The sequence below is a fragment of the Nicotiana sylvestris genome, chromosome 4 (genome assembly GCF_000393655.2).
Source record: "Nicotiana sylvestris chromosome 4, ASM39365v2, whole genome shotgun sequence".
Classification (NCBI taxonomy): domain Eukaryota; kingdom Viridiplantae; phylum Streptophyta; class Magnoliopsida; order Solanales; family Solanaceae; genus Nicotiana; species Nicotiana sylvestris.
Genome location: NC_091060.1, coordinates 8,107,033 through 8,167,980, shown reverse-complemented (window position 1 = coordinate 8,167,980; position 60,948 = coordinate 8,107,033). Strand labels below are relative to the sequence as shown.

Here is a 60,948-nt window from a genome sequence, read left to right as displayed (position 1 = left end):
ATTACAATCAGGCGGCATATCAAAGAAGAAAGACGTGGGGGAAGTAATGGTGGCTCAAGGCCCAAAATCTCCACTCACATATCAAACACCTCCACCCATATACCAAACACCTCTACCCACATACCAAGTACCTCCGCCCACATATCAACCCTGACCTCCCAGATATTCCCAACCAGCCACTATCTATCACACCTATAATTCCCAACCATTTCATTTATGGTCACCTCCCACTCATCAAAATTACCCAAGACCACGACCCAATTTCAACCGCAAACCACCCAGACAATACGCCGCTATTGCTGAACCTATCGATCAGCTATATGAAAGGTTAAAAGCCGCTGGTTACGTCACTCTTATTCCCGTTGTGGCAGTGGAGAATCCATCCCAATGGGTCAACCCAAACAAAACCTATGCATATCACTCTGGTATGAAGGGGCACACCATCGACGAGTGCCACACATTGAAATATAAAATCCAGACACTGATTGACAACAAGGTCATACAAGTAAAAGAAGTTGCACCCAACATCCACAACAATCCTCTCCCAGATCATAGGGGCAGTGGAGTACATGTGATAGAGATAGATGAAAAATGGGATCCTGAGGGGTCAATCGGGCTTATTCGAGAAGGCGATAACTTTAAACCTGCAGTCACACTTACTATTATTGTGGTACATATGCAGTCGCCAGTTGAGGTAGCCACATCGGTACCATTTGAGGTAGAGGTAGCTCCACCTACGACCACCCTTGTTCTATTTGAAGTAGAAGTGGCCCCACCTTTCACAGTGACAGTATCAACCATACCTCCTTTCGATTCGAAAGCAGTACCATGGGATTACATTACCGAAGCTAGGCGAAAGGGAAAGGCAAAGATGGAAGAATCTGATGTTGCACAAGAAATGACCAGAACCGGAAGGGTCTATACACCTGAATACTTGGGAGGACCAAGTAAGGATGCCACTAACAAGCATCATGTCATTGAAACATGGCTAGATGACCTTTGAAGGAAAGTATAGGCGAGGAAATACTCCGTCGTTGATCATTTGAACAAAACCCCCGCCTAGATCTCCATCCTGTCGCTATTGCAAAATTCAGAGGTGCAAAATAATGCTTTGATAAAGGTGTTAAGTGAAGTTTACGTACCCAACAATATCACCTGCATAAAGATGGCCAACATGGTAGGGCAGGTGCTGGAAGGTCATAAGATAATCTTCCACGAGGATGAACTACCGCCTGAAGGGTTGAATCATAACCGAGCATTGAATATCACGGTATAGTTTGAAGACAAATTCATTGCCAGAGTTCTGATCGATGGAGGTTCAAGCCCCAACATTTGTCCGTTAGATACTCTGAAAAGATTGGGCAAAGGTTTCCATGAAATACGGGCAGGAAACATGAACGTGAAAGCCTTTGATGGGTCTTAAAGGGCCACGATTGGGGAGATTAATCTCTGTCTGCAGATGGGGCCAACTTGGTTCGATGTTGAATTCCAAGTGCTTGACATATTAGCTTCATACAATCTTTTGTTGGGCCGACCTTGGATACATGCCACTGGGGTTGTGGCTTCCACACTACACCAAGCCGTGAAGTTCGAATGGAACCATTAGGAGGTGATCATTCACGGGAACAGGAGTAACCCCATTTACACCAGTCAAACCATCCCGGTTATCGAGAACAAGAGAAGGCTAGGAGGGGAAACCTATCATCACATCGAACATGTCAATGCCGTTGAGAAAGAAAAATGGTGGATAATAAGATAGAAAGCATACTAGCATGTTCTGGGTATGAACTCGGCAAAGGGCTTGGGAAGAATCTCCAAGGCATCACCAAACCAATACAGCTGAAACATCATGGTACTACCTTCGGGATCAGATACCAGTATACATGGAAAGAGTATGATGATTGGTCACCTCCATAGAGTGGACCTTATTACCCTTTCGAGCAACCAGTGCCATATCTGGGTCAGACTTTTCACCAAGCTGATACAATATGGGGAACTACAGAAGAAGAGGAGGAGGAGGAAGAAGGCCTCACTATTCAGACTGTGGAGAAGAGAGTTGTTCTCAGGAACTGGACTGCTACACCATCCCAGACCCGCCGAGTCCCTAGGTAGCTTGGCAATCAACTTAAGTTTATTTCTATAGCCATGCTAGGCATCTAAGATATTTTCAGTAATTTTTCACTTGTTTCAAAATAATTGCTCGATTCATCGAGTCGTACTTGTTTTGGATGTTTTTAGTTTTAATCAATGCATTGCTATTTACTATTCATTATTATCTTCCACACTTTTTTTCTATAGTGTTAATATTACTTTTCCTGATAAACCGGTGATTGTGGCATGTAATGAGGCAACGCAATATAAGGATAGTGGCGCTGATGAAGAAGATAAAATACCTGAGGAGATTGTCAGAGAGGTTGAGGACCTTGAGAATAAGCCTAAGTCCAACCTGGACGAAACCGAAGCAGTAAATTTGGGAGACAACGAAACCATCAAGGAGACTCGCATAAGAATTCACTTATCACCGACAGAGAAGGAGGAGTACATTCGTTTCTTGAAGGAGTACGAGGATATCTTTGCATGGTCATATGATGACATAACCGGTTTGAGCACATCCATAGTGGCTCACAAGTTGCCTACCAATCCAATGCGCCCGCTAGTGAAGCAGAAACTCAAAAACTTCAAACTAGATATGAGCTTGAAAATCAAGGAGGAAGTTACTAAGCAGATCAAAGCCAAAGTTCTCAGAGTGGCTGAGTACCCAACCTGGTTAGGCAACATTGTACTAGTTCCGAAGAAAGACGGGAAAGTCAGAGTATGTGTTGACTATCGAGACTTGAATAGCACAAGTCCCAAGGACGACTTTCCACTACCAAATATACACATTCCGATGGATAATTGCGCCAAGTATAAGCTTCAATCCTTTGTAGATTGCTTCGCGGGTTATCACCAGATCTGGATGGATGAAGAAGACATAGAGAAAATAGCTTTTATTACACCATGGGGGTGTACTTCTACAAGATGATGTCATTTGGTCTAAAAACGCTGGGGCTACTTACATGAGAGCCATGAAAACCATCTTCCATGATATGATACACAAAGAAATAGAGGTGTATGTGGATGACGTCATTATCAAATCCAAGAGGGCCGCAGATCACATAACAGACTTAAGAAAGTTCTTTGACAGGTTAAGGAGGTACAACTTAAAATTGAACCCCGCAAAATGTGCATTCAGGGTTCCCGCAGGAATGTTACTGGGATTCATTGTTAGCCACCAAGGGATCGAGTTGGACCCGTCTAAAGTTAAGGCTATTCAGGAGTTACCGCCACCTAGGAGAAAAAAGGACGTGATGAGCTTCCTAGGATGTCTCAACTATATCAATCGCTTCATAGCGCAGTCCACAGGTATATGTGAACCCATCTTCAAGATGTTGAGGAAAGATTCCGAAACAAGATGGACCGTGGATTGTCAGAAAGCTTTCGACAAAATCAAGGATTACATGTCCACACTACCGGTGTTGGTCCCGCTAGAGCCAGGTCGGCCTTTGCTGCTCTATCTTTCTATATTAGATGGAGCCTTCAGATGTGTGCTGGGATAACATGATGAGACAGGGAGGAAGGAGCAAGCCATATACTACCTGAGTAAGAAATTCACACCTTACGAGGCACGATATTCTCTGTTAGAGCGCACTTACTGTACTTTGACTTGGACGGCTCAAAAATTGAGGCATTACTTCTGTGCCTATACCTCGTATCTCATATCTAGGATAGACCCCCTAAAGTATATCTTTCAGAAACCCATGCCCACTGACAAGCTGGCTAAGTGGCAAATCCTGTTGAGCGAATTCGACATTATTTATGTGACTCAGAAAGCGGTCAAGGGACAGGACCTGGCAGATCATCTTGCTAAGAATCCCGTAGAAGAAGAATACGAACCCTTGAAAATATATTTTCCCGATGAAGAAGTGTCATTCATAGGAGAGGACATTACAGAATGTTATAACGATTGGATGATGTTCTTTGATGGAGCTACAAATTTCAAAGGAGTAGGCATTGGAGCCGTCTTGGTATCAGAAAATGGCCAGCATTATCCAGTAGAGTATGAAGCCTGCATACTAGGGCTTAACATGGAAATCGACATAAACATTCAGGAGCTATTGGTAATCGATGATTCAGATTTGCTTGTGCTCAAGGTACAAGGAGAGTGGGCCACCAAGAATTCCAAGATATTGCCATATCTGCACCATATACAAGAATTGAGAAAAAGGTTCAGGAATATAGAGTTGCGGCATGTTTCCAGAATTCAGAATGAGTTTGCCGATGCATTGGCCACTTTGTCATCCATGATACAGCATTCAGAAAAGAATTTCATTGATCCCATCCTAGTGAGAATTCATAATCAGCCGGCGTATTGTGCCCATGTTGAAGAAGAAACAGACGTGAAGCCTTGATTTCACGATATCAAAGAATATTTGGCAAAAGGAGAATATCCAGAGCGTGTGAACCATACTCAGAAACGCACACTTCGGAGATTATCCAATCACTTCTTCCACAGCGAGGGAAACTTGTACAGAAGAACTCCTGATTTGGGATTGCTAAGATGTGTCGACGCAAAAGCGTCTTCTAAGCTACTTGAGGAGATACATGCTGGGACCTGCGACCCGCATATGAATGGTTTTGTCTTGGCCAAGAAGACACTTAGGGCCGGTTACTTTTGGATGACTATGGAGACAGATTGCATCCAGTATGTTCAAAAATGCTACCAGTGTCAAGTGCATGCCGACATGATAAAAGTTTCACCAAATGAGCTCAATGCAACAAGCTCACCTTGGCTATTCACTGCCTGGGGAATGGATGTCATTGGTCTGATTGAGCCCACTACTTCAAACGGGCACAGGTTTATTTTAGTGGCCATCGACTACTTCACAAAATGGGTAGAGGCCGCATCCTACAAGGCAGTAACTAAGAAAGTCGTGGCAGATTTTGTCCGCGACTGTATTGTTTGCCAATTCGGAGTTCCTGAGTCCATTGTCACTAATAATGCCGCCAATCTCAATAGTGATCTAATGAAAGCCATGTGTGAAACTTTTAAAATCAAGCACAAGAACTCCACAGTGGTACAGACCTTAGATGAATGGATCCGTAGAAGCCGCCAATAAGAATATCAAGAAGATACTAAGGAAGATGGTAGAAAACCACAAATAATGGCACGAGAAGCTATCCTTTGCCTTGTTGGGATACTGCACTACAGTCCGCACATCAACTGGGGAAACTCCTTACGTACTAGTTTATAGTACCAAAGCTTTTATCCCAGCCGAGGTAGAGATTCCTTCTTTAAGAATCATACAGGAAGCCGAACTCAGCGATGCAGAATGGATAAGGAGCCGCTATGAGCAATTGCCCTTATAGATGGAAAAAGAATGAACGCAGTATGTCACGGTCAGCTTTATCAGAACAAAATGTCCAGAGCTTTCAACAAAAAGGTCAAACCAAGACGGTTCGCACCAGGAAAACTGGTGCTGAAGAAGATTTTCCCACGTCAAGATAAAGGCAAAGGGAAATTCTCTCCCAACTGGCAAGGTCCCTACATGGTTTACATGGTGCTAACAGGAGGAGCACTCATGCTTGCAGAAATGGATGGAGAATTCTGGCCAAACCAATAAATTCAGACGCATTAAAGAGATACTATGTTTAGACTATTTACATTTCTTCATCAGATGTAATTGAACTACGCTTGACCTGATCCTCGTTTAAGAGGGAATACGTAGGCAGCCTTGTGGGTTCATTCATATCATAATAAAATTTCCATTTTCCCCAGATCCAGAAACTGTGGCAGAATTTTGAGTAGGACCCACAAAATTTCGGAACAAGTCCAGCCAACGCCATTACATGCCAGAAAATCAGAAATTGGTTAAGAAACTGGGCAGAATTTTGAGAAGGGTCTCAAAATTCTGAAGAAGGTTTAGCAAGTTCGTTGCTCGCAAACGGCTGAAGGATCATCTACCAAACTGGGGCAGAATTTTGAGGAGGAACCTCAAAATTCTAACACGAGAAAGCTACAATGTCTCTGAAATGTGTTACAGTTACTAGTTCATCTAAAATTATTTGATATTTCACCATGTTTCTAAAATAACTCTATTTTTCATCAATAATTTCATATTTTCGAAAACTCTATTTCCATATCAGCCAGGTGTTACCCAGGGAAACTCAAACAAGGCATCCAGAATGGAGGAAGGCACGAACCAACCTCCCCTTACGAAACTTACAGTTTTTCTTTGAACGCAGGCACTGATGACGTCCAAATCCACTACTAAAAAGTAAATGGACACAGTCGCACACAATATAATTTACCCAACTATGAGTCGGGGTCGAAACAGAGAATAATGTTTTGGTGATTAGGAATGTAAAAAAATTATCACTTATCGCGCGATGCCAAACACTAAGAATTTGGTTTAGAAAGTGTTTTATATCTAAATGCGGAAATGTAAACTAACATAGAAAGCAAGTAAAATAATCAATGGCTACAAGTATGAATGCATCGGGAATTACACTCAAGTAACGATCCAATATTTTTCACGATTTTACAAATATGAGTGAGTTTATGTTAATTAACCACGAGTAATAATTCTATATTAGCTTCTTCCGAAGACTAACAAGACTTCATAATTGAATTATCCTTAAAACAATTAAGAGATTAAGCACATCCGGAATGGCTACAAGTAGTTCAATCCTATCCCTAAGTAAAATCTATAAAATGAGGGTTAACGCCTCAAGTTCTTGTTAATTAATCTTTCCCATCCCCAAATTATCTTTTCCAAAATTAATTCGGAGTTAATGGGTGAGTCCTAGGGTCAGCTAATCCCTTTTGAAACATTAAAGAAGAAGAATAATTAAAGAAACGATAACTCACTTCATAAAAGTATAAAAATCATTCAATACATAAGCGCAACAAGGTATTTAATCCACACTTTAAATATGAATACTTCCATAAACAAGATTCAAGTGTTGAAAATAAATACTACACACTTAAATATTCAATACAAAGAAAGGAAATGAAGAAATAAACATCAATGTGTAAGAAATCCTTAACCACAAGCTTGAAATCTTCAAGACCAAAGTGTGTGTGCACAACCCTAGCTTCAAGACTTGTTCTCTCTAGTCTCTTGAGACTGAATATAAGCCAAAAATATGCAAAAGATGAGCCTAGTCGGGTATTAAATGGTTTGGGACCAGAAAATGTGAAATTCTAGAATTGCCCAAGTCTGATGCACGATTTTCGCTTTTGCGAACAAAGGTTCACAATTCCCAACCTTGCCTATACTGCTTTTATTCGCATTTGCGATGAATGCTTCACATTTGTGAAGGTTGACTGTCCTGGTTGACTTCGTATTTGTGAAGTCTTCTTCGCATTTGCGAACACTGCCTGATTTGCCTTCCTTCGCAATTCCCATGACATTCTCGCAATTACTATCACTACTGGATTCGCATTTCCCAAGCTTTTGTCGCAAATGCGACCACTGAGGGCATTGCCTAGATTTTTCCTCTTTTTAGCTTCTTTTTGACTTGTTTTTACTTGGTTTCTTCACCATTACTTCTAAATCACATACGCCCTGTAAAATAGAAGTAAATGACATTAAATACATGATTTTATCACTCAAACATAGCAAAAGTATAGGTTTAAAGACAAGATAAGTTGGTAAAATATCAACGTATCACACCCCCAAACTTAAACTATTGCTTGTCCTCAAGCAATGAAAGTGACAAAATCTCTTCCCAAGTATTTAACTCAACATTATATCTTTATCATGCCAAGCCAAAATGGTCTACTTTAAGCACAAATGCATGACTTCGATTGGTACCAACAATTAAACCAATGCATATGAATTGCCTAACACTTTTCATGAACCTCATTACATTTCAAGTGCCCAAGCACTATGCAAATCAAAGTCGAGCATCAAGTCATGACACTAAAGCTTCAAAATTTGCCTCTATCACATTTTTCATTCTTTGGTCATTTCTTCCAATTGAAAATGGGATTAAATTCACAACTCATGTTTCATGTACCCTCACATTTAAGAGATGATCCCACACGCATAAATATTAATTGAAAACACAAATGGGATATCAAATAGAAAGAATTAGCTCTCTCTCAAAAAGATGTTCAAATGCATACAAGTAGTACCATAGGCTTGCCCTTCATGTATTCCTCTACTAATGTAGACAACTTGGTTCAAAATCAATTAGGACTTAAAAGGTTGTAGTTTAGGCTTTTGGTTAAGGTAGGGCACAATTTTGGTTAGAGTGACTCAAAACCTTCCCAAGCGCTACAAAGTTTACAATTAAAGTCCACTTCCTTCAAAGACATTTTCCATCCTTTCTTCACTTTTCATTCCACACCTAGTCTTCCCTTTATTCACAACTTCTTAACATCCCTTTATTCTACATATATACTTTTTTCGTTTTCTTTCCTTTTCAAACTCAAGGAAGGGTTCATTTTTTTTACCTTCCACCTTTTCAAACAACTTTCATATCACAACTTTCCCAACCTTCACCCCCAAACTTAGGCTTTTAGTCTATGTTTACACTTTCAAAGTATTTAGGGAGGTAGGGTGCCAAAAGCTAGATCAATTAAGAACAAAGGATTTAAGCTTGTTACATAGTTGCCAAAGAACAAGGTTAAAGGCTCAAAATGGGTTGACTAGGAAAAATATTCAAGGGTAGGAAATTTAAGGCACAATAGCGGTCCAAGGAAGGCCTAGTATCATTTTTCAAACCAAGTTAGTCTATGATTTCGCCTTGAAGCACATTCCGGGCAAGTTGTAGACTAAAATTAATGCAAAAGAACTCACAAATACTCTCACCACACGTGGCACATGAACACTCAAGTGGAATACAAATCCAAAATCCAATTGAAACCAATGACTCAAAGAGGTCACATATAGCACAGGAAGCTACTTAGTGAATCAAAGAGCCAAAATTTGACTCTAAAAGTCATGACATCTTTACTTCAATTATTTTTCCTTTTTCAACAATCAAAAATTCATATGCTGAGGTTTAAATAATGTTTGTACCAAGCAAGCCACAACTTGGTCAATGGGCACAAACTCCAACCCAAACCATTTATTCTTCCTAATATTAACATAGCTATATCTAAACTACAAGACTAATTCCCTTAAAAAAGTTGTCTACCTATCCATCATCGGAAAAAGACGACAAAAATTTTCTATAATTACCCGGTTCAAGAAGAAAATTGGCATCCTTGGAAAAAGAACCGTGGTATAAAGAAAACCAAGGATATTTCCACTAACATAAAACATATTATAAAAAAAAATTAAGAAGATAATAATAAATAAAAAAAATTAACAAGCTAATAAACATCAAGTAACTAAAAAAAATTAGGAAGCTAATAAACATACTAATATAACACATCACATGAAAATATACTAACAACAAAATGAATACAATCACAGTACTAATCTTTCGTATATCCACAACTATATTAGAACAATAGTTATGCAAGAAGCCACCCCCAACTAAAGATGTTGCAATATCCCCAATGCAACAAAACATGATAGAGTAAAAATGGTGGAAAATGCTCCCTGAATACTGCATCAAGTACTCTCCTTGTTGTCTGAGTCAGAATCATCCTCCTCTCCTTCTTCCTCGGGCCAAACAACAAGAACATCATCATCATCCACAACCCTGGTCGATGGTATCCGGTCTTGAGGCTTTAGAACCTTCCACAACCCCTTCACACCCTTCCACATGCGAGTAAAGAATTTGTCTCTTTTCTTCTACCTTTTCACCATCTAGGTGTGTGCCTTTTCTAAATTGCCATGTGAACTGCTCAACTCACCATGCTTCTTGGCCAGCTCAGTGTATGCCTTCTCTAGTGCCTTGAGGTGATCCCCCTGCTTCCTCTGATCTTCAATGTATTTTTGGAACTCTTTCTTTGAAATGTAAGCAAATCCCTCAGATGTCTCCCCAGGTCCCTATGGAAGGCCAGCTACTAACTCACGAATCACTCGCATCTCGTCACTAAGCATAACAAATGATCCTCATGCAGAGGAGGATGGCTGACTACTCGGATCAACCTAAGAAGAAGAATCCATCTTTCTCTTTTTGCTCTTCACTGCACCGCCCTCTCCTCTCTTCTTCAACGGATGCAGACGCTTCCCCGGGCTCTATCCAATTGTCCCCTGGAGCCTCTTCTACCCCAGCAAGCTGGAACAACTCAGTGATAAGCGATGGGAATATCAATGAAGGATTGTTCTGCATCTGATACTCCCTCAGTTCATTGATGAAGATTTCACCAACATTCAGCTGAATACTGTCAAGGATGCAGGCTATCATCTGAGATCTTATGACCGGGACGTTCCATATGTTTGACATGGGGGAGATACGACTGCATATGATGGCCAACCATATCTTTGCTTTGGCAGTGAACTCTTTTGATGTGATCCCTCTCTTCTCAGCTGCCCATGGAACATCTACACCCGAACATAATTTGGACACCAACCACTCTCCTGAAGCACAGTCTTTTTCCCTGAATGGGGCCATGTCGTGGTTTGGCAAATGATAGAAGTGATTCACAGTTTCAGCCCCAAAGTGCACCATTTTGCCTCGAATTCTCATCTTGGGATTTTTTAGCCGGATAGCTGGGAGGTTGGCATAGAACCCCCTCACCCATTTATCATTTGCTCGGCAAGGTTGAGGGGCAAAGTAGTTACATCCCATGGCCATTAGCCTTTGATAGAACTCGGGGAGACGTTCCTGGACACCGTGCATCAGTATACCGCTTTCTGGGAGCACCTTCTTCGAGATCAGGTTTTCAAAGTACCGTTCTTGACACTCCAATGACAAGAACCGGTCTTGGTCAAAGTTCTATTCAGCTTCCAAGGAGTTGTCACTTGTGGATTCTTCAGAGTTCGAGCTCATTTTCCAATTATAGTACCTGTCAACAAATTATAAGAGTGATAACACGGTACGACTATGAAGAATAGTGCAAAATAACTCAAATGTGCCAAAGGAATGATCAGACAGTTGCAACTCAGAATTAGAATTCTTTTTAGGATTTTCAGATTTTCAAATGTTAGCTCTCTGATATCGCAATTCTCAAAGAATGTTCGCAATTGCGAAGATATCAGAAGACCCCAGTTATGGGAATTGCAAAGATATCATCGCAATTGTGAAGGACTCAGAGATGCCCAAGTTTGGGAATTGCAAAGAAATCTTGGGAATTGCGAAGGTCTCAGGAAAAACATTTTTTTCGCAATTGCGATGGAATCTTCGCAAATGCGAAGTCGCAAATGCGAAGAGGCCATCGCAATTGTGAGCCTTCGTCCCCAGTCAAGCTTTTCTACACACAACAGTACCAAGTCCTAAAATTTTACAATCCAAGCCATTTTTTATGAACCCAATCATCATTCAAACATAAATCATGCAGTAGACCTCACAAACAACCATGAATCAAAAACAATATCGATGTTTCGGCCAAGAATTTCATTCGGGCCTTTCATCGATCACATAAAAAGCATAAAATTTTCACCCCTATTTGACAAGGTTTGGGTACTTAGACTTCCCCAAATTTTTGGCAATGAACATAATCACACACTCTCAACTAACCTCACCCAGAAATCGATGTAAGTTTTGAAATTTTTTTGAAAAATTCCGGGCAAAGAATGATGCCCATTTGGATTCTAGGGTTGCATAGAATCAAGAAGAATAAAGGAGAAGATGAAGACGAAGAAGAAGAAAGAGTGATTATGCTTTCATACCTGGATCCTTGCAATTAGGAGTGAGAGTCGATGGAGTTTACATTGATGAGAGTGAGGGAGCCAAGAGTTTGAGAGACTTAGGCGTTTTTCTTCAATTTTTGTTCAAAATGAGCGAAAGTCTGTTTTTACCTCTCAGAAGAGCAATTGTGACAGAACTTCACAATTGCGAAGGTCAATGAAACTTGCTTCTGTCGTAATTGCGACAAAAAAGTTGGGAATTGCGACTAGAAAATTTTGCAAATGCGAAAATTGCCCCTGCAATTTTCATCAGCTACTGTTTTGGCTCTCCAAGTCACTCCGACCTGCTCAAATCAACACCAAAAAATCTAAAACTTGGAAGATTAGTTACAAATAATATTCTAAGCTATTCTAAAAAGAGAAAATTTTAAAAATGACTAAAATTTTTGAAAAACCGATAGGTTGCCTCCCACCAAGAGTCGCATTTAACGTCGTGGTACGACGCAAGTCAACTTTACGACTTTTCTCTCCACTTGGATGATATGAACTGGGCACCTAGCTTGGAATCAAGCTTGTGATCACGAGCGATGGGGGGTGGTAAGTCTATGGTCAAGCCAAGCTTTAAATTCTTCATTTTGCACTTCTTGGCTTTCATGTGAGGACTGTCATTTTGCTTTCTTGTTCCCTCAAACTGTAAAATGTATGGTATGAGTTTTTCCTCCTCGCATTCCTTCATTGATTCGTGTAGTTCAACTTCCATATCACCACACAATTCTAATGTTGAGAAATGCTTGGAATGTGACTTCAAACCTTCACTTTGCAATTTTTCTCGGATTTTGACGTCCTCTTTTTCGCCCGAACTAGAGTCAATCTCAACCAAATTTTCATTTACACTAGTTGACTCTAATTCCATATTTTTCTCGGCATCATTAATACTCATGGAGTCGGTAGGTGTATGTTCAATTCTTGAATCCTCAAAGTAAAGCTCACTTTATTCCTCGGAATTAGACTCTTCTTGACTTTCTTCCACACTCTCAAGTTGGTGGGCATAGTGAGCCTCAACCAATATTTTCATTTGATCCTCCAAAGTGCGGATATGTTCATCATTGTGAGCCAAGCCTTGTTTCAAGTCCTCAAGTGCAAAGTTGTGCTTCTCCTCATTTTCAAGAATGGTCTCCAACATGAGCATCATCTTCTCATCTTGAGCATTTGAGAGTTCTTCTTGGTTTTGTTCAAGTGCCAAGGAAGGAAATTCTTGGCTATTATTAACTTCCGAGGATTTTTGGACCTCTAAAGCCTCAAGCATTTCTCCCATTTGTGAGTGCAACCTTGGAAGTGCCAAGTCATTTTGGAGACTATTCTCCAAAAGCTCCTCCAAGGCATTTTGTTATTTGTTTCCTTCTTCAAGTAAGCACTCTAACATGACCTTGAATTTCCCATTTCGGACATGCTCAACTTCTTCCATTTCCATAGCCCTATAATTTTCATCACAAAAAGTAGAATCATCATAGCGGTGGCTTGGGGAAAGGAAGGACAAATAAGCACAATCATCCCAATGACCATTTTGAAAATCACACTTATCACAAATACTCCACTCATGGGTTTGAAATTGTGTGCACAATCCACCCCCGGGAGAATTTAAACAATTTTGCCACGAGTGTAGTCCTCCACAATAAGGACACATGTCATCAAAGTATGAACAACTACCATCCAACAAAATTTCATTATATGATGCCATTTTTTAAAAATATGAAATAAACAAGAAACAATCAATAAAAATAGGCCAAGGTAAGAAAAATAGTTACACAAATATTTACAAGGTTGGACCAAAGCACTTACGCTTATTTCTCAAACAACCTAAATTACGCCAAATTGTTCCCCGGCAACGGCGCCAATTTTGATGACGTCCAAATCCACTACTAAAAAGTAAAGGGACACGGTCGCATTCAATATAATTTACCTAACTATGAGTCGGGGTCGAATCCCACAGAGAACAATGTGTAGGCGATTAGGAATGTAAGAAAATTATCACTTATCGTGCAATGCTAAACACTAAGAATTAGGTTTAGAAAGTGTTTTATATCTAAATGCAGAAATGTAAACCAACCTAGAAAGCAAGTAAAATAATCAATGGCTACAAGTATGAATGCATCGGGAATTACACTCAAGTAACGATCCAACGTATTTCACGATTTTACAAATATGAGCGAGTTTATGTTAATTAGCCACGAGTAATAATTCTATATTAGCTTCTTCTGAAAACTAACAAGAATTCCTAATTGAATTATCCCTAAAACAATTAAGAGATTAAGCACACCCAGAATGGCTACAAGTAGTTCAATCCTATCCCTAAGTAGAATTTATAAAATGAGGGTTAGCGCCTCAAGTTCTTGTTAATTAATCTTTCCCAACCCCATATTATCTTTTCCAAAATTAATTAGGAGTTAATGGGCGAGTCCTAGGGTTAGCTAATCCCTTTTGAAACATTAAAGAACAAGAATAATTAAAGAAACAATAACTCACTTCATAAAAGGATAAAAATAATTCAATACATAAGCACAACAAGGTATTTAATCCACACTTTAAATATGAATACTTCCATAAACAAGATTCAAGTGCTGTAAATAAATACTATACACTTAAATATTCAATAAAAAGCAAGGATATGAAGAAATAAACATCAATGGGTAAGAAATCCTTAACCACAAGCTTGAAATCTTCAAGACCAAAGTGTGTGTGCACAATCCTAGCTTCAAGACTTGTTCTCTCTAGTCTCTTGGGACTGAAAATAAGCCAAAGATATGCCAAAGATGAGCCTAGTCGGCTATTAAATGGTTTGGGACCAGAAAATGTGAAATTCCATAATTGCCCAGGTCTGATGCACGATTTTCGCATTTGCGTACAAAGGTTCGCAATTCCCAACCTTGCCTATACTGCTTTTATTCGCATTTGCATGAATGCTTCGCATTTGCGAAGGTTAATTGTACTGGTTGATTTTGCATTTGCGAAGTCTTCTTTGCATTTGCGAACACTGCCTGATTTACCTTCCTTCGCAATTCCCATGACATTCTCGCAATTACCATCACTGCTGGATTCGCATTTCCCAAGATTTTGTCGCAAATGCGACCACTGAGGGCATTGCCCCGATTTTTCCTCTTTTTAGCTTCTTTTTGACTTGGTTTCTTCACCATTACTTCTAAATCACATACACCCTGTAAAATAGAAGTAAATGACATTAAATACATGATTTTATCACTCAAACATAGCAAAAGTATATGTTTAAAGACAAGATAAGTTGGTAAAATACCAACTTATCAGGCACATATGATGTAGCAGTAGCGTTCGCAAATATATATATATATATATATATACATAGAGTAAAATCACTATCAATCGGGCCACCAGACACTGAACGTATCTCCAGCTAAGAAACATTGTACTCTTATTTGCTATTCATTCTTTGCATGGGACTAAGCCCTGTCCCGCGCCTTGCATGAGGCTAAGCCCTGTCCCCATATTTGTATAAGGCTAAGCTCTTCCTTCCATTTGTATGGGACTAAGCCCTATCCCGCATCCTGCATGAGACTAAGCTCTGTCTCCATCTTGCATGAGGCTAAGCCCTGCCTCCATATTTGCAAAAGGCTAAGCTCTGCCTTCCATTTTCATGGGACTAAGCCCTGTCCCGCATCCTACATGAGACTAAGCTCTGTCTCCATCTTGCATGAGGCTAAGCCATGCCTCCATATTTGCATAAGGCTAAGCTCTTCCTTCCATTTTCATGGGACTAAGCCCTGTCCCGCATCCTGCATGAGACTAAGCTCTGTCTCCATCTTGCATGAGGCTAAGCCCTACCTCCATATTTGCATAAGGCTAAGCTCTGCCTTCTATTTGCATGGGACTAAGCCATGTCCCGCATCCTGCATAAGACTAAGCTCTATCTCTATCTTGCATGAGGCTAAGCCATGCCTCCATATTTGCATAAGGCTAAGCGTTGCCTTCCATCTGCACGGGACTAAGCCCTACCCCACATCTTGTGTGAGGCTAAGCTCTGTCTCAATTCTGCATAAGGCTAAGCTCTGCCTTCCATGGGACTAAGCATTGTCCCTCATCGCATAAATATTGCTCTATTCCAGCACTATCTATTTGCTCCTCTTTCGGGCTAAGCTCTGCCCTGAACCTCACAAGACTAAGCCTTGTCTTATTAATTTTAGTATCACATTATTACATCTCATGGGCTAAAATATTGCCAACTTGTCCAAAGGCGTCATTGTCTAAAGGCATCATCCTCATAGCCGGAAGACACCATGCCATGGCCTGAGGATCTCTCAAATTTGCATATCATTATTCAAAGGCGTCATGGTTCGGAGGCACCATTTTCATGGCCCGAGAACATTATTTCATAGCCGGCGAATCTCCTATCTCACAATTTATGGCCCAAGACATCATAGTCTAAGGAGGTTATCCGCATCGTCCAAAGGCGATGTTTCATGGTCTAAAAGGAATTTGCATCACATTTAAATTTTCGCAGTAATCTACGTTTTGAGTTTGCAGGTGGTCCCGAAGGTAACCGTTTTCAAACAGGAGCAACCTTCGCTCCAGTTTCCGCTCATACCATTTTAACTTTGTCATTCATAACCGATTCTCATCAGTTACCCATCCTACTCTGTGATATCCAGCTATCTGCTCTATAATATATCCGGTACACTCCAAACCCAAAATCATAACTCAGTCCGACCTTACTATTCACAAAAGAACCTTTGCTGAAATAGGCTACCATTCCTATAACAACTCCATCGGCTTCATTCACGGTTTTACAGGAATATGTAGACAGTTGGAAGACTAGAGTTCGGCCTCTATGTTTTCTAAAATCATCCTATTCGGTCAAAATTGGCCATCATTTCTTTAACCAAAAACTCTTTCATCATTTTCGGGTAAAGAGGGACAGCTATTGATACCCAATTCTTTTCCTATAATGCTTTTAAGTGCATATATACCTTCAAAACTATGCATCAATTGATATTTTTCATAATTTCTATATTTTAAAAATTAATTTTATCCTAGTATTTTATTTACATAAATAATCACAAATTGCATCACAAATGACTTTATAGCATTTCATGACTTAATATTACTATTATAGTTATATTAGGTTCAAAGTATTTCACAAATGGCCAGATTTATACCTTTTGGTTACAATTGCAATAATTTTGCAATTATAGCCCATGTATACATTATTACATTATTTTTACAAAAAATAGCTCATTGTGTTTTTCTAAATATGTAGTAAATGTTTTAAAATATTTCTATGCATGAAAATTATTTTTTTTCTTATTGATAATTATTTTATAAAATATTTTTTGTCAATTATTTGGTATTTAACAAATAGCTTTTTTGATTTCTCTAATTTTTCGGACCTAACCCTTTTAATACCAGCCCAAACCCCTTAATAATACCAACCCAATTCACCCTAAGCCCAAGCTGCACCTACTCGACCCAAACCCCCATCAAATCGTGGCCGTTGATCCTTTAGATCAACGGTCCACATTAAAACTTACCTAATTAACCTAGACCGACCCCCCATACCTCTAATTCATTCCCTCACATGCCGTCCTCATCTCCCTTTTCTCTCTCAATTCTCTCCCTTAAACCCTAGTTTCTCAGGTGCCGTCATCGGCGTATATCTCAGCGATGTGATGTTATCTTGTCTTCTCCGGCTAGTCTTGGCCTCTTACACGCTATGGCTCTTCGACTCCTTAGATCCTTGAGGGGATCTCAAAGAACCTAGTTGGTTCTGGTTTGAATCTCTACTTCTTAGCCTGTGTCAGGCTATTTTTATCGACTGTGAGAACTTCTCTTTATGTTGTTATGAATCCATGGTTTCTAATCATATGCTCTTATCTATGTTATGCTTTCAAAACCCTAGTCTATTACCTTCGATTCTTTCCAGATCTGTATAGATCTGAGATGATTCGAGCACTATTACATGTGTTTCTCTAAAAATTTCTGGTTTTAATCACTTGTTCTTGCTTTTCCCTAAAACTAGGGTTCATTACGAGTTGTTTTTCAAAGGCTTTCTAACTTCTGGATGTTTAATCGATTCTATTTTTCATCTTCTTGACTGATCTTTTGCAAGAGTACTCGAACCCTAGTTGACTCTATGTGATAGACTGATCTTTCCAATTCTTGCGACGATTTGGGTCTTTCCGTATTACTAATCGTATTAGTTTGCTCTGTATCCTCTGACTTGCATGCTTTTCTTCGTCAAATTCATTATTTTTGTGGTTTTGCCCTAATAACTTTCAGTTAGGGCTTGAACCTGATTTTTCCCGACTAAGTTCTATATTTCTATGAAGTTTTACTTAGTTTATTTTCTATTTATGGGAGTTGATATATTCTTTCAAAAATCATTGTTACTTTGAAATTCGGCTGATTGATTTGCTATGTTAGAAATTTGTATGTCTTAGTCTTGCATGTTTCCATGTTTACGACTTTAATTAGTCACTCTTGCCTCATTTTATTACTTGTATATTTACTGATTCCTTTATATGATTATTCCCTTAATTAGAATACTGATTATTTTATTCCGAAATCCTTTGTTTGGTTTGACTTGAACTTCTTTCCTTAATTAGACTTCCTATTATCACCATTTGGCTAATTGCCCCTAATTTAAGGAGTCTATTCTGAACCCCTTATGTGATTGGATTCTGATGGCCCTTAATTGCTGATTTCTGATTCTTTTACCTTATTGGCTCTACTCTTGAACTACTATATAAGTACTCTCATTCTGCTCCGTCAACACATGAACAATAGTTCAGAATACACACACATACATTCAAACTCTCTCTTCTCTCTTTGCTACTTGTGCTAACTGTGGGTCTAGCTATCTAAAAGCCAAGGCTAGATAGTGGAATTTCAACTGTTTTTCACATTCTGCATTTTCTTGTTTAACTGGTATATCTCTAGTTAGATTTTGAAACTCAACTCTATGTGTTCCATGTCTATACACATATGTTTGTTCCTGTACTAGTTATTCAATTTATTTCTCTGTTTGCTGTTTTTAAGTATGTCTAAATCCTACATTATGTGTAATCATCATGTCCGACTTCCTTTAGTTCTTTGATATTTGTCCAACATGTTTACTTAGTTACCTTACCCCCTCTCTTTAATTGGTGTGACTATATTAGTCACTTAGTTTTCCATTGTATTCAATTGGTCCTAATTGTATGCCAAATTTTGTTCAACAAACTCTTATCTTCAACATGATCCTGCTGCATTCTTTCCCTATGTTTTAATTGTTTGTTACCATGACTGATTTGTTCAGTAGATTCTTAGCTGTTCTATACATTTGTTGTATCAAATATTTTCCTATATGTTCCCAATCCCTTCATCCCCTGTTTGTAAGTATGCTTGTCAAGTAAATCTGGGTATTCTATGATTAAGTGGGTTGTTTATTGAGTATGATTTTCTCAAAAAATAATTTAAAAACTGCTGCTCCTACTCCTAGCATTCTTCTTAAAACTAGTCACTCTCAGTATCTTTAAAAACTGTTTCAGAAATTTTTCACTTCTAAACTATTTTACTAAGTCTTTCAACACTATATCAAGCACTCTCACCCTACTCTTAGACTACTAGGTTCTACCCCTCTGGTGTGTGTACTGCTCAGGGATCCTTGAGATCCCTCTGAACTTTGGCACACCGGGGTTGTCCCTTCCACACTGCACATAACCAATCCTCATTTGAGAAAGGTCTTGATGTGAGTACTGCCCGGAATCCTTGAGGTCCTTAGGGAACTCTGACACACCAAGATACACATTATTGGTTGTGAGATCTTTGGCTTCTGAGACTCTATTGAAGGACTGGCATTCCCAGGTTTGCTTTGGGCCTGATTTAGGCTCCCTATAGTATAGTTTTATTTACTTATGTAATTCATTTGATCCTGGTCTGTAATAATATTATTTGTAAATAGATGTTGGGGTGATTAGTAAGAAGGGAGGGTTCCTATATGATGTTTGTGGGAAACTGGGTAGATATCATGATTTAGGTTGATGCATAGTAGAAATCATGACCTTAGTTTATATATATATATATTAGTAATAGAAATATTGCTTTGAGTTTATATTATGATAGAAATCATGCTTCAGGCCTATCTGCTATGTTAGTTGCATCAAAACATGTCATAAGTCTATATTATTTGCATTACAAAACCTGCCTTAGGACACTCACGTTTATATTTTTGTATATTATAAATATGTTATAAGTTCATCACTTCTTTCTCTGACTCTGCATAAAGTTATTATCACTTGGAAATCATATCATTAAACTACTGCTGTAATCATGCTTAATAAAATGATCATCTCTCTGTGCATCAGAAATCCTGATTTAGGACCCTGTTTGCATTGGCTCTAAACCATGTCTACGTCGTTTGAATGAATAACTATCTATAAAAAGGTTTAAGAATGGTCCAACACATAGATATCATGTTCTAGTGAAAACATGCATGAAACCAGTTCTGTAACATTAATCACCTAATTCAGTGTGCCTATAAGATTGAATGACCTCAAGCTGTCTTAACCAATTTTCAGAATTATGATTGCATACAGACCTACGCCTAGGCAAGCCTTAGGTAATTAATGGTCTTATAACTGTGAAATCAGGTTCTGTTTATGTGTGAAATTGTCCAGGTTTAACAGGCTATAAAATCAACAGGCACGCTGACTAGGGTTCTGCCACTTCGCTTTGATACGAAATGCTGCATATTCTATATCTGTGATGTTCATCTAGATATCATGTTCTAAGGCTTTCTAAATTTCTTAAAAATCAATTGTTTGAGACATGCTATGTATCTGATTATGTGTGGAGGCAAACATGAGCCCCTAATTGCTTCCGTATTTGACAGTCCTATGTGTTCTTTGTTATCACTTAGATTTTACCTTTTAAATACCTTAGGAGTGTGTAGAACTGCCTAAGTATAGGTCCTAAATGCCTCCGGGGCCACAAGGAAGGGACGGGTAAAGCACGCTTAGAGTTCGTTAACTAAACTCATTTATATAACCACTAAGGGGGGGTAATGGGTTGTAAAAGGATATGATGACCTCTGTGCTAATTCCACGTGTAACCCCTCTAGTTGAGGAAGGCTTACCGGGTATTGTACAGATGTAATCCTATAGGCTAATCAACTTAGGACCTCCCTTCCCCAATTCACATATGTGTGCTTAGACTGCCTAAACCTCCTTAGTTTATGTATGTATGCTTGGACTGTTCAAACTTCCTTAATTCATGTATGCGTAGACCATCTAAACTTTCTTGCTTATATATGTGTGTTTAGAATGCATAAACTACCTTTATTTGCAAATGTGTGCTTAGACCGCTTACTTGTTAAATGACTAATTCACATAATTAAGTTCGGCCAGGACCCACCGTTGTGGACTGCGAGGGGTGCCTAACACCTTCCCCTCAAGGTTATTTTGATCCCTTAACCTAATCTCTGGTAATGCAAACTGGTTACATGAGTTAATTGCTCTAGGTGCCATAACGCACCTTAATCTGTTAGGTGGCGACTCTTCAAATACCCAATTCCCAAACGGAAACGATTTGTTCCCAATGAATGTCGAAACCTGGACTCCTCAAGGAAAAATGGGGAGCGACACTCAATCCCTAGAAAGTATTTCAGTTCACCAAGATCTTTTATTTCGAACCTCTCCTGCAAATCCTTCCTGACCTGTTGGACCAGACTTAGACTGCTCCCAGTTACTAGAATATCATCTACATAGACAAGGATGACTACCAATTCTGAATCCATCTTCTGAGTAAACAAAGAATAGTCATAGTGACTTTGTGCAAATCCAATATCTATAGAGCTTCAGTTAGTATCAGATTCCACTGTCTAGGAGCCTGTTTTAATCTATAGAGTGACTTATGCAATCTACATATACGCTGGCACTCCCCCGGCTTGAAAAGCCATCAAGAACATGCATATATACCTCTTCGAGAGATCGTCTTGAAGAAAAGCATTGTGAATATCCATTTGAAACACATACCATCCTGAAGCAACAGCCAATGCAACCACAACTCTCACAGTAACCATTTTTCTACAAGAGAGAGTTTCTGTGTAGTCAAATCCTTCATGTTGAATGTAACCTTTGGCCACCAACCTGGCCTTATACCTCTCCACTTCACCAGATGACTTGTATTTGACTTTAAACACCCACTTTTAACCTATAGGAACCTTGATAAGAGGGAGAGGAACAATAGACCAAGTGTTGTTTTCTTCAAGAGCTGTGATTTCAGCTTTCATAGGTTCAACCCAATTGGGATCCCTACTGACTTCTAAGAAGGATTTGGGTTCTACAATAGCTGAAAATGCAGCAAGAAAAGATCTATATACAGGGGACTGCTTATCATAGGCCACATAATTTGATATAGGATATGCTAACTTAGCTGATGGAACCACATAATCAGCTAGCCACACAGGTAGTTTGGTGATCCTTGATGATTTTCTAAGTGCTATGGAAGGAACAAAAGGTTCACCAACTGATATATGATTTTCTCTCAACGACCCCATTTTGTTGAGGGGTATATGTGCAAGAGATTTGATGTACTATAACTTGAATCTTCAACAATATATGTATTTGATCATTAAAGAGCTATGTGCCACTGTCTAATTCTTAGACATTTGAGTTTGTGATCAAATAATGTTGAGACCATTGTTATAAAGCTTTTGATTACCTCAACTGCATCTGATTTAGAATGCAGTAAAAATAACTAGGTAAACTTGGAGTAATCATCGACTAAGGTCAGAAATATCTCTTGCCATCATATGTAGGCACCCTATATAGCCCCCAGACATCACCATGCACAATATCAAAAATATACTTAGAGCAAGAAGAGCTAGTAGGGAAAGCTAATCTTGATTGCTTAGCTATAGGACACACAATACAATGATGTTCCTTCAGTTGCATATTATGCAAAGCACCTAGATATCTCAAAACCTTTAAAGGAGCATGTCCTAATCTTTGATGCCACAAAAAGGATACATCACAAGTCTTATTATTTTCTAGATTACTACATTTATTGATGTCACCTGGAATGGTATGTACAATTGAATTGGAATGAGTGCCTTGGTGTCGAAGTATTGCTCTATCTTCTGCCTTGAGAATGTATAGACCCAAGTCTTCTTTACCAATCCCCAACACCTTCCCACTTGAGAGTTCCTGAAAGATACAGAAATCAGGGTAAAATGCTAGACACTGCAACTCATTTGTGAGTTTGGACACTGAGAGGAGATTATATTTAAACTCTAGAATGTGAAGGATATTTTGAACCCTCTTATTTTTAAAGAATGAATAAATACCAGTATGGGTAATAGACACTTGTTCTTCTGTTAGTAAATGAACTTTACTCCTAGGATTTTCTGGTATTTCATCATATTTCTCTAGTAAGTGTGCTATGAACCATATGATTTGTTGCTCCTGTATCTATAATCCAATTACTATGTATTAGGCTTGTCATACATGAATGTATACTACCTGTTGTTCCTGTAGTGACAACACTGGCAACAGGTTTAGCTTCTTTATCCTTGATTAGCAAATGCAGAATTTGCTGGTATTGTTCCTGAGTGAAGAAGTGAGCTGGAGAGGTTGTTGGTGTCTGATGTCCTTGACCCTGGATCTCTGAGGTTGAAACACTAGAACTGGTCACATTGTTAGCTTGAGCATTTGGTTCCCTTCCTTTCCTCTTCTTTTTGAAGTCAGAAGGATAGCCATGAAGCTTAAAACAATTCTCTCAAGTGTGACCCTTATATTTGCAGTAGTCACACAAAACAACACCTTTACCAAATGAGTGTCTAGGTCTATAGCCTCCACTGAAATTGGTGTTAATCTGTACCCCACCATTATATCCACCTGTATACCCCTTATTACTCATCATAGCAGCTTCATTACCCTTAACAAATACACATTTTCCATTAATTCTCTGACTCTTCAAATTGACTATCATAGCATAAGCTTGGTTCATATTAGGTAAGGGTCAAGTCATGAGGACCTGATTCTTTGCATTCTCATAGGACTCATTTAACCTTATGAGAAATTGATACAACTTCTGTATCTGATAATGCTCTACATGTTTCTTAGATTCAGCACAACCACAAGTAGGTGGAGGAGTCAAAGTTTTATTCTCATCCCACAATTCTCTCAGTTTAGTGTAGTACACAGACACAAAGGATATGCCTTAAGTTAATGTGGCAATTTCCTTGCACAAATAGCAAGTCCTAGATGCATTATCCTTATCAAAGTTTTCCTTAAGGTCCTCCTACACTATGTAGGCATTGAAACATAGATCACTGAACTAATTAAACTTGATGAAACTGTGTTCATTATGCAAACAAGTACAATAGCATTGTATCTATCCCACAGTTCATGTAAACTAGTATCATATCTGTTTTTTCTACAAGTACCTAGAACAAACCCTAGCTTGTTTTTACCATGCAATACAATTTTCATAGATCTACTCCAAATAGAATAGTTTTCTGAACCTTAAATCTGAATAGAAATTAGAACAGAACCTTGAGTATCAGATGGATGAATGTAGAGAGGATGGTTGTGATCGACGAATTCTGTAGACATTGACACAACAACAGGTGAACCATCTACATCTTTATTGATCGACATTGCCACAGCAGAAAGCACTTCACCAGAAATTCTTACAATTTTATCACAATCACCCAAACTTAGACACAATTTGACCTCGATTCAACCAAAAAATCAAAAACAATTCCCAGCCCTAGGTCGAGCAGAGAGATTTCTGTGTTGAAAAATGGCTCAATCAAATTGATGAGCAGATGATTTGATACAGCTGAAGGATTTAAGTTTTCTTACGGCTGAGCTTAAGGAAATCGAGCACCGAGCTCTGATACCATGTTAAGGAGCTACAACCATGGCAAATGAAGATTCTAGAAGAAGAAGAGATGAAGGAAGAAGTTCTGTTATTAGAGGACTGAGAAAAAATAAAATAAGAATAGTTGTGCAGTGTAACTGACTAACTACTGTATTTATACTATCACTAACTAACAACTAAGTGTAGTTACAACTAATTACATTCAACTAATAAATAAGTGGGCCCACTATACTCAACACACTGTCTACTAAAAAAGTAAAAATGACCTTGTCAAAGTATAATGTTTTTGCGGAGTTTAATTACCTTCACATATAATGGAGAAATACACACCAATAATAGACAACTGCATGACATTGATACAAAGGCTAGCTACAGCACAATCATTGTATAACACTCAGAGAGTGTAAATGATACGATACATATCGTTAAGAATCACTCAAAATATTAAAACGACAAAAGTGAAAGGAGAAAAAAAACATCAAACGGTAGAGACCATAGGGCAAGACAGGTAATAAATATTAGAAGCCGCAAGATGATCAGTTGGATGGAGGAGGTGAAAGTGTCGGCATGGTTGGAATTGTGGGAATGGTAGGAAGTGAAGGCATGTTGGGAATAGGATTCATAGCAGGCATTGGTGGCAGAGTCATCTTTGGTACAGAGGGCAAAGCAGGCAAAGAAGGCAATGATGTTGCTGTTGGAAGTGTTGGCAATGGTGGCAATGTGGCTGCTGTTGGCAAGTTTGGAATAGTGGGCAACTGTGGCATTGTTGGCTGAGGCAATGATGGGATTGTAGGCAAGTTTGGAAGTTGAAGTAGGCCGCGAGCAGCATGTGTTGTGCTGATGCTTGATAAGGACAATAATGCTATGATCAAGAGGAGGATTGAGTAGTTGCTGGAAGCTGCCATTGTCAATAGGAGTATGTGTGTTTTGACTTAATTTGCTAGATTGCTTTGCGTTCCAAACAAATTCAGTTGTGTTTTGTTTGAGTTTAGTTTGATCATCTCCAACGGGTTTATATAGGGAAAGTTCTTGAGGGTCTATGAGGATTTGGTGAAATGTTGCATATGCTCTAAAATCTAAAATTCTATTGTTAGTTAACCTTCTCTAATGTTGGTTTGAGAAAAATGCACCAGCTTTCAAGTCAAGAAGTTTTCAGAAAAAGTAGTTATGTATAGTTGAAATTTGGATCAACCATATTGCTGGACTATTGATACAATATTAATTGACGAAATCATTTTTTAAAAAACAAATTTAAATTAATATTCTATAATGGTTGGCACCACGGAGATGTTTGCTTGCCTAATAAATGATGATCAAATAACTAATCATCTCAGCAATGTTATGAAGTCTAACGCTTTTGAATGTGTATTGTTGACCTTGGGAGAACTAAAATGCTTGTTAGGAAGGTAAATCTAGTAATAATGAACTCATGAGTATTCTTCCTACTAGATTAAGCAAATCTCTATGTTCTTTACCTATTAGGAAGAAGTAAAATTTACGGCCGCGTGCATATTCCCATAATGGTGGTGTTTTTCCAAAATTAAACTTCGTTGTTCAACATCTTGAATTAGCCATTTCTCGGAAGGTATTGTTATGAAAATTAATGAATGTAGATATATCATATTTGAATATTTTCTCGATATTGGTATCCGTCGGTTAACCCATTTTCTATCCATATTAAATAGCTATTAAATATGGGTTGAGTCGAATAATTTATCGGTTTTTGCATTACTCATTCTCAACACGCCCCGTCCGCCCATTTGCCACCCCTACATAGGGTATGCATATTCTTTTTCTCATATGGACCGATCGTTAGATTACAAAATAACTATATACTAATCGGTCAAACTTCATTTTTGAGGAATGTAAACAAATGCAAATATACTGCTTTTCAATGCAATATGTAGAGGTAGGGTTAGAGCTGATTCATTAGTTTTATACTGATCATGGTCTTATTTGGAATTTCTAGCATAGTACATTCCAAAAATGTGGCACAAGTTAGAAGATGAATGCAGTGTAAGAAAAGATTCCAAGTATTTGATTGAAATGAAGATAATTTGCATTGATTTGTTGCTATGGTAATTGGCTGATTTTCATCTACATATAGAGAGTCATATTTATATACGTGTTGCTCATTAGTAGGCATAAACCATTGTCCATTTGCATCAGAATTTATGATTTCTAAATTTATTCCGGCTATTTTTCCGTTTTCATAGTATCATGTCATTATTACTGGTTTTTGTTATTGTTTTTCCGTCTATTTTCTTGTCTTAACGATGCTGACATTATATGTCTGGCTGTTATTGTTGTTACTGATCTATTGTCTCTTTTCGTCTTCTTGAGCCGAGGGTCTATCGGAAATAACTTCTCTATTCCTCTGGGGTAGGGATAAGGTCTGGATACACACTACTCTCCCTAGACCTCACTTGTGGGATATATTTCATTGGGTTGTTGTTATTATAAATTTATTCGGATTTATATTAAAGTACTGCACTGCCTATCCGGGTGTCTCTGTTACAGGATTTACCAGTGTTTAATTATTTTGTATTATATCTCTTTCTGAGCGTGACTTCAAAAGTGCATTATTGGTAAGGCCACTGTTCTGCTAAAAATAACCTTGTCAAAGTGTTAATTTTTTGCGGAGTTTAATTATCTTCACATGTACTGGAGATACGAGAACTGCACATTGTTGAGAAAGGGGTAACATAGGTGTTAAAATATAAGGGCAATTTAGTCTTTTCACTCTTCCTAATTATCGTTAGTTAAATGTCCATTAGTTAGTTAAGAGGTCAATTAGTTAAATCAGATTATCAGTTAATTACCTAACTATATATATTGTATTTACACGATTGTTTCATGAATATGAAATAATATGATTTCATTATCTTCTCCACTCATTCTCTCTCTAACTTCTCTCTAGTCTTCTTCATGACATTCTTCATCTTCTTCTTCTGAATTTCTAGAGTTCATAATCTGGAAATTGCCTATTAATTTCATGGTATCAGAGCAGTAGAGCTTGAAATTCTAGCTCGTGTTGTCGATCTTTCCCATTCTTCTTCATTTACAGAAAAAAAAAACAATTCAAAATCTTGTGAATTCTTGTCAATGGAAAACGAACAAGCTTTAGGTCGTGGATCTGGATATCAACAACATGTAAGGGATCAATTGAACTCTGGAGTTGGAAATTCAACTATTGGAACTAGAAATCAACTAGTTGGAGTCGGCTATAATCATCCTCTGTTCCTGTCTCCAGCCGATGTGAGCAGTATTCAGATCATCTTGTTTCAACTCACAGGTATTGAGAACTACTCAATCTGGAATCGATCTATGCGTGCTGCGTTACTAGGAAGAAATAAGTTGGGACTAATTGATGGCTCATGTAAGAAGGAAATATTTCCAGAAATTCTATGGAATCACTAGGATAGAATAAATGCAATTTTACTCTCATGGATTATGAATTCTATGTCTAAAAATCTTCTAGGAGGGATTATGTATGCTTCTTGTGCCCTAGTAGTTTGGGAAGATTTATCTGAAAGGTTTAACAAGGTAGATGATTCAAGGTCGTTTAATCTGCATAAAGAAATTACAACATTGTCTCAAGGTACTGCATCTGTTTCAGTATACTTCTCAAAACTGAAAGATATGTGGGAAGAGTTTGAAGCCTTGGTGCTTGCACCAGGTTGTGATTGCCCTAAATCTAAGGAGTTTGTGGTATATCTTCAAAAACTTAAGCCGTGTCAGTTTTTAATGGGACTTAATGACTCGTATGCCCAGGCTAGAAGTTAGATTCTAATGAGGAGTCCAGTTTATACGGTTAATCAAGCTTATGCTATGATAATTAGTGATGAAGGTCAGAAAACAATAACCAATGCCACAGGAATTTTAGGTGCCAATCTTGCAATGATGTCAGGAAGTTTTGATGCAGTGATGTACTCAAGATCCACAGAAAATCAAAGGTTCAAGAAAAATTACAATGTTCAGTGTAACTTTATTAAAGTCAAGGGACATAGCAAAGAAAATTGCTACAAAATTGTGGGTTATCCACCTGATTATAGACCAAAAAAGAAAGGAGGAACTGAAACCAATGTTGCCTACAATGTCATGACTGACAATATGGTGCAACAAACATATAGTGGTTGTAATGATGCAAGAGGTCCTTTACAAAGTGTTAATATGAATATAAATCAAGGATCTGAGAACAAAGGGACTGTGAATGAACTCAACTTCAACCAATTGAATCAGATGACATGATGTACATTCTTAAGAGAGCAATATGATTAAATACTCCAACTACTTAACAAGTCTGGAATCAGTCAGGCTTCAAGCATAATCTTAACCCCTGCATCCAACACAGCAGGTATTAGTTGTGCTCTGATAGTATCCAATAGTCTTCAAGAGTGGAAAATAGATACAGGAGCCACAAACCATATGGTGGCTAATTTGAATATGCTAAATGAGTCTACTGTAATTCAGTCTGAAAAACCAAAGAAAATATTCATGCCAAATGGAGATATTTCATATGTGACACACACATGTGCTAGCACCATATTAGAAGAAAACACAATTACTAATGTGTTTTATGTTCCATCATTTAAATTCAATTTATTATCAGTATCTAAACTGACAAAGGAATTGTAGTGCTCAGCAGCCTTCTTTCTTGATTTCTATGTATTTCAAAAACTCTTCAGTGGGAAGGTGAAGGCGATTGGTAGGGAGGATGATGGACTATATATACTAGAAAGACAAGTGGTTGGAACATCTTTAGCAGTAACAGCTGGAATAAAGAAAGTGACCAGAATAATTTAACTACAACAAAGGAAGTGGATCTTTGGCACAAAGAGGTTTGGTCATGCTTCATCTACAGTTCTCAAAAAGTTACTTCATAGCAAAACTGATCTTATAGTTAATACAATAAAGCAATGTGTAGTTTGTCCTTATGTTAAACAGTCAAGATTACCATTTTCTATCAGTAGCATTAAATCTGTAAGCAAGTTTGATCTAGTACATATGGATTTATGGGGACCATACAAGACTCCTACATATGATGGTAATAAGTACTTCTTAACTGTAGTGGATGATATTTCAAGAATGACTTGGGTGTTTTTTGCTTAAACAAAAGTCAGAAGTGCGTGTTGTTTTACAATAGTTTCTGGTTCTAATTAAAACTCAGTTTGACAAAATTGTTAGAACTGTCAGAACTAATAATGGTACTGAGTTTATAAACTCAATATGCAGTGAAATGTTTAAGAAGTTTGGGATTGTTCATCAAACTTCATGTGCTTACACTCCTCAACAAAATGGAGTTGCTGAAAGGAAGCATGGGCACATTTTAGAGGTCACCGGAGCAAATAGATTTCAAGATGAAATACCTATAAGGTTTTGGGGTCACTGTGTAACTGCTGCTGTTTACCTCATAAACAGACTTCCAAGTGTTGTCATCAACAATAAGACTCCCTTTGAAAATCTATATCAGAAATCACCTTCCTATACTCACTTAAGAGTACTAGGCCATCTATGTTATGCAAAAATAGTCCATCAACATGACAAGCTATCCTTAAGAACCAAAACTGCAGTTCATATGGGATATGCAGAGACTCAAAACGGATATATATTGTATGACTTACAGGATAGGGCATTCTTTGTTAATAGAGATGTAGTCTTCAGAAAGGATGCCTTCCCTTTTAAAAGGAAAGAAGACTATTCAACTCATATATTCTCAACTTCAAATTCTCAGTTACAAGATCTTCAATTTTCAATACCTGATTATATACATGTACATAATTAGACAGCATGTCAAACTCCAAATAATATTATGAAAATACAACTTGGTCATATCCCTGAACCTATACAAAGTAATTCTAGTAAGAATCAAGTCGTGGACAGTGTATATCAAGAAACTCAAAATATAGACTCTTAGAGACTTGAAATATCAACTACCAGTTCTATGCAGAACACAAATCCAGTAGTTCAGACTGGACATAGAAGATCTGATAGGGAAAAAAGACCACCTATATGGTTAAGTGATTTTGTGTCACTCAATATTCATCAAGAAGTTCCATATCCTATATCAAACTACATCAGTTATGGAGGTCTGTCTTCATCATACAGAGCTTTCATTGCTATCCCCTCAAGTGTTACTGAGCTTACAACTTATGCAGAATTAATAAGAGATCCTAGATGGATAGAAGCAATGAAAACAGAAATTGATGCATTACAAAATAATTATACATGGGACATAGTTTTCTTACCTGAAGGAAAAACACCAATAGGGTGTAAGTGGATTTATAAAGTAAAGTATAAGGCTTCAGGTGAAATTGAGAGGTTTAAAGCTAGAATAGTAGCAAAGGGATACAGTCAAAAAGAAGGAATTGATTATCAAGAAACTTTTTCTCCAGTAATTAAATGAAGATTGTTAGAACAATTCTTGCAATTGCAGCAAAAGAAAAATTGAATATACACCAGATGGATGTGTATAATGCATTTCTTCACGTGGACTTATATGATGAAATATACATGGAGCTTCCACAAGGATTTAAGAGCCAGGGGAGAAAGTATGCAGGCTCATCAAATCCTTGTATGGTTTAAAACAAGCTCCAAGACAATAGAATGCAAAGCAAACTGAAGCTCTAATAAAATCTTACTTTAAACAAAATAACGTGGATCACTCTTTATTTATGAAGAAGACTTCTGAGGGTACTACTATGGTTTTGGTATATGTTGATGATATGTTGATAACAGGTGATAGTTTGAAATTGATTGAAGAAACAAAAAATAACTTGCATCAACTGTTTAAAATGAAGGACCTAGGTGAGTTAGAGTATTTCTTAGGTATTGAGTTTGCAAGATCTAAACAAGGGATACTAATGCATCAAAGGAAATATACTCTAGATCTTATATCAAAACATGGGTTAAGTGCTGCTAGACCCATAGCTACTCTACTAAACACTAATGCCAAACTGACAACCAGAGAATATGATGATCATTGCAAAAATCAGTTAACGGGTGATCCTCTTGCTGATATTAACTCATATCAGAGATTGATAGGTAGACTGCTTTAACTAACAATGACCAAGCCTGATATTTCCTTCAGTGTTCAAACACTTAATGAGTTCTTACAACAGCCTAAAAAATAACATATGGAAGCAGCAATGAGGATTGTCAAATATATCAAGAACCAACCTAGAAGAGAAATTCTATTATCTAGTTCAAACAACAATAACATTACTGCCTACTGTGATGCAGACTGGGCAGCATGTCCAATTTCCAGAAAATCAGTAATAGGATACTTAATCAAGATAGGAGACTCATTAGTAGCCTGGAAATTAAAGAAACAAACAACAGTATCTAGAAGTTCTGCAGAGGCTGAATACAGAAATATTGCAGCCACAGTAGCTGAACTCATTTGGCTACAAGGTCTCATGAAAGAAATTGGCATTGAAGTAACCTTACCTATTGAGGTATACAGTGATAGTAAAGATGTTATTGATATTGCAGCTAATCCTATATACCATGAGAGAACCAAGCATATCGAAATAGATTTCCACTTTATAAGAGAAAGAATAGTACAAGGGCTGATAGTAACAAAGTACATTCCCAGCAAAGATCAGCCTGCAGACATTCTTACTAAAGGTCTCACCAGAGATCAACACAAACACCTAATGTCCAAGCTAGGAGTTCTAAATATTTTCTCACTTCCTAGCTTGAGGAGGAGTGTTGAGAAAGGGGTAACATATGTGTTAAAGTATAAGGGCAATTTAGTCTTTTCACTCTTCCTAATTACCATTATTTAAATGTCCATTAGTTAGTTAAGAGGTCAATTAGTTAAGTTAGATTATCAATTAATTACCTAACTATATATATATATTGTATTTACACGATTGTTTCACGAATATGAAATAATATGATTTCATTATCTTCTCCACTCATTCTTTCTCTAACTTCTCTCTAGTCTTCTTTACGACATTCTTCATCTTCTTCCTCTAAATTTCTAGAGTTCATAATCTGGAAATTGTCTATTAACTTCATACATAAATCAATAATAGACAATTGCGTGGCTTTAATACAAAGGTTACTCGGCAATGATCATATAACACTCGGAGAGTATATATAAGTGATACGATACACATCGTTAAAAATCACTCAAAAAATAAAAATAACAACAAACAAAAAGAAAAAAAAAAAGAAAATCAAACGGCAAGACCATAGGGTAAGGCAAGAAAATGTTGGAAGCCGCAAGATCAGTTGGATGGAGGAGTTGCAAGTGTAGGAATGGTAGGAAATGACGGCATTTTGGGAAGAGGAATATTGGCGGGCATTGGTGGTAGAGTCATCTTTGGTATAGAGGGAAAAGTAGGCAAAGATGCTAAATTAGGTGTAGCAGTTGGAAGAGTTGGAAAAGATGCAATACTTGGCAATGGTGGCAATTTAGCTGCAGTTGGAAAGTTTGAAATTGCAGGCAACTGTGACATTGTTGGCTGAGGCAACGATGGAATTGTAGGCAAGTTCGAAAGTTGCAGTAGGCCGCGAGCAGCACGGGTTGTGGTAATGCTTGATAAGGACAATAATGTTATGATCAAGAAGATGATTGAGAAACTGTTTGGAAGCAACCATTGTTATATAATTTGCGAGGTTGCTTTGTTTTATAAGGAAATAATTAAGTTGTGTTTTGACTTTAGTTGAGTTTGATCATTAGCAATAAAGGGTATATATAGAGAAGGTTCTTGAGGGATTACAAGGATTTGGTGTGAGTTAGGTGTGGTGGCAAGGGGACTACTTCATTATTAGTTCACCTTCACAAAAATATGTTGGTTTGAGGGTACAGACACAACGTTTAAGACTTTAAGTCAAGAAGATTTCTTAAAGTAGTTATGCATAGATGAAGTTTGCACTCAACCATATTTGGTGAACAATTAGTTCAACACTAATCCTTCCCCACCAAAAAGAATAAAACAGAGTTGGTTCATTGTTTCTTTTCTTTTTCCAGTGTTTTCGAGTTGATTTTGAGGGTGTATACTGCCTTTTGAATTGTCTTTGAGTGTTACTCTCGTCGTTTCAAAAAGATTGACACTATTTCTTTATTAGTCTGTTTAAAAAAGATTGACACATTTCAATATTTCTTTAATAGGAGGCATTTATAGCTACACAAAACTCTAGAAATATTATGGCTTATTTAAGACCACATATCTCAAAAGTATTCCCTTGGAGAATATGATTTTATCGTAAAACATTAATACTTTGATGTATAAGTTCAGAGTTGCTACTGTAATATTTTTTTTGATCATTATAAGATCCTCCCTTGCTTGGTATTCAAGCGCCCAAGTATTTTTCATCTTGTCAGCGAAAAATGATGAGAATACATCAATCAAGAAAACAAAAACTATTTAATAAAAATTGTATACGGTAAAAATCAGAGGGTACTATTTTATGATCGTTGAGGTACCTCGTAAAGACCGTCCCCAGAAGGTTCGAAGTTCAGCTCAGATTCGACCTCGAGGGTTCTCAATGAGCGACCTCGAGGCAATGAAAATCAGCGGCTATGATGGACAAATGGGAAGTTCCCAAGACACATTATTAAAGCTGACCTGGTCTATTAGGCTAGCATGAGCCCGTACCGTGTCATTAAATGACTGTACCAGCCATATACTTTTGTAATAAATACATTTCTACAATGTTGGGATTCCCTCCCATATATAAAGGGGATCCTTGTTGCTTTGTAAGACACATAATATCTGATACAATATATCACTTACAACATTCAATACAAGAACATTCTTTCTACTCTCTAACATATGCTCTATTAATTCTATTATTTACATTTATTGCTTACATTTATTGTTTTCTATTGATTGTTCTTTATTTATTGTTCACTATTGGACATAAAGAGCCTTCATCAAAGCTCTAAATATTGTTAGCCCTTCATCGGCCGTCCACAACTTAGAACCTAGATCGACCTCGAGGCCCCGTATAACCTGGCTCGAGGCCCTGATTCTCAGTCCCTTGGTTTGCTTAACATACTACTTTCAAAATCTTATCTTATTTTGTAGTGGTCACACTTAGCATTTACTGCCTAACAACTAGCATAAAAATAAATCACGTATTTGTAAAACCACAAAATCAAATTTAATAGTAATTACTGTTTTCAAGGTAAACAGTTTGGCGCCCATCGTGGGGCTATAAATAATAGTGATTGTTTTCTTGTTGATTCAATACATAACACAAGTTGTCTTTCACAATTTTTCTTGTCCAAGAATCTTTGATTTCAGGTCAAAATGTCTAACTTAGTAAATGCACACGAAAACAATAGTCTTTAAGACCATGGAGAGAATGGTGTAGTTGTTCCAGGTATTGTTGTACCACCACAAAACCCTGAGGATGCACCAGAACCAATTCCCATGGACGTGGTCTCATGCAATGCCCAACACGTCGACGTCATCTCCCATACCAACAAGAGTATACGACAAGAAAACCAACAAGAACCCCAAAAAAACCCCGACTCGAGAGGAGTAAGAGGTTAGCCTTCATGTTATTTTTGAGATGCTACATGCACAACAGCTGGCGATTGCTCAACTGCAAAGCCACCAAAAAACTCCAAGTACAGCAGCACCGAAAATGGCTCCTCGAGCCGAATAGGTACCGGAAAGATCGAGTAACAACGGGTCGGCAGCCGACCCTGCTATTATGAAGATGCTCGAGGACCTCATAAAGAGGATTGAATCGGGCGAAAAGATGATAGATGCTAACGACAAAAAGGTGGAGACCTACAATTCGAGGGTCGACTAGATCCCGCGCACACCACCGATCCTGAAGGGTGTTGATTTGAAGAAATTCGTGCAAAAGACATTCCCATCAAGTGTGGCTCCGTAGCCCATCACGAAGAAGTTCAGAATTCCCGATCTCCCGAAGTACAATGTGACCTCAGATCCCAACGAGCACGTCACAGCTTACACTTGTGTCGTAAAGGGAAATGACCTGAAGGACGACGAGATAGAATCCCTCCTGCTAAAAACATTTGGAGAAACACTTTCGGAAGGGGACATGATGTGGTATCACAACCTAGCCCCGAATTCAATAGACTCGTGTGCCATGCTAGCATATTCTTTCATAAAGGCACATTTCGGTGCCATCAAGGTGGCTACAAGGAAATTCGATGTCTTGAAAATTAAACAAAGAGAAAGAGAGATGCTACGGAAGTTCGTATCTGCTTTTCAAATGGAGTGAATGGAATTGCCACCAGTCTTCGATAACTGGGCAGTACAGGCCTTCACCCATCTTGAATGAACGAAGCTCGGTAGCTTCGAAGCAGCTGAAGCAGAATTTGGTTGAATACCCCGCCGTGACTTAGGCGGATGTTCAAAACCGATATCAATCAAAGATCAGGGTCGAGGATGACCAACTAGGACCACCTCGGGCTTGGTATATCCAAGCAGAATCCTGGAAAAGGAGCCAAAGACAAAGCCAAAGCCAAATAAGGAAAGGTACCAACCACACCGAAAACAGGAGAAACGCCCCAAGGCGTAACATACCCTGGAACGACCGAAGGACGGACCAAGGTCAGAATCCTCGGGGACTCATAAACAGAGTCGGATTCGACAGATACATAGGGCCGACAGAGGCACCCCGGTTATCTGAGTACAACTTCAACGTCGATATTTTGGACATTGTGTTAGCCATAAGTAAAATCAAAGACACCAGGTGGCTAAGGCCCGTACAATCAGATCCATCACAGAGGAACCCCAACATGGTGTGCGAATTTCACGGCACACACGGTCACAGGACCGAAGATTGCAGACAGCTTTGAGAAGAAGTAGCTCGACTACTCACCAAAGGGCATATCCGAGAGTTCCTTAGTGACCGAGCCAAAAATCAGTTCCGGGAAAGAGAGGCAAACAGGAAACAAAACAAATGAACCACAACATGTCATCCACATGATTGTTGGGGGAGTAGACATCCTGCAGGAACCCACTATCAGAAGAACAAAAATATCCATCACCAGGGAAAAGCGAACTCGAGGTTACATACCTGAAGACGCTCTCACATTCAGAGACAAGGACATCGAGACCCTGTCTCAACCTCATAACGATGCACTGGTAATTTCGTTTCTTGTGAATACATTTCAAATTAAACGTATACTTGTCGATCCAGGTAACTCGGCCAACATTATCAGGTCAAGGGTCGTGGATCAGCTCGAACTGCTCAACCAGATCGTGCCCACCACTTGAGTCCTCAACAGATTCAATATGGCGAGCGAAACAACCAAAGGGGAAATCACCCTCTCGGTCAACGTGGCCGGAGCAACACAAAATGCCAAATTCTATGTCATCGATGGAGACATGAGGTACAACGCCTTGCTCGTAAGGCCATGGATACACTGCATGAGAGTAGTACCATCAACCCTTCACCAAATGATGAATTTCTCGACAAAGGACGGAACAAAAACCGTGTACGGAGAACAACACGTAGCTAGAGAGATGTTCACGGTGCACGACGTAGCACCGGCATCGATGCCTTCGACATCGAAGGAGCCACAAGATAATCAAATAGTGAAATAGCAATCACGAGACACATTCTCGGCTATACCCAACTAAAACAAGCAAAGGACTATGTCGCATCCTCGAAGCAAACATTGGAAGCATATCGAGGCTCAAAGTGCCATCGCCACTAAGGTATGAACATCTCCCTTTTTATTTACATCTTACACTAACTTTTGCGCAGATGTATGATCAGAACAGTCGAAGCGCTGTCCAGCTCGAAGACCTTAAGGTTTAAAAGCATATGTTGCACACTTTTCCTTCGATCAGGTTTTATCCCAAGAAGGGTTTTACCGACAAGGTTTTTAATGAGGCAACACTTATATGCTATCTAAGGAAAACTCAACAAGTATTCAAGGCTTCTACTCAATCAACCTTGAATACTGAGGGGAAACCCCCCGGGAGATCACCTTCTTGAAGAAGTCAAGATGAGCCAAAAAGGGTCTCAATAGGAAAATGATGTATCGGTCCAAACGGTCGAATAAACCGTGTCCTCATTGAATAACTGAGCCATTGACGATAAAAATATGTATACTTGTGCCAAGTAATCGAAGAATACTTTCTCCTCCATCAAAACGCTTTACGCTTCAAAGAAGTACGCTACTTTTATAAGAAACGGCTTCAAGCCAGAAATTTTCCGAACAATCTGGGACTGATGCCAAAAACTCGAGTCCACATGACCTCCGGGTCGGAAAATTCAAACTTGTAAGCCCTTAATGAGGCAATACCAAGTTTACAAGGAACAACTCCAGAAGCCAAGAGACTTTCGATGACTCGGGGACTTCAGCCGACTGTCACCCCCATCGATTTGTCGAAGACCCGAGGATATAAGACCCCATGCGGGCAACCTCGAGCTCATAAGATCGTCATAAGGCAACACCAAACCTGTAAGACCTCAAGCCAGGCATGGATTATACTTGTACCAAGTAACTTATCTGTAAGACCTCAAGCCAGGCATGGATTATACTTGTACCAAGTAACTTATCTGTAAGACCTCAAGAAAGGCATGCTTAAATTTATAAGACCTTACAAAAGGCATAATCCCGATATTAAAGTTAGGGCTATATACTCGAACTTGTAAGACCCCTAAAAAGGCATACCCTCAATATAGACACGGAAACTACTTCACTCGGGGACTAAATGGTTACGGCCAAATACAATGACTACAGTCATAAGGCTGTACCGGCCAAACTAATGCGACTTGGGGACACCCAACCATCGCTATAAAATCACAGTTCTTCATTTACTTCAAAAAAACTTCAAAAAGAGCCGGTTAATCAGGATACCCTCGGTATAAGCAAAAGAGCTTCGATCATATCAACTCCAAATAAAAGGCTTCAAAACAATTTAGCTATCGAGCGAAACCTCCCGAGGTGCTCATTAATCACTATATAACGACTCACAATCGAGGCTCTTAGCAAGCCGTCGAAGAGTCAGGCGAACAAAAAATTTTTAAAAAATCTTTAACGAGGGAAAACAAAGCCTATATTAAGAGGTTGTACCAACCCTACGCGTAAGATCCACTGTCGCCAGCCTATATTAAGAGGTCGTACCAACCCTACGCGTAAGAGCTACTATCGCCATCCTATATTAAAAGGTCATACCGACCCTACGCATAAGAGCCTAAGAGCCAACTTAAAATTCAAAAACTTGAGGGTCAATGAGCTTGAGTCGAAATCCGACTCGGAGACTAAGCCCGAAACAATTAACTAAATATGCCTAAAGGAAAATGCGTAAGAGCCTACGAGCCAGCCTAACGATCCCTAGGGCCAAATTATAAACCTAAGGGTTTTTTCTCAAAGGCCAATTCGCCTGGTGTGACGACCCGGCTGGTCGTCTTAAAAATTAATGCCCCGATCCCCTACTAACTACTTTCCCCAAGTGTATTTCTACTCTTTTGATTTGCCGGGATGTTTGGTTTTGAGTTTCGGAGAGTTTTGGGACACTTAGTCCCTAAATGAGAGCTTAAGTGTTGGAAAATTGACCGTAGTCGGAACAATGTGAAGACGGCATCAGAATGGAAATCTAATGGTTCTGTTAGCTCCGTTGGGTGATTTCGGGTTTAGGAGCGTGATCAAATTGTGTTTTGGAGGTCCGTATCTAATTTAGGATTGAAATGCCAAAAGTTAAATTTTTTTGGAGTTTCCGGTCCGATAGTGAGATTTTGATCCGAGGGTCATAATGGAATTCTGGAAGTTGGATAGCTCCATAGTGTTGAATGTGACGTGTGTGCAAAATTTAAGGTCATTCAGACGAGGTTTGATAGACTTTTTGATCGAAAGCGTATTTCTAGAGTTTTATAGTTCTTAGGCTTGAATCCGAGGTTAAATTGGTGTTTTGGTGTTCTTTTGAGCGTTCCAAAGATTGGAACAAGTTTGAATGATATTTTGGGATTGGTTGGAATGTTTTGTTGAAGTCCCGAGAGCCTCGAGTGAGTTTCGGGTGCTTAACGGAAGTTGAATTTGGACTTAGGAAGATTTTTGCATTGCTGGTATCTGTCATAACCGCACCTGCGGTTTGGGTCCCGCAGGTGCGGAGCCGCTGAAGCGACATTTCAACCGTAGAAGTGGAATTGGGGAAGTCCAGCAGGAGCCACAGATGCAGTGGATCCATTGTAGAAGCGGAGCTGGGAAGGAGCTACAAGTTCCGTATATGCGGAAGTAATACCGCAAAAGCTGTGCCGCATCTGCGAAAAGGGAATCGTAGGTGCGGAGTTAGGCCTCTAAGTGAAAGTTGCAGGTGCGACCTTTTGTCCACAAAATCGGGACGGCAGATGCGGTCAGTGGACCACAGATGCGGAAACAGTTGGGTAGAATATAAAAATTTCAAAACGAGAGTTTAACCATTTTTGAGAAAACTTAAGCTTGGGAGCTCGGATTTGAGCGAGATTTTGAGGGATTTTCAGAGCTATCGATTGGGGTAACAATTCCTAACTCCTTTTTGCTTGTAACCCATTAATCTAAACATGAATTCATCCTTTAATTTCAGGAATTTGTATGAAAATTAGGGAAAAGTTCTTAGGTCAAGAATTTGAGTTTCGATTGGGGATTTGACATTGGATTGAGATAATTTTGATATAGTTAGACTCGTGAGGGTGTGAGGATTCTGGAAATGTTAATTTTACTCGATTTTGAGATGTGGGCTCGAGGGACGTTTTGGTCATTTTACATAATTTCGCGTATTAGCTTAGAATTTAATTGTAGAATCAGTTACTTGAAGTGTTATTTATATTATGAAATTGAATTGAATAAATTTGGGCCATTTGGAGTCGAGTTGGCAAGAGCGTGGTTTCGGATTGATTTTGAGTCGGTTCGAGGTAAGTGGCTTGTCTAACCTTGTGTGGGGGACCTTCCCCTTAGGATTGGTATATTTGGTAATTGAAATGCCTTGTACATGAGGTGACGAGTGCATAGTTGTGCTAATTGTTGGAACTCCGGTTTTCTTTAAGTACTTACTAGCATGTTTCCTTTCCTGTTTCTATTACTTGCACTTTAAGCATGTTGTTAGCTTAGGAAAGCATGTCTAAGTGACTTAATTACTTTATTTGTTAAACCTGCCTTACTTGAATTCTGTGCAGCATGCTAGGCTAGAATCACTTGTTGCCTTAATATGAAATACTGCCATTTCTGTATATTTTCCTGTTGCTGCCGTGTATTTATTTTGGGACTACGGATGTGGGATTCCGGTAGCTCCCCCTTGTCTGTTTATTTTAGGACTACGGATGTGGGATTTTGGTAGCTCCCCCTTGCCTGTTTATTTTGGGACTACGTATGTGGGATTCCGGTAGATCCCCCTGCACAGTTATATGGAACTACGGGAATGCAACTGGTAGATTGCCCCAGTACTGGGTATTTATATTTGGGACTACAGAATGGGATTTTGGTAAATCCCCACGCACTATGAGTTGGACTACGGGACGGGATCCCGGGAGATCCATTGGATGTGTACATATGGGACTACAGGACGATATCCTAGGAGATCCCCGATTGTTACTATTAGTACTGAGTTGTATTTCCTTTCCGTGTTTACCTTGCTTCTGTATAGTTGTTGTTCTCATGTACATCCCGTGTTATTTTTACTGCTGTATTTATTTATACTGTTCTGTTCTATACTGTTGATCTTTATATTTTATTTAACCTCAATAGGGCCCTGACCTTCCTCGTCACTACCCGACTGAGGTTAGGCTTGGCACTTACTGAGTACCGTTGTGGTGTACTCATGCCCCTTCTGCGCATGTTTTTCATGTGCAGATCCAGGTACTGCTACTTAGTCCTATCACATGTGAGGTGAGGCGACTGCTCTAGAGACTTCGAGGTACATCTGCCACGTCCGCAGACCAAGGAGTCCCTTTCTATTCTAGCTTTTAAACGTTTGCCCTTCTTTATTTCTTTCCCTTGTTAGATATTCTGGAGCTAGACATTGTAGATATCCAAAGGCTTGTGGTTCCGTGAGTTTCCGGGTTTTGGGATAGTGTACTGGTTTTGTGAATGTTGTGTTGTATATGTCGAGCAGCATTCTAACTATCTTTTCATTCAGTTATTTTGGCTTTTAATTATTTCTTCCGCAAGTTTCGATTATGTTCCGCATTTGTTACCTAGTCGTAGAGACTAGGTGCCGTCACGGCAGTTCATGGAGGGCGAATTAGGGTCGTGACAAGTTGGTATCAGAGCTCTAGGTTCATAGGAGTCATGGATCACAAGCCGGTTTATTAGAGTTTCGCTTATCGGTACAGAGACGTCTGTACTTATCTATGAGAGGCTATGTAACTGTTAGGAAAATTCCACTTCCTTTAATTTCCTTGTCGTGTGATATTTTTACATCACATTCTAAACTTCTGTCTTCTATTCTCTCACAGATGGTGAGGACATGTGCTACCCGAGATGATCAGGCACCCGCACTCCCTATTGCAGTCGTCAGAGGCCGTGGCCGGGGTATAGGCTGAGGTCGTGCACCTAGTGCAGCCAAAGCACCTGTGCGAGCTACCACCGAGGTACTACCAGCAGTTCCAGCCGAAGTCCAACCACCTGACACATCTACTGCTACTACTACTCCAGCTCTTTAGAGACTTTGGCACAGTTCATAAGCATGTACACCACTCTAGCTCAGGCAGGGTTATTTCCCCTTACTGCAGCTTCATCTCAGGCCAGGGGAGGAGCACAGACTCCTGCCGCCCGCACTCTTGAGCAGCGAGTGCATGTTGAGCAGGTCCCTGAGATTATTCTTGTACCGCTTGTAGTGCTAGTTCAGCCCAACGACAGGGCAGCGACTTCTGAGGAGGAGGAGCTGAGGCTTGAGAGGTTCAAAAGGTACAAGCCTCTTGTATTCAGCGGTCTAGGATCGGAGGATACTCTAAGATTTCTAGATGAGAGTTACCGCATTCTCTGTACCATGGGTATATCAGGATCGAGCAGGCTTTCCTTCACTACCTTCCAGCTTTGAGGAGCCGCCTATGAGTGGTGGCGCACCTATGAGTTAGACAGTCCGGATGAGGCTGCTTCACTGACTTGGACTCAGTTTTCAGATCTGTTCCTAAGAGAATATGTTCCTTAGAGCCTCAGAGATGCATGGCATGCAGAGTTTGAGCATTTGCGCTAGGGTGCTATGACTGTCTTAGAGTATGTTGTCCGTTACACCAGTTTGTCTAGGCATGCACCAGCCTTGGTTTCTACTGTTCGCGTGAGGGTTCATCGGTTTATTGAGGGCCTTATTCCCAACATCAGATCTAGCATGACTCGTGAGTTGAAGATGGATATTTCTTATCAGCAGGTGGTGAGCATTGCTAGGAGGATTGAGGGTATGCATGCTAGGGAAGAGAGGGGAGGGAGGCCAAGAGGTCTCGAGAGTCGGGCCATTATTCTGGTGCCCGTACCCCAGCTACAGGTCGTCATGGTATGGGTTATATGAGTCGCCCTGTTTATTTAGCTCTTCCAGCAGCCAGTAGTGCTCCAGCTCCTCCTAGGCCTCCGGAGCCTTAATATGCACCTTCAGTTTCTAGCATGCCTCATGTGCGGGGTGCTTTCAGAGGTTAGTCCAGCAGACCTGGCCCGAGCCAGTCACAGCCACCACGTCCTCTTGGAGCTTGTTTTGAGTGAGGTGACACACATCATATGGTAAGGGATTGCCCCAGACTTGGGAGGGGTGCACCTCCACAGACTTCTCAACCACAACGTGCCCTGCAGAGTTCTCAGGATATGGTTACAACTCTAGTTGCTACACCACCTACTCAGCCAACTAGAGGTGGAGGTCGGGGAGGTAGAGGTTGCCCTAGAGGGGGAGGCCAGGCCAGATACTATGCCCTTCCTGCCTGTACCGAGGTTGTTGCCTCTGATTCTATCATCACAAGTATTATACTAGTTTGTCAAAGAGATGCATCGGTTCTATTCGATCCAGGCTCCACTTATTCTTATGTGTCTTCTTATTTTGCTCTGCATTTGGGTGTATCCCGGGATTCTTTGCTTTTCCCTGTTTATGTTTCTACTTTTGTGGGAGATTCTCTTGTTGTGGACCGCGTTTATCGATCGTGTTTGATTGCTCTTAGTGGTTTTGAGACCAGAGCTGATTTATTGTTGCTCGGCATGGTAGATTTTGACATTATCTTGGGCATGAACTAGTTGTCACCCCATTATGCTATTCTTAATTGTTACACCAAAACCGTGACACTGGTTATGCTAGGTGTACCACGTGTTGAGTGGAAGGGGTACTTGTTTGTGAAGAAAAAGGATGGTTCCATGCGTATGTGCATTTATTATCGTCAGTTGAACAAGGTTACAGTGAAGAATCGCCATCTTTTGTATTGTATTGATGATCTGTTTGACCAGCTTCAGGGTGAACAGGTGTTTTCTAAGATTGATTTACGCTTAGGTTACCATCATTTGAAGATTCAGGAGCTAGATATCCCGAAGACTGCTTTCAGGACTCGGTATGGTAATTACGAGTTCCTTGTTATGTCATTTGGGCTGTCCAATGCCCCAGCAACCTTTATGCATTTGATGCACAGTGTGTTCTGGCCGTATCTTGACTCATTCATCATTGTCTTTATTGATGATATTCTGATGTATTCCCGGAGTCGGGAAGATCATGAGCAGCACCTGAGGACTGTGCTTCAGACTCTAAGAGAGAAGAAGTTATATACTAAGTTCTCGAAATGTGAGTTTTAGTTGGATTCAGTGGCATTCTTAGGCCACGTAGTATCGAGTGAGGGTATTCAGGTGGATCCGAAGAAGATAGAGGTCGTGTAGAGTTGTCCCAGACCATCCTCAACTATCGAGATCCGTAGTTTACTTGGTTTGACGAGCTACTACCATCATTTTATGGAGGGGTTTTCATCGATTGCAGCCCCTATGACCAGGTTGACCCAGAAAGGTGCTCCGTTCCAGTAGACGGAGGAGTGTGAGGCGAGCTTTCAGTAGCTTAAGACAACTTTGACCACAGCCCCAATTTTGATATTACCTACAGGTTCGGGGTATTATACGGTCTATTGTGATGCCTCGAGGGTTGGCCTCGGAGCAGTGTTGATGTAGGACGGTAGGGTGATTGCCTACGCATCCAGACAATTGAAGATACATGAGAAGAACTACCTTGTTCACGACCTTGAGTTAGCTGCCATTGTTCACGCTCCTAAAGATTTGGTGTCATTACTTATACGGTTTGCCTTGTGAGATTTATACTGACCATCGGAGCTTGCAGCATCTGTTCAAACAGCAGGATCTAAATTTGCGCCAGAGAAGGTGGTTAGAGTTGCTGAAGGACTATGACATCACTATTTTGTATCACCCGGGCAATGCCAATGTGGTAACTGATGCTTTGAGTCATCGGGCGGAGAGTTTGGGGAGTTTGGCTTATTTACCAGCGTTGGAGAGGCGTATGGTGATGGATATTTAGGCTTTAGCCAGCTAGTTTGTGAGATTGGATCTTTCGAAGCCCAATCGGGTTCTAGCTTGCGTGGTTTCTCGGTCTTCCTTATTTGATCGTATCAGGGAGCGGCAGTATGATGACCCTCATTTGCTTGTCCTCAAGAACAAGGTTCAGCACGGTGATGCCAGAGATGTGACTAATGGTGATGATGGGGTATTGGGGATGCAGGGTCGGATTTATGTACCCAATGTTGATGGGCTTCGGGAGTTGATTCTGGAGGAGGCCCATAGCTTATGATATTCCATTCATCTGGGTGTCGCGAAGATGTATTAAGATTTGAGGCAGCACTATTGGTGGAGGCGAATGAAGAAAGATATAGTGGAATTCTAAGTTCGGTGTCTCAACTGTCAGCAGGTGAAGTATGAGCACCAGAGACCGGGTGGGTTGCTTCAGCAGATAGAGATTCCGGAAGGAAAGTGGGAGCGAATCGCCATGGACTTTGTAGTTGGGCTCCCACGGACTTTGACAAAGTTCGATGCTATTTGGGTGATTGTGGATCGACTGACCAAGTCCGCTCACTTTATTCCTGTGTGTACTACTTATTCTTCGGAGCGGTTGACATAGATTTATATCCGGGAGATTGTTCGTCTGCATGGTATTCCCGTGTCCATCATTTCAGACAGAGGTACTCAGCTCACATCACGGTTATGGAGGGCCGTTCAACATGAGTTAGGTACTCGGGTAGAGTTGAGTACAACATTTCACCCTCAGACGGACGGACAGTCCGAGCGCACAATTTAGATTCTTGAGGATATGCTTTGTGTGTGCGTGATTGAGTTTGAAGGGTCCTGGGATCAGTTCTTGCCATTGGCGGAGTTTGCTTACAACAACAGCTATCAGTCCAGTATTCAGATGGCACCGTATGAGGCTTTATATGGGAGACGGTGTAGATCCCCGGTGGGTTGATTTGAGCTGGGTGAGGCCAGACTATTGGGCACAGACTTGGTTTAGGATTCTTTAGAGAAGGTTAAGGTGATTCAGGATAGAATCCGTATAGCCCATTCTAGACAGAAGAGTTACGTGGACCGGAAGGTTCGTAATGTTTCTTATATGGTTGGAGAGCGGGTTCTGCTTCGGGTTTCACCTATGAAGGCCGTTATGAGATTTGGGAAGAAAGGGAAGTTGATTCCAAGGTTTATTGGCTCTTTTGAGATATTGAGACGTGTTGGGGAGGTTGCTTATGAGCTTGCCTTACTTCCCAGCTTGGCAGGAGTTCATCCGGTATTTCATGTTTCGATGCTCCGGAGGTATCACGGAGATCTGTCGCACGTGTAGGATTTCAGTTCAGTCCAGTTGGACAAAGATCTATCCTATATTGAGGAGCCAATGGAAATATTGGACAAGCAGGTTAGAAAGCTGAGGTCAAAGAACACTGCTTCGGTAAAGGTTCAGTGGCGGGGCCAGGCGGTCGAGGAGGAGACCTGGGAGACCGAGTAGGATATACGCAGTCGTTATCCTTATCTTTTCACTACTTCAGGTATGTCTCTATGCTCGTTCGAGGACGAATGAACGTTTAATATAGGAGGATGTGACGACCCAGCCGGTCGTCTTAATAATTAATGTCCCGATCCCTTATAACTGCTTTTCCCAAGTTTATTTTTGCTATTTTGATTTGTCGGGATGTTCGGTTTTAAGTTTCGGAGAGTTTTGGGACACTTAGTCCCTAAAGCATATAATGGAAAGTTATATCCTCAGTTTTGGAAAGTTGATCGTAATCGGAGCAATATAAAGACCGCCTCAGAATGGAAATCTGATGGTTCTATTAGCTCTGTTGGGCGATTTCGGGTTTAGAAGCGTGATCGGATTGTGTTTTGGAGGTCCGTAGCTAATTTAGGCTTGAAATGCCCAAAGTTGAATTTTTTTGGAGTTATCGGTTCGATCGTGAGATTCTGATCCGAGGGTAGGAATGGAATTCCGGAAGTTGGAGTAGCTCCGTAGTGTTGAATGTGACGTGTGTGCAAAATTTCAGGTCATTCGGACGAGGTTTGATAGACTTTTTGATCGAAAGCGTATTTCTAGAGTTTTATAGTTCTTAGGCTTGAATCCGAGGTTAAATTGATATTTTGGTGTTGTTTTGAGTGTTCCAAAGGTTGGAACAAGTTTGAATGATGTATTGGGTTTGGTTGGCATGTTTGGTTGTCATCCCGGGGGCCTCGGGTGAGTTTCGGGTTCTTAACGGAAGTTGAATTTGGACTTAGGAAGATTTTTGCATTGCTGGTATCTGTCATAACCAGATCTGCGGTTTGGGTCCCATAGGTGTGGAGCCACAGAAGAGGAATTTCAACCGTAGAAACCGAATTGGGGAAGTCCAGCAGGAGCCGCATATGCGGTTGAACCATCGCAGAAGCGGAGCTGGGAAGGAGCTACAGGTTCCGCAAATGCGGAAGTAATACCCCAGAAGTGGTGCCACATCTGCGAAAAGGGAATCGTAAGTGCGGAGTCAGGCCTCTAAATGAAAGTCGCAGGTGCAACGTTTTGTCCACAAAAGCGGGACCGCAGATGCTATCAGTGGACCGCAGATGCAGAAACAGCTGGGCAGAATATAAAAATTTCAAAACGAGGGTTTGGCCATTTTTGAGAAAACTTAAGCTTGGGAGCTCGGATTTGAGCGAGATTTTGAGGAATTTTCAGAGCTATCTATTGGGTAATGATTCCTAACTCCTTTTTGCTTGTAACCCATTAATCTAAACATGAATTCATCCTTTAATTCCGGGAATTTGCATGAAAATTAGGGAAAAGTTCTTAGGTCAAGAATTTGAGTTTCGATTGGGGATTTGACATTGGATTGAGATAATTTTGATATGGTTAGACTCGTGAGGGTGTGAGAATTCTAGAAAGGTAAACTTTACCCGATTCCGAGATGTGGGCCCGAGGGGCATTTTGGTCATTTTACATAATTTCGTGTATTAGCTTAAAATTTAATTTTAGAATTAGTTACTTGAATTGTTATTTACATTATGAAATTGAATTGAATAGATTTGGATCATTTGGAGTCGAGTACTCGTGGCAAGAACGTGGTTTCAGATTGATTTTGAGCCGATTCGAGGTAAGTGGCTTGTCTAACCTTGTGTGGGAGACCTTCCCCTTAGGATTGGTATATTTGGTAATTGAAATGCCTTGTAAATGAGGTGACGAGTGCGTACTTGTGCTAATTGTTGGAACTCCAATTTTCTTTAAGTAATTACTAGCATGTTTCTTTTCCTGTTTCTATTACTTGCACTATTAAGCATGTTGTTAGCTTAGGAAAGCATGTCTAAGTGACTTAATTGCTTTATTTGTCCAACGAGCCTTACTTGAATTCTGTACAGCATGCTAGGCTAGAATTACTTGTTGCCTTAATATGAAATATTGCCATTTTTGTATATTTATCTGTTGTTGTCGTGTATTTATTTTGGGACTACGGATGTGGGATTCCAGTAGCTCTCCCTTGTTTGTTTATTTTGGGAATACGGATATGGGATTCCGGTAGCTCCCCTTGCCTGTTTATTTTGGGACTACAGATGTAGGATTCCGGTACCCCCCTGCACAGTTATATGGAACTACGAGAATGCACCCAATAGATTCCCCCAGTACTAGGTATTTATATTTGGGATTATAGAACGAGATTCTGGTAGATCCCCACGCACTATGAGTTGGACTACGGGACGAGATCCCGGGAGATCCATTGGATGTGTACATATGGGACTACAGGACGGTATCCTGGGAGATCCCCGATTGTTACTATTGGTGCTGAGCTATATTTCCTTTCCGTGTTTACCTTGCTTCTGTATAGTTGTTGTTGTCCTGTACATCCCGTGTCATTTTTACTGCTGTATTTATTTATACATTTCTGTTCTATACTGTTGATCTTTATATTTTATTTAACCTCAGTAGGGCCCTGACCTTCCTCGTCACTACCCGACCGAGGTTAGGCTTGGCACTTACTGAGTACTGCTGTGGTGTACTCATGTCCCTTCTACGCATGTTTTTCATGTGCAGATCCAGGTACTGTGACTCGGTCATATCACCCGTGAGGCGAGGCGACTACTCTAGAGACTTCCAGGTACATCTGTCGCGTCCGCAGACCGAGGGGTCCTTTTCTATTCTAGCTTTTAAACATTTGGCCTTCTGTATTTCTTTCCATTGTTAGATATTCTGGAGTTAGACATTGTAGATATCCAAAGTCTTGTGGTTCCGTGAGTTTCCGGGTTTTGGATAGTGTACTTGTTTTGAGAATGTTGTGTTGTATATGCCGAGCGGCGTTCTATCTATCTTTCCATTCAGTTATTTTGGATTTTGATTATTTGTTCCGCAAGTTTCGGTTATGTTCTGCATTTGTTAGGCTTACCTAGTCGTAGAGACTAGGTACCGTTATGGTAGTTCACGGAGGGCGAACTGGGGTCGTGACACCTGGCTAATCATTGACAAAACGTCAAAACCCAAAAACAAAGAAAGGCATACACAAGAAAATAGAAACCAATGGAAGGAGAAAATTGAAAAGTTTCTTTATATACACACATATGAAACAATGCAAGGTTACATTTGCAAATGCTCTCTAAGAGCCCTATACAAAGAATCAAAATGAAAAAGCCCAGTCTACATCCCCCTTGGGGACTGTGACCCGTTGGCCTCTTCCTCATTATCTTTGGCATCTAACGAGAGAAACTTGGCGTCGTATTCATCTACTTTGGCATGCGTTATCTCTTCCGAGAGATCGAAGCCTCTATCATGAATCTCTTCGATGGTTTCCCTCCGATATTTTCACGGGACATATTCATTATTTCTGCTCTCTCGATCGGAAGCACCTCTCAACTTAGCTCGAGCATCAGCAGCCTCTTTTAAATAGACGACCACTTTCTTGTTGGCCTTAGCCCAAATATATTCAGCCTCAGCCCGGGCTTTCACGACCTCGACTTTTATTTTCAAAAGCTCGGACTCGAGCCTTGCAATCCTACTCATCTGAACGAGTTATCCTCCCGAGCGTTCTCCCGAGCGTTCCAGAGCTGCACCTCGAGGGCATAAACCTTGGCCAAAGAATTCTTCTTGGCCGCAACATGGTCATCTATCTGAGCCCTTAGCCCATTGCACTCATACTTGGCCTGGCCAACCTCGCCCCAAAGGCATTCCAAAACCACTGTCTTGCTCTAAAACTAAAATATCAAAATATTAGCCTCTGAGGATAGAAGAAGAAACATGCATTCCCTCGGAGCAAAGGTTACCTATTTCTTGAGGTGGCTTTCGTAGTTCAGGCTCCAATTCGCCTCGTACCACAGGTATACCAATTCATCTCCCCTTTTATCACAAAAAAGCCAGAGGGATTTCTCCCCATCCAAGGCTTTCCTCAATCTGGTTTCACAGTGGAGCAGCTCGGACTTGAGCTTGTCAAAGGCCTATAAAAAGGGAGCTCAGTAAAAAGTAGGAATGCAAAACTGAAAAACTGATATAATCGGCCAAAACTCACCGCGGAACAGAACCATTGAGCCTCCTCAAAGGTCGAACGCACACCTACCGGCCTGGTCTCATCGGCCCCAGCAGAACTGCTCCCAATAGGAACGTGATCGTTCGAGACCTCACTTGAGTCAGACGGCCCTTGGCCTCAAACATCCCTCAAAGTACTTTCGACCGGAAGTGAAGACGACGGCAAAGAATCCCTGTTCCTCGAAGTACCTTCGGTGGGAAAAGAGGATTATGGTAAAGAAGGAACCATTTTTCCAAGGCTGGAAACCTCAGATGTTGCAGGCTCAGACGAGACATCTTTTCTAGGCCTCTGGGAAGGACTTGTCATGGTTTGCCTTACGAGGGTTCCTTCCGTTTATTATTGTTCCTCAGTCCTGAAGCCGACAACCCCTCCTCCTCTCCGAGGGAGCACGATCTCACCTCAGGAAATTCTCCAATACCTGCGATAACGAAGTTAGTACACACAGAGGAAAATACCTTCCAAAGAAAGCAAACCACACAAGCACGTATCGTGGTGTTGTTGCTCCCATCTCCCTTTGGATAGATCTCGCCACTTGCGACCATCATAGGTCCAGCGGGCCGCCAGCTTCCAAGCCCAATTCGTTAGGTCGGGGACCTCGTATGGAATCCAAGGTGTTGCTGCAAAAAATAAAGGGAAAGCATATTTACATAATCCATCTCCACCATGAGCAAAAATGATAAAAACACAAGTGTACCACTTACGTGTGACATTGCATTTCTCTGGAAACGGCAGGATTTCCGCAGGGATAACATCAACAGTCCTTACTCGGATGAATCGATTCATCCACCCTCAGTCCCCATCTTCTTCATCATCGATAATAAAGGGCCTGGCAGATCTGCATCGTAAGGTTATTAGGCCTCGGCAATGAAAGGGTCGGTACAATCTGATGAGATGGCTAATGGAGAACTCAAGCCCGGTTTCTTTCGCAAAAAATTTCATTATCAGCACTGTCTTCCAAAACGACGGGTGAAACTGTGCCAAGGTAGCCCGATATCTTCGACAGAAGTCAAGCATGACTCTATCGAGAGGGCCAACGTGAAGGGGTACGTGTATACATGTAAAAAACCCTCCGTATGAGCCGTGACATTCTCTCCCGGGGAAGGTACTTGCAGTATCACCTCTCCTCCCCATCCGTAGTCTCTCCTCACTACCTCGAGGTGTTCCGATCCTATTGATGAAGTGAACCTCGATGCATGATCCCAATGGCCTCGACATTGGGGGGTCCCTCTAACGAAAGGTCCCTCCTCGAAACAAAGCATCTTGAGGTTGGCTAGCCAGACGCCGTCGGTGTATCACCGATTGAGCATGAAGAAGAGGTGGAACCCTCCTCTTATTGGTAAATGGATTTGAGTGTAGCGGCCATGACTATGATGAAACAAGAGAAGGAAAATGAAAGCCTAGGCGAAACCTTTGAATCAAAATAATGGAAAGGCTAACACAAGGAAGAAGAACTCTGTAAAAAGGGATAGCAGCTCAAAATGGAGGAATCTTCAAAAGGGGAGGAAACAAACTCATATATAGAGCAAGCGGCGACTGTCCCCTTACTCTTAAAGGCTAATTAATTCCAGCTAGGCCATTATCACTTTCGAAAAAGTATACCGACAGGACTATCCTAGGTGCTTCGTGGTCGTGCCATACAAGTGAAGCTGTCGTACAATGTTCGAGGGGTCAGAGGTTCCTGCATCGGTCCATTCTTGAGATGGTGCCCAATCTATACGATCTCTACTACCATAACCATATGCCCTAAGGAGCCATCAATATCAACCTAAGCCTCGAGGTAGTGCACGACCTCGAGGAGCTCTGCCAAAGTGAATATAAGCCCTAAGGAGTTGTCGACACCAATTTAGCCTTGAGATGGTGCCCGATCTCGAGGATCTTTTGGTACTACAAAACGGGCCCTAAAAGGGGGTCAACCTAGCCCCGAAACGGTGCCCGATCTCAAAAATCTCCATTACTATAAATATGAGCTTCAATAAGCTATCCATATAAACCTAAGCCTCGAGATGGTACCCGATCTCGAGGGTCTCTGCTATTACAAGTACGGGTCATTTACCCGATTTCCTAGCCCTCGGGCTACCTGAGCCCAAGCGAAGTTCTCACTTGAAGAGTTATTGAGCCTCAGGACTATCTTCGCCTTCAGGTCAATTTAAACACTCTCTCGGGTACTTTAGCCCAGGGGCCATCCGAGTCCAAGTGTATCCTCGTCCGGGGTCTATCTATAACGCCTCAGGACTATCTTCGCTCTAAGTTCAAATCAAGTTTTTAAGGCCTCCCGAGCTCGAGAAAACTCTCACTCGGGGACTGTCGGTGAAAATTTAAGGACTATTTCTGTTGTCAGGTGATCAAGCAACCCCGCCCCTCGAGGACTATCAATGGGACCTAAAGGGCTAAGCTTTGTTCTACAATTCGAAGCCCCCACTCTCACTCAATTCGAAGTCGCCAGTTCCGAGGGTCTAAGTTTGTACCAAGTCAATCTGGACTTAGTCCGAGGAACAGCAAGGGTTTCGGGGATATCATATTACCACTCGAGAACTAAGGGAATACCTATGCCCAGGCCCGATATTTGGACCAGTCGGTAAAGTCACATGCTCAGATTCTTTACAAACACAGATAAAGGGAAATTCAACACAAATCAAAGACAAATTGAAGAAATATTTTTATATTGATAAACAATGATTACAAAAGTCTACGAAGGGTCGTACACAGAAATAAAGAAGCAAAAAATAACAGCTAAAAGTCTAATCTACTCTCGGAGGTACATCCTCGGGAGAAATATCTACGAGAACCATTTCCTCGGAACCCCCATCTCGACCTTCCAAATGACGTCTTTGAGAACCTCCTCCGAAGAGGAAAAAGATGAAGAAGAGGAAAAAGATGAAGAACTGGCTGGGTGAAAATTTTGGCGAGTATGGGTCTCGCTAACACTATTATTGGAAAGCCACTTCTTGAGACATTGCACCAGTGTGGGATTCCAAAGTTAATGAATGGCACCACCTCACTCCATGGAAAGCAAAAGGAGTGAAGCGCCACACCAGGTTGAAGTTAAGATAGATAAGCTGCAGTTTACGGTCCGCATATCCTCTGATACGAAGATAATTTGAGATTCCTCTCTCATTATCTCAGGCCAACAAAAACAACAACAACAATAACAACAACAAACCAGTGTGATCCCACTCAGTAAGGGAAAGCTCTAATAAAGAGCCATGATATAGCTGGTGAGAACACTGTTGTGTGACCTTACGATCATGGGCTTTAAACATAGGAAATATAGTTGGATGAGGAAGAAGAGAAGGAAGGAGTTAAAATCTATTAAAGAATGACTGTATGAAGTTTTCGTTCAAGAAAGCTTCCATTTATAGAAGGGCGGCAGCGTAATCGATAGGCGCAATCAATGCTCTTTTGGGAGACGGATCGGCGGTGATATTATCGCTTTGAGAAAATAAATCGGTGCTGCATTGAATGCTTCTGGAAAGATGTACCGATGGGACGTCTCAGTTATCATAAAAAGCTTACGTCATAAGCATGATGTCATCACGAGAGGCTCGAGGAGATCGACATCAAAATCGTTTTTTATCATTTTAATCTAAGGAACGTGGGGACTATCTGTATACTGTAAAAATTAGAGGGTTCGATTCTATGATCGTTGAGTCACCTCGTAAAGACCGCCCCCAGAAGGCTCGAAGTTCGAGAGTTCTCAATGAGTGACCTCGAGGCAGTGCAAATCAGTGGCTATGATGGACAAACGGGAAGTTTCCAAGCCACGTTATTAAAGTTGACTTGGTCTATTAGGCTAGCATGAGCCCGTACCGTGGCATTAAATGGTTGTACCGGCCATATACCTTTGTAATAAATACATTTGTACTATGTTGGAATTCCCTCTAATGTATAAAGGGGACCCTTGTCACTTTGTAAGACACATAATAGCTGATACAATATATCACTTACAACATTCAATACAAGAACATTCTCTCTGCTCTCTAACATATGCTCGCTTGATTCTATTATTTACATTTATCGCTTACATTTATTGTATTCTATTGATTGTTCTTCATTTATTGCTCATTATTGGTCATAAAGAGCCTTCATCAAAGCTCCCAATACTGTTAGCCCTTCATCGGCCGTCCACAGCTTAGAACCTAGATCGACCTCGAGGCCCCGTATAACCTGGCTCAAGGCCCCGATTCTCAGTCCCTCGGTTTGCTTACCGTACTACTTTCAAACTCTTATCTTATTTTCTAGTCTCACACTTAACATCTACTGTCTAACAACTAGCATAAAAATAAACCATGTATTTTTAGAACCACAAAATCAAATTTAATTATAATTACCGTTTTTAAGATAAACAAAAATAAAGACCAAAATTTTACTTAGCCATAAAACTGAATAGATAGCTTTACCATTTAATTTAAAACTAAAGGGGTGAAATATTTGGAGATTGTATAAGCCTTTTATCGTATAGTCTATATATGCTTTTGAATGCTAATTATGGCACTTTTCAAGCATGATCTCTATTTTAAGTGTCACAACTCACAAGCATTAATGGCTGCTTTACAAATTTAGCCGATCGAGTACAGTCAAACCTCTCTAAAATAGCCTCTTTTGTTCCAAATATTTTTGGATATTATAGCGAATTACTGTTATAGAAAACATATATTATAACAGAACATGAAATTTGGTTCTTGAAAAACCTGGCTTTTATAGTAAAGTGCTCTTATATAAGGATGTTATTATAGAAAGATCTGACTGTAGTCTTATTTTTACATTCTCTTATCTATTAGTTTTATTATTTAGCATGTTTTTTTGGTGCATCCATGGAAGTCGCTGGGATGAGCTTTCCTAATGTCCAAAAAATATATTTGTATTAAAAAATTCATTAAATACATATAAATATTAAAATTATTTATATATTTTTAATGAATTTCTTAACCTAAATATATTATTTGAATAAAGCTATTGAATTGGGCCGAATCCATATTTGGACTTCTAGTTCCGCCTCTGAGGGTTAGCTGATAACTCAGATAAAGTGCAAACTGGTAGGACACTGCCGACCCCACCTTTCATTGATCTAATAAGCATAGGTGTATCTAGGATTTTAAGAAGATGGATGCATCATTATATTAATAAAAAGGGCATGGGGAATTAGGGATTTATTTATTTATTTGTTATAAAAAGATTAATTAAAAAGAACAATATGGTGATTGAACAAAAAAAAAAGAATTAATTTAAAAGAACTATATGGTGATTGAACCCTTGACGTAAGGGTCGGGGTGGTAATTGAGCGGTTTTGGTTGAATTAGGGCGGGTTAAAGTGGGCTAAATCAATAAATGAGTCATTGCCTAACCCACCCCAAAGGTCACTTGGGCTAAGATGGGCTAAACCATGGGTCATAACCCAACTCGCCCAACTTGACCCTACTTTTGCAATAATTATAAGCAATATCAAACAAAAAACAAAGCTGAAATATAAAGAGGTGAAATTCGGTAATTGATATTTAAATACTATACATAGAGTACTGAAGATATGAAAATCCATATGAATGTTAAAATATATTTTTTTGTTTATCGGGTATGAATATTGAAAACTTGAAATATATCGAGCATTGAAAATTACAAAATAAATAAAGTGTCATTTAAGTTGCACATATGGAGTACTAAATTAAAAATAATTTAATTGGTGAAAGAAAAATTGATATTAAGAAATCAAGATCAAAATTTACTGGACCAGAACGATATCTATAATACCCTATATTTTTTATAAAAAGCGTATTGGTCATTAGCATAATAATAATAATAATAATAATAATAATAATAATAATAATAATAATAATAATAATAATAATAAGAAGAAGAAGAAGAAGAAGAAGAAGAAGAAGAAGAAGAAGAAGAAGAAGAAGAAGAAGAAGAAGAAGAAGAAGAAGAAGAAGAAGAAACTACTACAAAAAAAAAACAATGAAACTAAATAAAAGAAACCAAAATAAAATAAAATAAAATAAAAAGAAGAAAGAATACAAGTGGGCTTAGCCCATTAACGTGACATAAGTCATAAGGGTTAGAAAAATCTGCCAAATTGGAAAAAAATAAAAAAGGTAAGGGAAAAAGGGACGAAGCATTCTGCTTCAAGAAAACGAGGAAAAAGAAACAGAAATAGAGAAGGGAAGAAAGAGAAAAGAAGAAAAGAGAGGAAGAAGAACAAAGCTTTGGACAAAGGCTTTAAAAAGAATTGGGGCTTGATATTAAAAGTATTAAAGTTCTCCTTCGACTCAAGAGGTTAACCTTCTTCTTTTCATCTGTTGCATTATTTCACTGCGTCTATGCAATTTCATATAGTACAAAAGAATTCAATATCAACTTTCTCTTATAAAAAAAATACACTTACGATGGAGATAATAAGGCTATAAAGGTTTGGTTTAAGCACAGATAAGTCTAATTTTAGAGGAATAAATTATACTAAATAGTTTGAAATTGATAGAATTATGGACTAGTTCTATGATTAAAAATAAATCCACAAACAATGACTCAAACATGAACCTCGATGATTGGGTATTCTAAATTAGTGATGGATTTATCCTAAATGAGGCAATTAACATGAGATCGATATTATGTAATTATAGATTGATTGGAGGAAGTTGTATGATTTGCTCGAGGTGAAGCATTTGGTATTTCGGCACGAGTACTGTGAGTAGTAATCTTACCACAATTTGTGTTTTGATAACATGCATGGTTTATATATGATTTTTAAAATAAATGTGTTATCGATGCTTTGAAATTGCATGTGGGACAAGTCCTTTACTTGATATAGTACCGAACAATTTACTTGAGATGGTTACCGGTTAACCTAAATATTTTTATCGTTACTAGATATGTTTTACCGTTACTTGAATTTACTATTATTGAAATGAAATTTCATGATTTGATAAGAACCGAAATGCCCTATATTATTTTAAAATATTTCCTATGAGTATATACGAATTACAGAGACAAGTATAAATGGAAGTAGACTTTGAAGGATCTCGTAGCTAACGGCGGGTTCGTTAGACCTGGTGCACCTTGTATTTAGCGATTACAGAGTACAATTATAGCCCTCGCTAGTGGGAAGGTAGAACTAGCATGCAGTTACCGATTTTCCCTCGAGTAGGGACTACAATTATATTTGACTTCTTGCGAAGAAGTCCACAGTTATACCGATTACATGATCCGTTCATTGAAACCTCCCAAATGTGAATATTGATATTATACAGTGATTATCGCGCTTATTATTGAATTGTATTTGTATTATACTACAAGAAAAGTATGATAAGACTGAAAATTATTTGTAGTTTCTGTAAGGACATTTTTATGTTGTTTTCTGTTTGATATACTAGCATGTTTTCTGACTTGTCCCCAAATTAAAACGGTTGTGGTTAAGTGTTATTACTCACTGAGCTAGCGACTCATTCCTCGCTAATTTTTTTTTACAGAGACAGTTGTTGACGCAGGCGAGGATTTCGTTGATTAGAGCGCACAAGTTGATAGTTCTTGGTGAGCTTCGCACTTAATCGCATGGGCGGAGATTTTATTTACTGGTATACTCTTTTCTTTGAACTCTTAGAGTCGCTCCATGGTCATTCTTTTAGTGTCTTGAGTATTTCTTCGTTATTATAGACTTATATTGAGTATCTCCCATTCTTATCAAATTTGGAGATAATTAGTATTTCTAGTTGTTAGTGGGTGGACTAATAAAGGTAGATATTTATTTTGGATAATTGATAAAGTCGTTATCAATTGAATTGCTATTAGGATGTTTGGTTGCTGATTTGAGACAGGGAAAATTTTTGGGATGGTCCAAAAAAGGGAAAACTCTATCCGATTTTCTGTAAAATACCGGTGAGGCTTACTTGGGAGCACTTGCTCCTAAGCGCCGGTCACAATCCTAAATTGGGTCATGACAATATCCGTAGAAGTTTAATTTGCTGAACACATAATTGATCAATTGTGAAGGCTATAGCCACAGTATTCAGTTATATAATTTGATTGAATTTATGCCCATAAAGTATAAAAAAGTTGGAAACATTTATTTCATTTTATTTTCCGGTGGTCATTTTGTAAAACTAAGCACAGTTCTAGAATGGGTAAGGCCAAAATAAAAATATATTCATGGGTTCAGAGAAGGCTGATTGAAAACTGAAGTTTTGAGGTAAAAATTGAATGGGGCGTCCTACTTGGTCGCTCCCATTTAATTTATACCCATTTTTTTAAATGTTTTAACTTGTACCATTTTTTAAACTACTTCAGTCCCCTTTCTCCTCCTCCTTCGTTTTCTTCTCCTTCTTCTTCTTTCTTCTGCAGCTGTTGGTTCTGCTATGAAACTTCAGTTCATCGTATGATTGCCATAAATATGTTTATCAGATTATTTAAAAACAAATTATAAATAATTACGTAAGTTAGTAGACAATAATTTGTGAATATTTCCACGTACGTAAGTTAATAGACATGATAATTCTGTTCTTTTCACGTTTATTGTTTCCAAAATTTATGATTTAGATTCTGTTGGTAATCTGATTATTTATCTAGTATGTTAGAATGTTTTTTCAAAAACTTCAGCTTATATAGTGCTGAAGTTTTTACAAATGAACTAAATAACTTCAGCATCTTCTGCTGAAGTTTTTGAAAAAGCTTTATGACAAACTAGTGACTCCAGGACAAAAAAACTTCAGCTTTTAGTGCTGAAATTTTTACAAATGAACTGAATAACTTCAGTATCTTCTGCTGAAGTTTTTGAAAAAGCTTATCCAGGACAAAATAACTTCAGCTTATTTAGTGCTGAAGATTTTACAAATGAACTAAATAATTTCAGCATCTTCTGCTGAAGTTTTTGAAAGAACTTAATGACAAAACTAATGAATCCAGGACAAAAAAAAACTTCAGCTTATTTAGTGCAATTACAAATAAAAAATTCAGCAAATAGAGAACAAAATTTCAGCTACTATGCTTAAGTTTAGCAATTACAACAAAAACTTCAGCAAATAGAGAACAAAACTCAGCTACTATGCTTAAATTCGGCAATTACAAACAAAAACTTCAGCATACTTGGTTCATCAAACTTGCTACTTCAAGCCCGTCTACTAGAATGCTGAAGTTTTGCGTGATTGCCTTTGCTACTTCAGCCCCGTATGCTGAAGTTACGCGAAAAAGTGAATATGCTTGCAATTTTTTTTTTTTGCAAAGCAAGCACAAGTTAAAACGTGACCCAAAAAACGGGTATAGATGCAAATGCCCCAGTTTTGAGTCTGGCATGAGTTGAGTTTGGGCAATTGATGGGTTGCATTTAGGCTAATTTAATTTTACGAGTCAATACGGGTTCTGCCCAAAACAGCCCATCAAGAAAATCTTTCATGCCCAATCCATTAAATGTTGGGCGGGTTGAATGGGCTTGCGCCAATTCTGCCAGTCCTACCTAAGGGACAAAAAGAGCACTTAATCACCAATCCACCATAGCAATCACTTAAGCGTGGGTGACTACAAATATAATTAAGTAGTTAATTTAAAATTTGAAAAATTAATATTGCCTATACATAGCTAGGAAGGGGAGCATGAGTGCATGTACCCATCCCTCCACATAAATACGTCCCTGCTCATAAGACCGTTGAATAATAGGGGCGGATCCATGTTGATCATTAGGGGTGGCATGGCACTCGGTCACTTGGCTAGAATTTGTTTACCTTTTCTTTTTTCCTTTCTTCCTTCTTTTCTTAATTATTTTTTACTTTCTCCATCTTTGTTTTCTCCCTTTCTTTTCCTTAAACAATCTTCTACTCAGATTAATATTTGTTTGGATGAGGTGTGTATCACAACATTAAAAATATTTTTTTGGCTTGTGTTCTTGATGGAATAAATGTATTTCCTTTATTAAAGTTTCCTTGGCTTGGATTTATTTTATTGAATTATTAACTAGTGACGATTTGTTTGTGACTATGATAAATGTACTTTACCTTTGAATTGAATTGGTATAATTGCTTATTTTAATTTTAAATAAGCAAGTATTAGGTGAACAACCGTCTTCTCCAAAGTAAGATTTTCGAGCAAATTTATTTTTCCCTTTTGCGTATTTTTGATCCAATATGCTCGGAATGGATCTTTGCTTATCAGGAAATTATACCGGATAAATACACGTCACTAATAGACACTGCATCATATTAATAAGAAGGCCACTCGATAACAATGCTTAGTATAAAATAATAGTACGATACATCGTTAAGAATCACTCAAAAGATTAAAACGACCAAAAGAAAAAAAAACATCCTGCGGTAGAAACTGATGGGGTAAGACAGGTAAACTGTTGGAAGCGCGCAACACGATTAATTGGAAGGAGGAGGTAAAATGTTTGGTTTGAGGGCAGATGCACAAATTTTAAGTCAAGAAATTTTCTTAAAGCAGTTATGCATAGATG

At 39.4% G+C, this 60,948-nt stretch overlaps 2 protein-coding genes across 2 annotated transcripts; one reads left to right on the top strand and one right to left on the bottom strand.

Annotated features, from left to right (window-relative positions):
* The first annotated feature begins 3,797 nt into the window (after positions 1 to 3,797).
* Positions 3,798 to 4,448, top strand: LOC138889225 (uncharacterized). The gene has a single exon (XM_070172498.1). The coding sequence runs from the start codon at positions 3,798 to 3,800 to the stop codon at positions 4,446 to 4,448; it is 651 nt and encodes a 216-aa protein (XP_070028599.1).
* A 20,711-nt stretch (positions 4,449 to 25,159) lies between these two features.
* On the bottom strand, positions 25,160 to 25,528 carry LOC104223362 (protein PELPK2-like). The gene has a single exon (XM_009774790.1). The coding sequence runs from the start codon at positions 25,526 to 25,528 to the stop codon at positions 25,160 to 25,162; it is 369 nt and encodes a 122-aa protein (XP_009773092.1).
* Between the last annotated feature and the right edge of the window lie 35,420 nt (positions 25,529 to 60,948).

Bases quoted from the DNA above. Each gene is read 5' to 3' on its own strand.
- LOC104223362 (XM_009774790.1), bottom strand. From the start codon at position 25,528: ATGGCAGCTTCCAGCAACTACTCAATCCTCCTCTTGATCATAGCATTA.
- LOC138889225 (XM_070172498.1), top strand. From the start codon at position 3,798: ATGCCCACTGACAAGCTGGCTAAGTGGCAAATCCTGTTGAGCGAATTC.